Raw genomic sequence first — 72089 nt, forward strand, 5'->3', positions numbered from 1 at the left:
CATGGAGTTCTTTACTGTTAGCAATTCACTTTTTTTTTATTTACCTTTCCAGAGTGGTTACCATTTTAAAGTTTATTGTACTAAACCATTGTAATTTACTAGAGATGCATGTGGGTTTATCAGGAATTAAATGGAATTGTGCACCTACACTATGCTAGAACTCTGAGTTAAGCATTTCATTTCCCACTTCCACCATTTGTATGGGTCAAAAGTTAATTTCTACTTACCTTCCTTTTTCTTTCATTTGTCTAATTTATCTCCCACTCCAGGAAAAATGAATTGCAGTATGTTATGCTGAGTGTCAGCTACAATGATAATGAATGCTACAAGAGTCCAGGGGTGTGCGTTTATTGTCCGTGGATCTTCTACTAGTCTTATGAGATATTATGATAATAGCACTAACATCTGTCATCCTTTTTTTTTTTTTTTTTTTCTTATTTTCTCCCTAGGAGACATGTTCATTACAGTCTGGTGCTTGGTTTTGCTTTTGTAATTCGCCTGTACATGAAATATGTATGTATATATTCATATATATCTATACTTATGTGCATAGAGATGCACACATTTGACAAACAGTATGATTTTCTGTGTTGCCTGTCTCACACGTGTTCCTCTTCGTTTGTTAGAGAAAACAGGTCATAGGAACTTAACTTTTAAATTCATTCAGGTGTGGGGTCATTCCTTGTTTTTTGGGGGACTTTCCTTGGGCCTGTGCAGGCGTGGGTTAAAGTTCCAGTATTTTGGAATAGTAGATTTTAGTGAAAATATAAAAATGCTGTCAAACTCAGACAAAATTTTAAGAATGAAAAAATATGGGGAATAATGTTAAAAGCTTTAAAAGTGCAAAAACATTACCAATGCTATTGTTCTAGTATAACATTAAAATTTCCAGTTTCACATGGCTGGGTGTTCGATCTTTATAGTGACTGAGCTGTTGGTATATGTTTGAACATAGATTCTTTCTTTCCTGTAAAAATGTAAATATAAAACAGCTGTGCGGATTGTTATTATCTAAGCCAGCATATCATTTAAAGAAAAGAGGAATGTATGGAGGATCTTTCACGAGAGACTTTCATATGAGACAAGAGAAGATAAGGTTTTTCTCTGCTATGCCAGTGTTCTTTCCCTACACAATGATCTAACAATCTGTTTCCAAAACAGCTGAGTTGTTTATATGATGCTATCTGTAACTTATGAAAAAGACATACAAAATATTGTCTGCTCACTGAAATTGCATGCTCTCCAAAATTAAAACCAGAAGCATATTTAAGATTCATTGTAAACTTTTCACCTTGCATACATGATCTCTTTTAAATATCATCAGTTAAGGTGTATGCTCAGGTGAAACAGTAATGCCAGCAGTGTTCCTGAATTTTTTATTGGAAAAACAATTCAAGCACAGCCAAGGATGCCTCTGTTTTCAGTGTAAAGCTCCATATGCTGTTTCTACTGAAGATCAGGAGGTCCTTAGGTTAGAAAGAATTACAGACATTAAGATCTGGAAAGGTGATAGGTGAAGCTAGCCTTATGGCAACGAATGAGCTGGTAACATTATGTTAGTGAGACAGCTCAAACACAGCGAGCAGCATCCATGTGAAATAAAGGACAAGAGAAAAGGTACAGTAAACAAGGATCCAAGGGGAAAAGTGGAAAAAAAAAATCTGCCCAGCAGATGGATTGTTACAGTCCATCCATAGAGGGCAGAGCAGAGCCCTTACTCAAGAGGGATGAATGTATGAGTAACAGAAAAAAAATGCAATGGTTATTAGATCCATTAGCAATCACATGAATTTTTGAACTATCTTAAATGCACTTTTAATTGATTTATGTAAAGCAGATAATTCTAAGTCTGAATATAGTATATTCAGAAAAAGCAAATTGCCGCTTTCTAGTTTTACAGGATTCATATCTGAATGCAGGAATGACAGTAGTCCAGTCAGGGAATGAAGCTGTCCCACAGCCTGTGATTTTTCCTGCAACAAAATTAATAGAAGTATGAAGGATGACTAATTACCCCTTGCACAATAGTAACTAGTAATGTTTTGCAGAAATTCCCCTTCCTAATAATAATTTCATGCTAAACCTCAGATTTAGAAAAAAAAGTCATGGACTAAAATCAAATTAAATATGTATGATAAATGAGATTACAAGTTGTTTGCAGACACTCCATTAATAAAAACAGAATTTAAAATTGTATCAGTAAATAATGTGTGGTAAATTATTTGTTCAGATGTATTATTCATTCAGTATGCCTCATTATTCAAATTGTTAAAGTTCTCCTTTTTAAATTAGGGACAGTATTTTATTGCTGTAAGCCTGCCTCATAGCAATTTTAGTTATTCTAAAAAAAAAAAAGTGATAAACATTTCTGGAAAAACTGTAAAACAAATCAACCATTCTCATGTTTGTTGTTTTTTACTTTTTCCATGAACACAATCTATTTAATTTTAAAAGTAGTAAGAATATTTTAAAAGCTTGAATAATGACATCAATAATAAAATTCTTTGATAATTACATAAACAGCATCTCTGAATTCTTTTTTTTAATGTTGTTGCTGTACAAGCCTGTAGTCACTTAGTCACTTGTGATTTTCACCTATTTATTATTTTGTTAATTTGTTCCTGATTTCTTTGATTTATAAAATTACTATTGTTGCTATTACCCAGCTTGGTCTCCAGTCATTTTTAGGCTTGTTTACTGTCAGATCTTTATATTCAAACAAAACTGTTTTGTGTAGTAGAAGTGATCTAAATGAAAGTTGTTATAAGCCTTAGGCATTTGGGCTAAATGCAAGATTTCATCTTGTACAGTATCAGAATATTAGAGAATAATCTGTTTTAGTAGAAAGCTTGAAGAATGTCAGTCAGCTCGTGAGTATGAACTGAAATCTGGTTTTGGTAATCCTGTAGTTCTAATACATACTGCTCTATGATTCTACTCATCAGTCTAATTTTATTACTTATCTAGTAGTTCATATGATTAGGATGTTTTATAAGCTAATACTCTTTTTCTGGTTTTATTAGGACAGGCACAACACTTGTTTTTTTTGCATTAAATTTTGGTGGGTTCTTTAAGAAGGAGTTGAGAATAAATCAGAAAAGCTGCTGTGATTATCTTTTCCATTTGGTATTGCATACATTGCTTTAAAGAGTATTATTTTCTCAAAATAATATTTTAAAATTCATTAACTTTTCAAACTTCCTTTTAATTCTGTTAGAATCCGAGCAAAATTCTGTCACCATCCAGAAATGTTATATCATTTTCATACAACTGCAGATGTATAAATTTCTTCTTTGTAATAAGCACTGACACTTTCCTAGGTGAAAACAATGAGGAGGACAGAGGAGTTGCGTGGGTTTTTTTATGTAGGCCTCTTATGTTATAGAATGAATCATCATGAAAGAACTTGCAAAATTTTATTTTTTAAGAGTGATTAGGGCAGTAACTCCACAAACTCTCATGTCAGTAGTCTACTAGTGTGGTTTGCAATGAATTTTTGTCTACTGTTGTGTAATTCATTTATTTGGTTAAAATCCCAATATAATGTTTTGTGGAAGTGTATGGTTTCATCAGTAGCCTATGCTAGTGTTTTTAGACACATTATAGCTAAATTAATGTAATCGAGTTGTCCTTGATTAAACTATGACTGCAGCTGTAAGAGTTGTTGTCCATCTCAGGTTCATTGTAAAGCAAAGAGAAAGGTGAAAAAGAAGATTAAGGAAAGAGATGTACAATCTACAAACCAGCAGGAGAAAAAGTTGTTTTAGGTTTCTCTTTAGTCTTTATCATTGTAAGTGTAGGTTACAGAAATTTCAGAAATTGAAGTTCTACAAGTTCTTAGAAGTTCTTAGAAACTAAGAAGTTCTTTTGAGTTCCCATTCACTTATGTGTCGGCTTCTGAATCTATCTGAATCCATGGCTTTTTATTTTTACTTTTTCTATTGAAATAAGTTATGGTATTAAGAATGCTTAGAATATGTAAAATTTTCACTAGGCTGTAAGTTATAAGAGATTGCTATTTTCAAAATAGTCCTTAAAGACTCTAAAGACTCTTAAGAACAATATATTACTTTTTTTTTCAACTATTTTAAGAACAATATTTTTTTTTCTTTCCTATTGCTAGTGTTACTCTGAATATTAGGAGCAGAATGTCCCAGAAAACTTGAAAATATTAAATATCTTGCAAATCAATGGCTCATGTACACTCCCAAAAGATACCCCTCCCCTTTTTTTAATAAATCACCTTAATTTACTATAGATATAAGAACATATATTTGGGTACTTTAGCCTTGAAAATTTCCTCCTGAAATATATTTATGATACTTCGGAGTTCTTTTCATTGCTCTTTTGAAAACTCCTCAAAGCACATGGGCCACTATTGTCTATGTGAAAGGCTGGAGTTCAACTCTGAAAAGATGAAAGTTATGTCAGTTGGCTTAAACAATATGGAAAGTAGTTAAATGTTGAAACAAGCCAGTTTGGAAAATTATCCCAAGAGAAACAAAGCTAGGATAAAATGTGGATATTCAGATTCTTAGAAGGCATTGAAGGTTATAATATGGGTGCTAAAAAGGTAGTGGAATTGTCTGGTCCATGAGAAAAGAGGAGAAGTTTACAAAATTCTTCTGGAAAATAAATGTACGAAGTAGCTAAAGAAGTTCAGAAATCTTGACAGCTGCCAGTGAACACTGAAATCCATCACTGACAAGCTCAACAGTAAATAAACTTTTCAAGCTGTGTACCCATTTTCTGTGTCCTATCCCACAGTATTAAGTTTACATGGTAGTGACAGCACTATTTAAAAGGTAAAGGGGAGAGAGATGATAGCTTTCCCACAAAAAAACAGCCATAGTAGAACTCTGACTATTGTCCTACAACTTACTGCATAAAACTCTCTTCTCACAGAATATTTCTTTCATCGGCTTGACAAAGTCTGTGACTAGCAGAAGCTGTTGTTAGCTCCTGGTGTCTCTGAAAAAAAGCTTTATCCCTCCCCCACCTTTGATTACTGTTACTAAAGCAAAATCATATCAGATCAAATCACTGGGAACTGCTTGAGCTGGAATGACAGAACAGGACAGAATCAGGACAGCACCTTTGCGACAGAACAGGACAGAATCAGGACAGCACCTTTGCTTTTATTTTTATTTTTTCCAAAACTGTAGAAAAACTGCAATTAAATGTCACAAAACTTTCCCACTCTCTTCCTCTGCCCCGAGTAAGCATCACTGTTTTTATTGAAGGTTCATGGGAGATACAGGTATGCAGGGAGATTTGATGATTTTCATAAAGCCCAAGCTTTCCTGGAGGGAGTTGCAAAACTTCTGATAGAAGATTGCCGTTATGTGTCAGAACACTAAGTACATACTTGGTGCTGCTGGTTTTATTGACAAATACCCTTATTTAAGAATCTCACAAGGAATAATCATTGCACATTCTGTGAAACCAGTAGAGTTTGCTCACTGTGAGGATTTAAAACAAAACAACAAAAAAACCCAACAATCAAACAAAAAGCCCCTAATCTGTCACCAGTTGTCATACTGGGATTTTTAGAGGTCCATTTTTTCTAGTGTGGCATATTCTTTTGTTACTTGGATTGTAATTGTACCTAAAAATTTCAGATGAAGTTCAGGGCCATCTCATTACATTACACAAACTTAGAACAAAATGATTCTTCTCAAAATAGATAGTGGTACAACATAGGAAATAATAGGCCTAGTTCTGTAAATATCTTGCATCTTTATAAGCCAAGTAGCTGTGTCAAAAGAGACAGTCACGTTCTTTTCCTGCTCCCAGCCGTTTGTTCCTGTCCCTATGCTACCTTGTCCCTTTGGCTAGCATAAGCATTTGTATAGCTGCGCAGAGATATAGTTGAGCTGAAAGAATACTAGCAAGAAGAAAACGATGGAAGCTCAGCAATCAGTTCTACTTACTGTGTGGGGATGAAATTAATCATAAAGGTGCAATTACACTTATTCTCAACATGTTTCATGAACTTGCTAAGATCCTGGGCAGATCTATTCAATATGTTAAAGGAGAGGAGAACTATTCAATATGTTAATTATTTTGAAGTTGGTAGCTTTTTCTGAATGTCTGATCTAAATTTCTTTCATACGATGTTAACTATTTTGTTATTGTCTTATTTATGTAAACATAGTGAACTAATGATTCTTTTATTTTTGGGAAAAAGAAAAAAGTGCTTCATAGATGCACATGATTCTAGCTGAGTCCATGCCAATGCTGAGTAAAAGGTCAATAGCAACATCAGAGAGCAAATCAGGAAACCTCATTTGGTTTAATCACTAGACAGTAATCCTTTCCTTCCTTTGTGAGTTCCACGTGTTGGGACTGTAAATGATTATCTGTTCCTTTCTTTCTTTCTCCTTGAATCCTATTCTCTAATAGAATTGCTCACATTTTTAAATTGTCTGATATAACATATGTCGTATTTAAAATAAAACCAAACAATTTATAAGTCTTAAGTTTTTGTGCTGGAGAAATCCCAGGTTAAAAATGAGGAACCCCATCCTACATATTTTCAATCATTTAAAAATACTATCCTCTGAATGTTCATTTCAAAGGGAAGTAGCAGACAGTTTAAAGGATATTGTCATGTTGTTTATAATATTTTTCTATACAGTGCAGGAATCAACCACGAAAAAAAAAGTTTGTCTGTTTTCCTTATTATCTCTGTTTATACCCATTTGTTTTCCATTATGCTCTAAAATGTTGTTAATGCAGCATAAGACTCTATGAAATACAATGTCTGAGATTCTAGAAAAAACAAAATATCAGCCAAACATCCCATGTATACCTGCTCTAAACTCAATTATATAGAAAGAAATAATAATATGATATTTATGTCAAGGCTATTTCTGATAACCAATCTCATTCTGCTTCTTGCTATCAAAAACAAATGTGCAAAGTTAAAAGCGATTTGAATAATTTCATTGGTGAATTTATATATATATATATTTGTTAGAATAGCCTGTTAAGAATAACTATTGCAGGAGTTACGGTTCAAATGGTGAACTTAATGCCCATAGATAAAAATGCTTCAGTAGGTTACTAGTAACTTTTTTTGCCTGACTTTTGTGAGGATTTCCTGAAAAGTAGGTGAAGGCTTTCTCTTGATTGCCAAAAAATTTAACTTTCTCAAACTCAAACAACTAATTGGAATTACAGAACCAGAGCTGGGAATAGCTTGAGTGTAGTTCTTCAAATCATCCAGCATCAGGCTGTCCCCTCCATTTCAGAGAGAAGGATTGGGTAAATTCGTGTGATAGAGAAATTCTGTCATCAGCACTCAATTTTGGAATTTGTAGTCACTAATCTGTTCAAGAACTTATTTTTTCTTTTAAGCTGACATAGATGACTGAACAATATGATTCCATGCTGTATCTAAGTGTTATTTTACTTAAAAGCCCCAAAACATGAGAGCAAAAGTCTATTTTGAAAACTTGTGCAGTTCACCTCAGGAAGTAAGAATTCAGGTCTCCGTAAATTTCCAGTCAAATTGTTTAAAAGAAATTTATTTCAAAGTCTTAACTTGTGTTCATTGCAGTAGAGGCATAGTTTGCAAAGATCTTTGAAGTACCAAAGCAGTGTTCACGGGAGGACAGCCCTGAAAAAGGGAGTATTAAATTAATGTACCGAAGAGACAAGGATCTCCTAATAGCCAGCAAAGCCCTGGACACAGCGTGAGTGGTGAGCCAACGTGCTGCACCACTGCAAAGGCACTCAGCAGTGCTTGAATGACATGTGAATTGGGCTCACTGTGAGTTTGAAGTTAAATCTGCAGTATATCGATGGTGAACATAGTGCACTGGATTGCTAACTGCCTCTTATCTCTGCAGTTAAGTACCCAGTCATCTATCCAATTTCAAATTTTGAAAATAGCAATAGAAATAAAACAGCAAGATCTGATTCAGGAAAAACAGTAATGGAAACCTAGTTATAGATCCTGGGGATAAGTGACCTGTATTTTTTCACAGTTGCCTGAGGTTTTTTTGGAAGTCCTCTCCTGGTTTCCCTCCTTGCTTTTATTTGGTTTCAGAATTGCTTATTTTTGTGCCTGGCTTGTTATCATTTTCTCAGGACACTCCTGGCAATTTCAGGTGACTCTGTACTTATTCTCCTCCTTTCCCTTTGCAGCAAATTTCTGGGTCATCTCGCCTGCAAACATGATTTCAGCTTCCCTCTCTGCTACCTCACTTTTTCCATTGCACTATTCTATTTAATCACTGAAACTATAAAACTGACTTGTTATTAATTCCTCAAACATTCATAAAATGTTGGTGTTATCCTGCTAATCGGCTAAGGAAAATTAGGACGACAAAATCATGTAAGAATTCCTAGTAGTACAGCACTGCAGTACTATCACTACTTATAATTAGCAGTCTCAATATTCTTTTTTTTTTCCTCTTCCATCTTTCTGTATGTACATCTGTTGTCTCTTGTAGACCCTAAATATCTTTGTGCGTGTGCGTGCGTATGTGTGTTCATCTACAGCATAACTATGATATATAGTGACTGTATCCCATATTGGAGTAGGCCATATCATGTGCTTGTACAGCCTGCAGTACTGGTTTGTGATTCTCATCCTCATCTAGAAAGGTTCCATTTAACTGAAGCTATTATTTTTAGAAAGCCTTAGTCACTAAGCAATATTTGTGCGGCTGCATAGTGAATGGATTCATTTATTTTTCAGAGCAGTTCACAGTGCAGGAATGAACGGAAATACCCCATATTATTACTGTTGCTAACCATTTTGAAATGTCAAACTACAGCCTGGGGCTGTTAGAACAATAATAAATAATTTATCTATCTGCTTTGCCTAAAGTAGCACACTGTGTATAATTTTGATGACCTGTCCAGTACTCGATTATATAGAAGAAGGCAGACATTGAGAATAGTTGGTATCATTGGTAAACATGGAAAACTTTAAATGGTAACTGGTAATAAGAGATTTAACAAATTTGTTTATTTTTCTTCTGGACCAATTTAAAGAAACAATAGTAGGAAGTTGATTTTCCAACTGAACTGACTAAAACAATGTATGAGGATTTTAACATGCTCTTTCAAGAGAAATTCATTTTTAGTTTCAGCCTTTGTATTTGTATCAATTTTTAACGATGAAAACATAAAACATATGATATAATATTAGAATATTTACTGCATTCTTTTCCATTCAGGAAAGTATGCTTAAAGTATATCTGCTCTGGTTATTTTCATTTTTAGAGGAATTAATCTTTTGGGATGTGTTGTTGCAATAGACTCAACAAGTCTGTGTGTATGTCTTTGAAAAGAATAAAAAAATATCAGACTCCAGTAACTGCTCCTATCCTTTTTTTTTTTTTTTTTTTTTTAACAATAAGTCAAATTTAAAAAGAAAGAATCTGTTTCTGAAGTAAATTTATTGGACAATTAAAAGAAAAAAAAAGAAAATTCAAGTAGGAAAGACTGTTTTTCATTCAATATGTCAGTGTTGTGTACCCAAGAGAGTTATGGCTTGAAGTTTGAAATGGACTCAAGTATTTAACTTCTAATATAGATCTAGTACCCTGTTCAGTTTGTTTTCTCTCTGATTAGACAGTTTACTTAATTTGTTTCCAAGTCTGAGTAGAAGCAGAAAGTATTAAAAATCAAAAATAAAATCTTGATCACATTTAGGTTGGAGGCACTGAGTTCGATGAGGCAAAAATTTGCCCGGAATAGACAATGTTCTGTCAAAGGGCAGCACAATGATATTGTTAAATAGACAACAAAGGATCAGCTTCCAGCAACCCCTGCATTAAGAATTTAAGAACTGAAGGAATGAACATTTTATATAGTAGAGTTATCTCAAATAATGGACTTCAGTCTAGGCGAAGATCCCATTTTGTCAAGATCTCAGTAAGGTTGCAGGCATGTGAGCTTGGATTCAGTTTGGGAGTCTACCTGAAAGAGGTCCTAAAAATCTTGGAAATCTGGTCACTACAGTCAGGAGGATGAGTAACTGTTTCTCTGGATTTCACACCTTTCTAAAATGCACTCCTGACTATTAATTGTTCCAGCAATATGTTCTCTAATATCAGGCTGAAACTCTTAGGTCAGAAGTGGGTGGCAGCGGGGAACTTGGCTAGCTCTGAAATCAACGGTAGAAATGTTGAACCTCCTGCCCATATTTCTTTATACCTGCCTTAACAATGAAATATATCAGTATGTATGATTTTTGTTTGTTTATTTTATATATATCTTTCATCTGAAAAGCAAGTTATTAAGGCTCCACGCAGAGACAAAGTGTTTAATTAACCTCTCTGCCTGGACATGCAGTATCTAGGCAGCTCTAACTCACAGCATTTGAAACAAGTTACAATTTGTAGTTAAGGCAACATTCCCATGTGGTAAAGTATTCAAACAGCATGTTGCTTTCCTTTTAATCTTTCCATCCCACTTTGCAGTGTGGATGCTGTGTTTCCTGGAGGCAACCAGTACCACAGATTTTCAACTTCGAGAGTGGAGGTGCCGCCTGTTACTTGTGTTTGATTGTAGCACTAAAAGCATTTTCACGGGGGCTACCAGTAACTGTTGAGTTCACTGCTTCATCTTTATTTCATTTCTGTGCTTTCCGTCACCTAACTGCTAACATCTGATGTTTTGAGCAAGGTCCTGATGCTAGGATGTGCAAGAGATCCCTCTACCCTCATTGGCTTCTATGCGAGTAAAAGGAGCTTGCTGTCTCTCCCAGATGCCACTGCTAAATGAGCACAAAAGACAGCAGTGCTTCCCTCTGATCGAGAAGCAGAGTTCAGACCCTCCCTTCTTAGAAAGAGGGTAATGTGGAAGTTGTAATCTTCAAAGTATTTCGTTCTCCTAGAAATTTTCAGTGTCTCTATGATTGCAAAAAGTTCCTTCAAGGATCTGCTCTATCAACTACCTTCTTTACAAATGTCATCGAAAGCAGTGACTTTAATCTCAAGAATTTCATAAGAAAATGGCATTACAGTGTCTGAGACTGATTTTGGTAGTTGATAAATAATGAAAGAAATTAACTTGCAGTAACCTGACACAGAGAAAATATAAGCTAAAAATGATAAAATGACATCTTCCGGTCCACTGCATGCTACAGGACTTGGACGTGATTTTAGGTTATGTAGCATTGACATTTGCTAAACTGTTTATTTTGTCCAAGCTCACTGAGAACTACACAGTAGTGCAAGCCATATTTGACAGATTCAGAGTGCAAGATTTTAATTTCAAAAAACAGCTCCTAGAGAAAACTTTAAGGAATAGTTTCAAAGATTATCATACACACAATTTCTTTTTTTTATGTTTTTTTCTTTCAAGAGAAAAATGAAAGGGGTATATAAAAATACAGGTGAAAATCTTCGATTTTTCTTAGCATCTCAAATGCACACAGGAACTTAAAGCATGCATAAATGAATACATGAAACTATATCTCCAAAACGTCTGTTTTCTGAGGGAAGTTGGAGAATCTTAGGTAGCTGTTTGCATTGTTGTTCTATTTTTTTCATACTTTCAGATGAGAAGGGATCTTCCATCGAGTCAGTGATTCAAGGATTACCCATAAGATAGTGTTTTCTTCTTGCATTATACTGAAAGATCACAGTTGAGCTTTGGGGTATGTAATGTGTGTGGGGTGTGTATCCATATATGGATGTGGATATAAATTAATATCACATTTTAAATTATGCGTTTGTAAATTCCTTGAATGCAGCTGGGACACTGTGTCTATTGCTGGCACTGTGAAGAACAGACTTTGGCTTGTGGTTATGTTTTGGCTATATCTGCTTTCCCTTGCCCTGACAGAAGGGGATTATTAGGTTTTTGATAGTGTGTCTTTTCTGTAGAGAGTGACATTTTCTAGAAACTTTTCCTAAAGTGGATAAATTCTGTCCAGTTACTAAAAAGAAATAAAAGTGAGTTAAACGCAAAGAGCTCTGTATGCCGTTCATAACAATTCACAGACCACAGAAGAAAAAAAAGGGCACAGTGAATTTTAATCAATAGATAGAAAAGTAACATTAGTCAGAAACGCAGATGTTATGCCTCAGATGTACAAGAAAACAGACTACAAAGTGATGAAATAGCCCATCTTATTAGTAACTCACTTCTCTTGACATTCCTGGAAATACAGTGTTAGGAAGTTTAGTTTTCTCTCAGTTTCTTTTACTGTTGTGATCCCAAACCAGTATTTCCAAAGGCATTTCATCCTTTGCAAGTTTGAACAGACTAGCCATGGCCTCTGGCAGCCCAACTGGTGAGTGTAGCTTTTTGGCTGCATGCTCCAGGGAGGGATCTGCATGCGTGTACGCATTGCAGGGATGGCAGTGAGAAGGTGACATCCCAGCAGTTTCCTGAATGTCTGTAGTCTAAAGCTGGAAAACCCTGGCTTAGGTCTAATACTTTTTTTGGCTCACTACTGTTTTGCTATGCTTCTCTATTTACCACTTCCAATGGCCTGAAAATTGCTTGCTTGGTTGCACAACCTTGAGACTAAAGCCAGAGGGTATGATCCAGGTCTTCATGTGCCAAAATGAGAAAAGGCCGTTTTAAAGATGACTAGCAATTTTAAAGATGACTCCATAAGCAGAGAAGGTCTCGCTAATCATTACAGCTTCTTTCATGCTGGCATCAGGAGAAAAAAAAAAAAATTCTTTCTTAAGTGACAAGTTTCTGATGTGTTTTTTGAGAGCGATGTTGAGTGGTATGCTGTCTGGGAAGTACTGTATTTTAGAAATGATACGGAAATGTTTAAATATATATGAGAAAAACATTTCCATTAATTAATCACAGGTGAAATACAGCATAGAGGAAAATATTATTTGTTTATGCATAGTAGTGATGGTATGTTGCCAAATATAGGGACAGTCCTATTTTTCAGTTTCAGCTTTTCCTGTCATATTGATCAGATTTTCAGAACAACTCAAGGTTAGGTTTTGAAGCACTCAGTGCCTGTGGTCAAGAACTCACTTTCAAAAGATTACAGATTACATTCAGGTGTCAAAATAAGTATCCTTTCTTCTGATGATATGATTACAATCTAGTCCTGTGCTAACAGCTAACACCGTGGCATTCTATGACCTGAGAAGACAGCATATAATCAGTGATAGTTTTACCTGCCTTAACAACTCATGTGATGCTTCACTGTAGTAAAAGTCTCTTCCTGAATATGTAGGAAGAGAATATATATGAGAATATAATTTAATTAGGTTTTTACAACTTTATACAACTGTATTGTTATTACCAGCGACTGCTGGATGTGTGTGACTGATGCACAAAGCACAGATCACATATTTGCCAAGGCATTAAAGCTGAGCAGCCTCTACTGCACTTAATACCCATAACTTAATAATGTCTACTATGAAGCACAAGGCAATCTCTTGTTCAGCACTGACAATGATAAATATGGTTTTCAGTATTTTTGGTCATTTCTTCATTTGGTCTCTGCTCTTTAGGAATGAAAAAATTAAAACGATCAGCCTTTCCTTCTGATGTTATTGGCTCTGTGTTTGTTTGCCACCACCATTTGGTCAGGATGAAGCTATTGGGAAAAATAACCTTCCTCAGAATGCGAAAGGCTGCCAGCTTTAAAGAGAAATGTGGGTGTTTGCTTTTCAGTGTTTGCATATCCAGGGTCTTTTAGAAAGGTCTGTATTTCTATTGCTATTCATATAACTGGCATTTGCTGGATGTGAACCACAACGTTATCAAGCATGTATAATGCAGCCACTAAATTTCCAAAAACTAATGAATCCAGAGCCTGTTGCTGCATGCTAATGGCTTACTTTTAGAGCCCTGTGATATCAAAGTGAGGTAAAGCTGGTGGGGTTTTTTTTGGCAAGATTATTCAGTACTATAGGGTCCTCTAACAGGGTCCTGTTTTAACATGGTTGTGTGATCTTGGCTGTCCACCAAGGGTTTCCAGTTTTCATCGTTATTTTCCATTCAATGCTTTTTTACAAAATAGTTGTAGATGTCTCCAAACAGGAGATATCTCCTTCCTCCTGCTATAGCCATGGGTATGTCTCTGAAACAGGAACCATGAAAGCAAGTGAAATTTCTGTTTCTTCCATTTTTAAAGTTAGCAATTGGCACCTTTTAGAAAAACAAATAATATTTAATGATCATGGTTGTTTTGGATTTTCATAGATAAATTCCTCTTAGGATATACTTTAGTAATTTCAGGCTATGTCTTGATGTTTTCTCTTAGAAGTACTCTGCCTACTTTTGCAGTATGTTACTGTATAGTGTGCTAAAAATGGAAAATAGAAAAGACCAAAGCACAATGATGCCAGAATTTTGTCATGAGTCTTTTGTCGTTTGATAGTCCTCTTTATGTCTTAGGCCCTGGAGGTACATGGTTATGTAAAGAAGCCTAGTTTTGTTAAAATAAATAAATATATAAATAAATGAGTATATTCCATAGGCAGGTCAAGACACTTTTTCATTTTGCTGTTTTGTCTGCACTGGTTGAAGAACAGTCTTTGAGGTACCAAAAAATTCCTTGCTACCCTGTGAACCTCCTGCCTTTTACTTCAGGTTTTCTTTGATGTGATTGCTTACTGCTGTGTCAAAGAAAGGACAGAAATATTTCCAGGAATAATTTCCTTAGCCAGAAATGTGTCTTCATGCACAGGGTAAGCTACATGCCCTCCACAGTGTAAAACTTTCCAAATTCCTTTAGAGTTCCAATAAATTTCAGCTTTCATAAGTGCCCCATAGTACCATTGTCCTTAAAGAGTGTCCTGTAGCCAAAAGACTACAATACCTGGTTGGCCACAAGATGGGGAGGGAGCATGTTTAAAGGAAAAAGCATTTTCAGTAAAAACTTCCTAAGAAAAGCTGAAAGATATTATGAAAGTCATTTTTTTTCCCCAAAACATTTAAGAATCCTTGCTGCTCTTAATGATGAGCTCAAAACTGCATTTGCTTAGAGATTTATGTGCCAAATTTTGTACCACACGGTGCCATTTGGGGGAGGTGTTTCGCTTCAGCTCCAGCAGCCTGATAGTTCCACTTGTCCCGTCGATGACAGAGGAGAAGGAAGAAGTCAGGAGCTGCCTTGTGACAAAAGACGACAATTAAACTGGACAAAAGAGGAGAAAAGAACAGATTAGCTTTACAAAAGAATGGATAGAGAGAGGAAAAAAAAAAAAGGGTACTGTCAAGACAATGTGCAACTAGCTGAGCATTTCAAAATAACTGGGAAGCATGTAACTCCTCTGGATAGACCTGGCTGAGCAGCTGAGATGCCAATATTAAAGAGATATAAAATATACGAGAGAGCATTGATGAAGGCAAAGAGAGAATACAAATCTAATAAAACGTATTAGCAACCGAAAAATAGTGTCCCATCTTTCCAGTTTCCGGGGCTTTATGAGTCTGGGTAAATAACCTTAATTCCTTTCGAGACAGGATTTGTTCATAACTATATAGCATTAAACTAAGAGAGACCTCTTGCATCATCCCTTTGAACTATGCTGTAGTGTATGAAACTTCATTTTAGAGCAATTACGTCTTTTCCCCATTCTCCTCTGGCTGAAAGTTCACTACTGTTGCAGTTGGAAGAAATCTTTTCCTTTCCTAAATTTAATCATGCTCCTAAATTTGCTCTCATTTCAGCACTGTCTGGTGTTTATATTTTCCACCCTCATGTATTTGTGGATAATTGTAATATCTCCTCATGTTTCTTTTTATGGTGTCAAAAATTCTTGTTGAGGCTTTCCTTTCAGGGTAAGGTTTCCCTTTCCTCCGAAGATCCATGTAAATCTCTCTTAATTTTTCTCTTTAATCTCATCCCATAGTTGCTATTATTTTGTTCACTGAGGTATTTTTTTTCTTTTTTTTTTTCTATTTGATCTGCACGAAGACCCTTCTCAATAGATGATATCTAAGCTTTTTTTATTTGAAGAACAACTATGGTGAAACATATAGTCTATTTGTTCAATCCCAGTATTTAAAATACTCTGCTCAAATTTTCTTTCCAGCATTTTACCTCTCAAGATTAGTGTTTGTTACCAGTCTTTTATTAGTTACTTATTCATCTATATAACATTCTTTTCCATCTTTATTAGTATTTCTCATGTACCACTGTGCAAAAGACACACTGAATTCCAATTAGATGGGATTTCTTGCGCTCCTCTTATTTAGGAAATAAATTTGTTATGTTATCTTTGCCAAGCTCTTTTATGCTTAACTTCATTTTTTCCAACTCTCTGCACATATTGATGTTATAGTGACTGTTCTGAATATCTGGATCAAGTCTCTTGCTTATGAACTCTGATTCTGCTTTTTTATTTCATTTTATTTTATTTTATTTTAAGTACTAAAGTTACAATTCACTGGATTTAAAAACAAAACATTCTTCTGATTACTATCTTTGTATGACTGTTTACAATGATTCTGTGAGTCAGATATGGAATAATTTTGGAGGGAGATCATTTGTCCCAATCATTTTGAGGTATTTAAGCTGTTTGGATTTTCCTTCCATTTTCATTGTAGCAGCTTATGTTTTCTTACCATCATTCCTCTAGTCTCCTTATCCCTGTGTTCAACACCTCCTTCACTGTGGAAATCTTGAAGTATTAAGTTTTGAGGGCATATTAAGTTTATGCTTAATCTGTACGCAGAGGTTTCCTAAATAGTCACTATACTGTTTTCCCCATTTTGCTTTTGTTTTTGTATAGCTGAAGAATCTTATGTTCATTCTAATATCCTTTCCTAGGTCAGAGTCACTTTCTGAATAGTCTATTTTGTGATTTCTAAAAAATAGCTTTCCTTCCTAGTAATCAGCATCCTTTTGCTGATATGTAAATTCTTCCTGAGATACCTATCCATTCTATTGAAACCTTTTCTTTTGAAGATCTTTATCCTCTTTTTCCTATTAATTCCCCTACTTACAGATTTCTTATCTATCTTAGGACTTTGGACTGTCAGGAATTCTAAGCCTTTACCACGTTAAAGATTCTAGACTCCACAAGAAGTATACTTTTCTGACTACCTTTTTGATATTCAGCTTTTTGATAGTGAGAAATTAGGATTCAAAATATAGCTGAGACTTCTAAGTATACCCATAATGAGTAATAAGTGGTGACAGAGAAATCAAAATAGAAGCTAATTGACTCTACTCTTCAAATGTGCTTTTCCTGTTATAATGACAAGCAAAAGTTTGAAAATAAATTTAAAATGAAAAGCAAAGATAATTCTTCCGCAGATTATGATCTTTTATATTTTTGGTTTATGAAGTTATAAGCTGATAGTGTTCGCTTCATTTTTTTTTCTGATGCACCTGTTTTATATAATAAAAGGAAAAAAGAGAACTCTCAGTAGTCAGTTATTGTCCTTGATGGGTTTGCTCTGTGTATTTTGAATTATTAAATATTTCATTGCAACTTTGCCCTGAACTGTCTCATGGTTTCACTGAAAGAGTTCAACAAAAGGTAATTCTTTTGAGTGGTGGTAGAGAGACCATTGCACTATACAGCATGTCTTTTAAATGATTGAAAAGTAAAGTGGACCAGTTCCAAAAGAAGCCCAAACCATCAGTATGGTTAGAGGTGAAGTAACATCACCTTCTCTTGGTGGGCACTCAAAAGGACAAAGGATAAAGAAACCTCAGATATTCTCTGAAGACCTGTGTAGAGAGCAAGTATCTTTGATTGTTCTGACTACTTCTCATTCCTTACTTGAATAAACAAGCCTTATGTCATTTAGCTTTATTGTGGCTACTTACAAGGTTCTCTTATTTTCTTACCCATAAGGTTCTCTTTGAAGTTATTAAATATCTTCACTTACAACAGAGTGAGCATGTTTCTGTTAACCAGTGAAATTAGAGTTTTTCCAGCTTCTCCTGCCAGAAAATGCTTCCGTAGATGTTCGGTGCATTGGGCAAAATTTTCTCTTTTTCTTTTTGAATACAATTAGAGAATTTGTAAATCAATTTTTTTATGTTTTTCTTTATCCTTTCAGAGGAAAATGTTGTCAGTGAACAGACTTTTCAGCTGCAAAAAAGTTGGTCAAATCTCAAATGCAGTCTAATATGTCTTCCTCTATGAATCTTCAAGGCAGCTGTAGATGTAACTTGCCTTTGGGTAAAGCCTGCTGAGTATTTACATGATTACATAAAGCACTTTAAATCAAAATTTACAAGCAATCAGAAGACTTAATACAGTCAAAAAGTGCAGCATAACATCCTTCTCCAATTTCCCTTCATTAACTACTTCATTTTTCTGAATTTTGAACAGTTCCTGATCTTAAGTCATAATGTGTCCATGATCATATCCAAAGTGAACTCTTTCTCAGTCTGCATAATACTTTATGAGATTAATTGCTCAGTTTGCATGAGTCAGGAACATCTTCCAATCAATCCAATTTTAGAAATAAATTATTTTATTTTTGCCATGATTAATTCAAATATGTTTAAGTGAAATGCATATCCTTTGCTTTTCACTTTAATATCTAAGGGTAGGAGATCCATAGCCTTATTTAAGTCTTAAAGTAAAGCAATTTGCATAAATATTAATAAATTTGCATTTTTTTCTGTGATGATCTGTCAAGTAATTTGAAAAGAGTTGTAAATGATGACAATCAGTGTCATAATTGCTATTCCTGTTAACCTCTGTATGGCTCTTACTCTTTCCTGTAATACGGACAGATTCAAATGTTGCAATCATGCTTCAGTAATGTTCCTGTTTGTTTAATCAAAATTAAACATTTCAACGGAATAAAATAAAAACAAATTATTATTTTGAAAATTACAAGTTTCAAACTTCTGAAATAGCAAATGTCTACATATATAACCTGAATTGCCTTGTTGGATTCCTAAGCTTGTAAAGGCCCAAGCCTGTAATATTTCATCTTTTTCATTTTCTGTTTGTAGATATATGTTTGTGTGAATATGTTCAGCAGTATTTAAGCCTATGTAATTTATTATATGCATTTTGAAGCAGTGAGAGATATCCTGTTTTGCCAGAAGACTGGTGAATAATGAAAATATTCTTGAGTCTTGATATTTAACCAGATTTTGTTTCCATTGAACCATACCAAACATACCAAAAAAAAAAAAATAACAGCAAAAGAGATTTGGGTTTGTGTCACTGCTTCCTTGACACTTTGACACTGAAGTGGTCATTGTCATAGTGTGAAAGCTAAGCTTTATGAATGTGCTACATTATTATCAAATCAGTTCCTAGTCAAAAACATAAATGAATGAAGGTAAGAGAAGTCTAAAGTCCAGAGGTAATTTCTATAAGGTTTTATTTCATTCTGGGCTTTTTTTTATATAGTTCTAGATGATCATGGATGAGCCAATTATATTCTGAGAGATAAAATCTACTAATTCTAATATTTATAAAGGACCCTTTACCAAGATTTTAGCATTATAGTTTTCTCCCTGCACTTTATTACTGTCTTGCTAATTTAGCGTTATCAAATAAAAGTATTATCTGCAGAATCTGCAGTTCAATACATTTCTTATTTTAAAGTTAAAAGTATCCATACATAGTTAACATTTGAATATGTAATTTGTAGAATACTGAGATCTTAACTTTTTATGCATGCACATCTGTAACCTAAGGATAGTGTTGTAACCATTGTTCTACTTCCTTCAGCTTCAAGCATTTGTGTCATCCTTGCTTTAGTCAGAGATGCAATGTTCCCCGAAAACAAATGTCACTGTAATTTTTCTCATAATTTACCACAGGCATACATGGCATTATGGAAATTGTGAATAAATATAATATAAATATCATCTAATAATATAAAGATCATGTGAGGTTCTGCTTGAAAACCACAGCACCCATGACAGTTTAAGTTAATTGTCTAAATCTATATGTTTGACTCTCAGTATGAGTTTTCCCTTTAAAGAGGTTTGAAATTTTGAGGGAGTGTAAAATGCCCTTATGATGGGATACAATAGCTTTTAGTAACAGTCTATCCTTAAAAATAGATTGAAACCATTTGTAACTCCAGCTTCCTTTTTTTTTTTTTAAGTTTCAAAACTGGTGACATTCATTTGTTATTTCTTTTGATAGTGCTATTTAAAAAAAAAAAAGTGAATATTTTTAAAAATAGTGAATTTTCAAATATGACATTTAGGAAAATGTGAGTGAAGTACTTTTGTACTATAAAATACCCATGTCTTCTATCCCATAGAATTTCAATATTACTTTTGAGCAATATTTGTATGCGTCACTGCTCTTCCTTCCATCCTTATTTTGTTTTTCCTTTTCAGGATACGTGGAAACCAGAACTCTGTCAAAAATAATTCCTTCTTCATTAAAATAAAGTTGGAAGTCTGCCACAGCGCTGCCAAAGATAGAGTTTTCAATTTTCTGGTAGGCTGAAGCATAAATGGGAGGAAAATAAAACATTTAAAAATTCACCTTTTCTTTTTAACTGCACTGATTATCATATTCTGTATTTGCTGTGCTCTGAAAAGTGTTTTACAGAAGCCACAGTGGTAACTCTAAGCATTGTCGGGCTTCGAAGATATTGGCAGTTACTTTGCTCTGTGTACTCCTATTAATAAACCTGAATTGTCTGCAAGACTGAAAGGATTCTAGATTTTACCTTCTTATTTAGCTAATTTGCTATTGTGATGCACTCAGGTTTGGGCATGTGGTATGGGAAGGTTAATGTATTGCTAGAAAACTGAAGAAACCCACTGTAGTTACTTCCATTGATTGCCTGACTTCTGTATAAGCTGAGAAAGCCTGTGTCAGTAGTCCACCTAAACTGCTATAACTGGAACAGATTTATCTGCAGTACGTAAGTTAAAGCTGAGCAGAGATAGTAGGCCATCACTGGGGTGTCTTTGAAATATGTATTTGTTTGACGAAACCAATGAAGTTCAAAACTCTAACGAAACTGAGAGTTTCCATGATGAATTTACTTCAGGGTATTACTCACTCTTAGTTTACAGCAGTGTGCAAAATAATTTGACTACAGTAAGTGTAAATTCTTCTTGTGCATCTATGACTACTACCTATTCAACAGACATGGATTGTGTTGAAATTAAAAGACAAAGCTAGGAATGACAGGAAAGGATTTTAGAGTCACTTCTCATTTGGACTCCTTTTCTCTGAGTCTTTGACTAGCAAAAATCTTTTGCTAACTTCACACATACAAGCAACCTTACTGTTGCTGATAATAATTCTTGAAATACATAAAGTTAAGAAGGGTTACAATCTCCCTCTGTGTAATACTGTGTAATACATAAGCTGAGCATTAGATGATGTGGAAAATCTGAATAATAAATATTTTGCTATAAGAGCATTTTAACTGTTGTCTGAAATACTTAATTTTGCATTTTTGATTATTACAAATGAAAAATACTCCTGTAAAATAAATATATAGTATCTTAAATACTTGCAAGTATGTATGCCTATGCATCAGCATTTTAATTAGTCTCCCATTCACCTAATGACATTGCTAGGTAGGGAGTTTTGAACTATTTTTTTAGTTTTTACATTTATAGAAACAAGAATTAGAACATTTATAGAAATTTATGATTTAGGACAGATGAAAAAGATACCTGGAAAAATATCCCAATTGTAAGCATCATTACTGTAAAGTCAGAATCACAGGTTCATTTTCAAAAGGCTTTTGAGGAGCACAGAAGCTGGAAAGATGACTGAATTAATCATCAGCATCATTTTAGCAGGGCAAATATGTCCCAACTATAAAAATAAAAATAAAAAAATAAAAAAATAAAAAAATAAAAAATAAAAAAATAAAAAAATAAAAAAATAAAAAAGGAGGAATCCAGGAATTACAGGCCTGTAAGTTGAACAACCATTCCTGGAAAAATTACAGAGTAAATCTTTGAAGAAGTCATTCCTAAGTTCTGTGATGGGCTGCATTTCCAAGAGTTGAGTTGGCAGGTTGAAGGAAGAGACTGTTCTCTATTCAGCACTCATCAGGCCATATCCCAACAATGTAACTTGCATTTCCAAATGAAAAAAATTGATTTTTTTTTCCAAAAGAGATATTGATAAGCTGGAGAGAGTCCAGTGCAGCATAGGTAAAATGGTCAGGAGGCTGGAGCACATGATGTAAAAAGACAGACTGAGAGTAGTGGATTTGTGCATTTAGCAGACGTAATTGCAAGAGACAGATAGAGCCAGACGGCTTCTAGATTTGCGTGGGGAAAGTAAAAAACACATGTGTAGCAAAGAAAATTTGCAGTGAGGATGACTAAGCACAGCCAGAGAGGCTGTAGAGTTTCCATCCTGGGAGGTTTTCAGAATGGGTCTTTTCACAGTTCTCAGCAATCAGCTCTACCTTGGATATTAGACCTGTGTTAAGCAGAAAGTTGGGCTAGATGACATTCAGAGGTTTCTTCCAAGCTAAAAATTTGATGTAGTTAGAGAAAATTTAGGAATATCTGAATTCATCTTCTATGTACAATAATCTTTGGTCATCCTTTGATGCTAGTAGATTTGATGGGAAGCTAGGAGCCTCCTGTTTTTTTTTGTTTGTTTGTTTGTTTTGTTTATTTCCCCATTTAAATTTATTTTTGATGAGCTGGAGGAGGTCTGGACATTATAAGCTGCGGTTTTCGTGGAAGCAAAACATAGTTTTACAATACATCTAAAAGGCTAACCGAGGTTATGTGACTTAGCTACACTAGTAAATAAAAAATACCTACAGTAGCTATAGCTTTGTGTTTTCAGCATCATTGAGCTAGGCCAAACTCACTCTGAATACAAAGAAACATAAAATATTTGCTTTCAGGAACTGCATTTCATTGATCATCATAAAATTTGCTCAGCGTATTTTGCATCATAAGATTCACCAAAGCTTACTTTATTTAGAGATGCAAGTTGTGTAGCTGCACAGAAAAGTGGATGTGTAAGGCATAGAGTACTTATTTTAAGACAATTTGGTCTCAGTGTATAAGGAATTTATCACCTAGCTTTTGAAAACTGGTATTAATAGCAGAGCTGTATAACCATGAAGATCAGATACTATCACCTTGTTTTTCTTATGTTTTACCTTTAGCCAGGCTGAGTTGCTGAAACTGGGTTAACATAACCCTTGAATATTTTTTAGTTTCCTTTTGGATTGTGGTTATTTTATCTCATATTTAGACATTCAGTCTAAATATAAGATACACACAGGGGAAGGCATGCACATGTAGCATATTTGTATTTCTTCAATGAATCAGGATTTAAAGTTTTGGCCATACTGAGTCAAGAAAATCTTTCCATTAAGTTAAATATATGTTGTGTGAGGCTGATGTATTTGTGGGTATATACATATATTTGTAGAGAAAAGAGATAGAATGACTAACTGTGAAATCATTGAACATTTGGAACAAGGGAACAATTGCATTAGTCTAGACAGGGAATTTACTTGGCTTCCCAATTCTAATAAATCATTGCTCTATAGTGCTTAATGCAATGGATGAGATCACACAAGCAATGCTTCATTCAGAGCTGTGAGTTTGCATAGAAAGAAATATAGATTACAAAAGCTTGATTTATGGCAATGTATTAAAGGAAGAAGTAGAAGATAACTCTCTACAAATATCCAAAGGAGATCATCGTTTTGGGCTGAGAAGAATTCCTCAAGGTGCAAAGCAAATACAAAAGGCAGAATAATACGAAGAAAAGAAAAGAACTGACGAAAAAGAAAAACCGAAACACTAAGCAGCAATAGTCTCCTATGTCAAGACTTCTAAAACTAAATTAGGCACAAAGCATTAAGAAGCATCAAAACAGAAATGGCCAGAAAATGGATAAATGGATTTAACTAATCTTTTATTTGCTGTCAAAATTATATATATATATACATATACATATATATGTATATATATACATATATATATATATATATATTTTAATGTGATGAAAAAGTGTTACAAGAGCAGCCTAGGACGGACATTTGCTGATCAACTTACCATTTCTTTCACTAATGTCTCTTTGTTTGGAACATTAATGCTTTTTCTTCAATTTATCAAAATACTCAGGATTTAAATAAAAAGTACAAGTGAAATGAGAGGTTAAAAATTAATGCATAGATTTTGGTAACCAAAATCTGAAATCTTGATATTTTCAAAGCTGAAATCCACACGACATTTTAGATGTTTACTTTTGAGACAATTCCTTTGCATAGACTGTTCATTACTGGCTGGAGCAGAAGATATGGTCCCAAACTGCAACTTCAATTTAGTTGCATTATTCTGATTTCAGTACGTAAGGTCCAAGGCCACCTTGCAAGGTAAACTAAGATACAGTAAGTGGGCATAAAAACACACTTGTGATCTGAACTGATATGATAATTTAAGTACACTTAAATCTTTGAATCAGTCAAGCTCAGTTATGATCCTGAATGGCTGCCTTTAAGGACTTTATTGTCTTTGTTCTCAATCAGAGATTTATACAGTGCTATACATGACTTTCGCTTATAGACAGTGCATTCAGGTTTTCTCGCATCAATCCCCTTATAATCTACATGATCATGCAAGCTTTTATTCAGCACTTCTTGCTTTAGAAGACTGAGCCACACACAGAAGGAAAGAACTTCTGAGGAAAATGAAAGGTCTTCTGAGGAGAAAAATGTGGGAGTATGTGAAAAGAGAAATGAAGAGAGAATTTATACCATATGGTGGTTTATAAAATTAAAATGTAAATCCTACTGAATTTTAACAGTCTTAAAAACACTGACATAGGTTTGTCTTAATTTTATGGCCAAATGCATCAGTAATTCAGTATAGTCCCGATGATTACCCTCATGACTTGTCACACATTCCAGTGAAGGTTTTAGCAGGGTGATCATGAGTTAACTATATGCAATATAGAACATCTAAGATATTTTAAAATAAGATTAGCAATAAATAGCTAGAGATTTCAGAATTTTAGTAAAATACAGTTAGGACTAACCCCTCTCCCTTTTATGGATATATTGAAGTCACAATTTGACCAAGAAAAATCTTACCCCGTACAGTGAAATTAATTTTACATCACCTGCAATTTGCTAGTTTTTAACATAGGATTTTCTGACTAGAATTAATGGTTTTGCTATGCTGACTAGAATATATTTGCAAGTTTGAATGATTCAATAATTACTGGAAAATTATTAATGAGGGACAGTTTCAATGTATGTCTCTTTAGAGATTCAACAGGGAGGAAGATTTCATCTTTTCAATGTCATCTTGCATTGTAAAGGGCCTAACAATCAGTAAATGATCAACTGTCCATGATAACTAAATTAGTAACATATACATAAAAGAATTAAAGTAAAAATGGATATTTCAAACCATGAGACTAATGCAATTTTCAAACAGTGCTCTGAGACATACTCAGTGTGGAAGTAGATTATTGCTAAAATTGGTCTAACACAAATTCATTCATACTAATGTAACTCTTGTTGACCTCAGTTCTCAGATTTTATCACATGAAGCAGATAGAAAACAAGTAACTGCCCTTATAGTGGTCGGAAGTCAAACAGAATTTGGCATGTACTTTGCATCTTTCATGTTTTAAGTACATTTGCTGAGAAAAGGAGAACAAAGAAGGACTGCAACATTACTCCTTTGCAGGACTTCACGCTGGCTGCTACAGCCTGTGATGCTCCTTCCTGTGCTAACTAGAAAAAGAAAATAGTCTCAGGGTCTACAAAAGAGGAGTGAAATGAAGAGTTAGGCTGGTTGTATGATGCTGATATCTCTCAATGCATGGAACAAAAGCATGAACAAAGGGTGCACAAATCCAGTAGTTTGCTTCACCTAACAACAGCAAAGATGCTGAAAACTCCTGTGTAGTGTCTTGGGTCTCAACATCTGATTTGTGGTTCTATGACTGTGTCTTGTGATTCTACTGTGCAAATACAGACAGGGAAAAGCAGAGGAAGAAGAAAATGACTTTGTTTATTCTGTAGTCTTAGAATAATTTCTGTGCTCTGATATTTTCCTTTTCCTATTAACATCTGGAGTGTTTTAAAAAATAGATCATCTATAGAGAGGGCATTATCCAGAAAACAGACAATGTGGTAAGTCTTTGTTGCACAATCTGTGTTTTCTGTGATTTTTCACAAAGACATGTGCCACGAATGAGTTTTTCTCCAAAGACTCTTCTCCAGAGATTTTAAAGAGACCTCACAGTTCTCTTCATGTGCTGCACTCTTGTTTTATAAAAGTTATGTGTTGTTTTATTCTGGATTTCAAATATCTAGGAACAATGGAAATGAAACCTCATGGAAAAATGTGGGTAAAAGGACTTTTTCTTTTTAGACAGAGAAAACTGTGGGCTTTTGAGATTTTGAGGAAAGTCCAGTATTCTGATTTTCTTTTCTGATCTGTTTTCTCCACTTTCAGGTAAGTTAATGATAAATACCTTAAATGCATGAACTGAGAGATCAGTTAATGCTTTGATCTAATGCAATGATCTAAGAGGTCATTTATAACTGATGCCTAGCAGAAATTGTCCAGAATGTTTTAAATGCTCCTCTATACAAATTGCAGAAGGTTGAAACCACCTTTGAGCTGCTGCTAATCTCACCTGAGATTAACATACAGCACCAGTTCCATCCAGTGTATAAAATGGAGCTTCTCTACCAATGGTACTGTTTCTCCTTCTCTTAATGTAAGAACTGCTTAGATTGGAAAGTGGAGAGAGACATTCCCTTACTATGTCAACCTGCCATAGATCATAGATTGCCTGGCTTTTGAGAGATAACATAAACTAATGGAGTTTTGTTGTTTGTTGTTAACTTGTAGGAGCTCCTTGTTAAAATATTAGCATTGTGTCATTGCTCAAAGAAAGCTTATACTGCAGAGGACAGTATGTAGGTTTGTGCATAGATAAATTCTGAAAGCTATCACTACAGTTTTGACAGGAAGAAAAGTTTCTTCATTGTTCATTTTTGAAGTATAATGGCATTTTTATCTCTTTGGATACATGCTTCTTTTTATATTTTGAACTAAATGCACCAGTGATCTACACTTTCTCATTAAGTTCCAGCCTTTAAGAATTACTGAGAAAGTATTAACAATAAGCCTCCATATGGAAGTATAAATAATTCACATGTTGTGTGTTTTGTTCCATCTCTCAGGGAATATAAATTTGGCAACAATCAGGGTGAGTGTCATCAGTTAAAATGCTGAAATAGAGATACTTTTCCTGACAAAGCAATGCATGTAGCCAAACTGTAAAAGACGTTCATAACCAGACTGAATGGAAATTATTGTCTAATAATGTTTATGTCGTCAGTTATGCAATTGCTGAACACTCAATCAGACATAAAAACACAGTTCCTGCAAATAGTAGAGATACGACTATATGGGATAATGTATCTTCTGCATGCAAAAAGGCATCTGTGCCCACCTCGTGTTTCAAAATCCTGAGTTCTCTCACCTCCAAAATATAGGCTGGGAATCATTGTTCACTGTTGTTGTTCTGTCCTCATTCCCCATCCTCAGGTGGACAGACCTTGCTAGAAGTTGCCCGAACATTTTAAAATGCTTTCAATCTGTATTCAGGGACATTGTGCACTGTTTAACTTTGTTCTAGGTTGTAAAGTCTTAATACAGAGCTCAGAAAATTGTCAGAGGATTTTTTCTTTTTGTTTGTTTGCTTTTCTTGGCTTAATTTGTTCAAATATTTGCACAGCTTTGCTGAGTTTGCATATCAGTGACCATAGTGTCTGCGTTTTACTGCGGGATCATTGTTCCAGTCAGCCTATATCTGATGACTTGCCCTGTCTGTAAGTTGATTATGTAACTGTGCTGCCACTGCATGTGCATTTTGTGCAACTAAGAGAGATTTTCTTTTTTCTTGGTCTGTTCACTACTGCTGAGAGCGTCTGTCACCAAGCAGATGCTGCATGATAAGGAGAACTACACTAGCTAAGTATGCACAGACACAAGGCACATCTGTGCGAAACACTTCTTTTGGTTGTTTAATGCAGAGACAGAGCTTTGGACATAAATGAAATCTGACCTTCAAAATGCCATGTGATATGAGAAAGCTGAGGCCAACAGATGAAATTATAATGGGATTCTTGCTGAGCTTGAACAGCAACGAACCTGCAGCTGTCACAGTGTAAGCAGAAGCTTTTCTTCTTTTGATTTCAGAGACGTAAAACTGAACAACTGGTATCTTTGTTTTGTTTTGATCTTTTCTTTTACAAACTTAGGCAATGTAAAGGACATAGAGCCCTTCAGAAAGTTTTGATTTCCTTTATTTAACATGATATTATTTGAACATTGTCATAGGTTTTGAGACCAGAGAGGACTGTTGTGATTTAGTAATTCCAGTTCACTATTATCCAAGTCAAAGTCAAGTGGTAGTCTGTCGGGCTTGGATAAATCTGGAAGCTAACTCTTGTAGTCTTAAATGATCACTGCATTCTGAAGAAAATGAGCATGATTGTGATGAATTAGTATGAATTAAATGTGTTTGAAATTACATTTCTTGTAATTTTAAACAAATCCCGTCAGTAAAGCTGGAAAATAGGAAGTTCTTTCTCCACAGGTGCTCTATTCACTCTCTTGCAACCACAGAATTGCTTTGACATGAACTAGAATAATATCGATGACTTTCTTGTCTTGGCTGCTTTGGCTTTTAGTAACTATAAAATCATGTTATAGAGCCTGAATGACTCCAAATGAGCTCAGAGCAACCACTGATAGAAAAGAGCCTACCCCTAAGCTACTATTGGAGTTAGAGAAAAGAAAATGTGTATGAAAGTCAACAATTAGCAAAGGCTTTTTCTTTTTCTTTTCTTATCTATGTTAGAATGATAAGAACACTTTGTGGGTAGTACAGTAGCTGGAGTTGACTGGATATCCCTAGCAGACTTTGTGGGAAGAGGGTTGGAAAAGAGATGAGAGACCAAGTTAGCAATTTTATAGTTTTATAGACACTTTTATGGAGGAACATTTCCAAATGAGGGCTTAAACAGTGTTTTCCTAAAGCTTTGTAAAAAGCAAAATGGGGAAGAAGAATCAGGGCAAACAAACTGCTGAAAAACATTAACTAATTTTCCCTACAATGTCAGTCTTCACAGCCCCCCGCAAATGGCTTTAGGTTAGGTTTAGCATTTAGGTTTGGGGAGTTGAATATTTTTGCCTAAGATGCAGTATGTTGCATGGGGATTTTATGCAGGTTTTGCCAAATATTAAGTTGAAATGTTACATCAGTTTCTGCAAATGTGTTGGCAGTATGGCTCCACAGATCTCTTTATTCATTTTGAAATCTTACTCAATTTAAAACAATTATGCTTTCTCCAAGTCCACTTTGTTTTTTGACGATTCATTGTCTTCACAAGTCACTAATGCTTTGTTCCTAAAAGAAATATAGGCCCCCGTATAATGAAACATGACTTTTCATTTTAACTAGCCCAAAATTAGTTTCTGATTTATTGAGGGATGCTTCAGAACTCCCCGTAATAGTCTTTTGGGTTCCATTATAACTAAAAAGCTTATGGCATTGGTATTTTTGTAACAACCCAAGTCATATTCCTTTCCATATACCATGATTCCATACTTTATTATAGCATGACTCTGAAATATATCTCCTGAAGAATTCCTAATCATTGTACACTGGCTTTCTACTCTTCCTTTTGTAACACCGATTTAAGGAAATTTTCAGCATTCTTTTGAAATGAATTTTCAAGTGCTAGAATAAATCTGTCATAAATTTAGCTTTAGTGTTAGCAATATCTTACCAAACTCAGAAATCTATTTCAGAAAAAAACACAGGAAGATATGGGACAATAGTTTGCATTTCTCGTGGTTTATTCTGGGAAGGTAAAAATGCTGCCTATTACTGCTGTATAATGAGGGAAAAGGTACAATGTTGCCATGAGCTTGTTTTGCATAAATCAAAGGAATAACAATTCAGGAATAACAATTTCTGGTCATTGATGAACAACCTCTTTTGTTCTACTGAGAGCCCTGGACTTGGTCTTCGGAGCTCACTGGTAGACGTGTTCTCTTTTATTGGCACTTCAATGTAAGAACATCTTCAATTACATTACATATAACATAAGAAAATTCTATAATGTGGAGACACATTCCCTTTCTTGTCCTGTCTGCCATTCAGCATAGAGGAGGAATTTTGGTTTCACAGATATTTTTACACTGACCTTTTTCCTTCTGTAATTATTTCAAATTGTTATTAGAAGAGACTGAAAAAAAGCACTTGTCAATGAGAGTGAAATGAATGACCATATGAAAAGATCACTTGCTATGGAAATTTGCTAGGAAATCATGGCCTGCCCTCTCAAAAATCTCACTAGCAAACTTTGTCATGGAAAAAAAAAGAGTTTCCACACTGCCTGAAGAGTTGATCAATGTCTTTAGACTGGAACATAAAGTGATACTGATACTGTGCAGAAGATAGAACAGGGAGCAGTTTTGGTAGCCAAAGAAGCACTGAATGTGCTGTAATGAGTTTTTTAAAAAAGCTGATTTTTTCAAACTCTTTTTTTTTTTTTTTTACTGTAATCAGTAATCTGTGGAGGAGATGGTGAACATGAAACTGAGCTACTGACTCATTCTTGATATAATAATCTGTAAAACTTTCAAAAATTTTACTTTTAAAAACAGGTAGGAAACCATGAGGCATGCTATAACACTCTGGTCACCAACATTACATCTTTGACCACATCTGTTTTTTTTTTCTTTTCCTTCTATATTTGTTCAACAGAAATGACCTCTTGAAGTATTTAGATTTCTAAAATCAAGCAGTGACATTGAGAGATTATGCACTGTATTTCAAGATTTCATACTCACTTTGAAGAGCTCAGAGCTTTGTAAAGTAGCCGGGAACAAGAGGGATTGACAAAAGCTGCCTCTGGCATAACTATTCATAATTAAAATTCAGAACTGCTGCATATTATTTTTCAATAGTGCAGCTTTGAATCCCAGTAAAAGCATGTTCCTAAAAGATTCGTTTTTGAACATAAAATTTCTTTTTTGCCTTTTTTCTCATTTTTTCCAGTTGTTATCTTCTTTATCAAGACTCCTGAAATATCAAAGGATCTTTGTATAGAAAAAAATTAAATACCTGTGGTTCAGATAATATTGAAAGTACGTATTGAGATCTAAGAAGAAATACTTCTGTGCTGTGATCAAAAATCCTGAGCACTCATGAAGTGAAACACCATTATCAGAGCACTTCTGTTGTCATATACTTTAAAGTCATACCTATATAATATTTTTGGTGAAAAATATGTCAGATATTTTTAAAGCTTGAAATCCTTTAAGGTACTTTGCAGAACCTTTTCTGTGTGACTTACAGATTCTCACTTAATGATAGTTTTGTTAGATGAGACAGAATTTTAGAAAGCTATCTGAGATGATCTGCAAGATAAAAAGCTCCAGATCAAAGAACCTGCAATTCTGAAGTTAAGTGGATTATGAAAGTCAATATACATTTTAATAATTTATATATTATCATATATAAAAGAAATGCAGTATAGTCAAATTTTCTAGAAGATAGAATTGTGAATTTTCTTTATTTTCTATGACTGATACTCTAAAATTATGGTTTCACAGGAACCAGTTTTCTACATCGTACTGGTCTAGTAGATTTTATGCAGTTTTACTCTTAAATAATAGTTTAAATTTACTTGCTAATCAAGGATATAACCATGAAAACATGCATGAAAACAATTAACAGCAGAAACCCTAAGGACATATATTTTATTCCAGGATGAATGAAGGATACCTTCCTTCACAGTTAACATTAGGTGGACAAGTTAATTCTTGAGACTATCTCTTTATTTTTTCATCTGTAACTGAGAACACTATTATAATTCAGCCAAAGAATGTTATTACTAGGCACCAGCTTATTAGGCACCAGCTTAAATACTGAAGTGGAGGGAGAAAATTCCATGAGAGGAAAGCAGCAGGCTGGTGTTTCCCTCTGGCTTTGGATGACTACCTGCTAGAAAAGCTGCATGCTAAGCATCTTCTTCACATGAAGAACATTTCCAAATCCTTTCAGGCTCTCCAGATCAACTTTTATAGAGTTGCTCCTTTTTGAGGGCTCACACCTCCTCAAACTTTAGGGTATCCTCTCCACTTGAAAAAAAAAGAAAAAAAACTTTTTACCTTTTGAACCTGCCCCATTTTCCCAAGAAGTCAATGTTGCCTGTGTTCCCTATGATTACACTATAAAAGTCTTCTATGATGCTTACAAAACATATCAGGCTACAAAGCAAAAGTACTCAGATCTTGTTTAAAACAGATGTACCTCAGAAGCACCTCAGCTCAGAATAATGAAGATTTTTTTTCTTTTTTTTTAAATTTTATTTGGAAACATATCTTTATCTGCAGATTTTTCAGTTTAAACGCATGTTTTAGACTCCTGTTATCGCAAGCACGTATTATTCTATCCAACTTATGGAACTGATTCTTTTCAACTAACTATTTCTATCTATTCATCTTAACATTTAATTACAGAAAGCTTCTGGTACTGTGGAAAATGTCTGAAGTATACCAGTCATAGAGTATCTCACTGTGCCACAGAATACTCTTTGATAAAGTGGATTAAAAAAAAAAAGTGTGCATTCAACTAAACCACAGCCCAGAAATTCTACCTAGCTAAGTATTCAGTAGTAATGTTAGTAGGCAGAGTTAGTGCAAGTCATCAATCCTGGACCAAATCCAGACTAATATTCTAGTCAGAGAATTTCATATATTCAGTTAGCAAAGATGAGAATTCCTTAAGCAGAGAACAGAAATACAGCACTGCCTGGATTTTGATTTTATATCTTCACAATTATTCTTTGCTATTCTTTGACATTATACAGATGGATCAAAGTAGAAAGCTGTTTTGGCAAAGCCTGCCAGTGTTACAGAATGTGGTAAAGGTGTTTAAATACTTAATTTATATAATTGAATTATGGAGGGAGAAAAATTAATAGTTTTCATTATGGAACTGTGCATTAATCTATTTTTAGAGGCCAATAATAAAAATAAGGCCACTGAATAAGAAATCTTTGAAAAGAAGTGTTCAGATGAGAAATCTATTCTTTTTGCTTCTAATAATCTCATTTAGTTTGCTAGAGAAGGAATAACTCTGCACACTTCTGAACAATCCTTTCAGTCCTGACAGTCTCCCTTAAAAAACAGGAGCTCTGCTACTCTGATGGTAGCAATTACGACTTATCCAGTTACTCTTTTATTAGGTAATTTTTTTAGGTTTTCTAATCAGCAGACATCTAAGGTACCTTAAGGAAGGCTGTTATATAAGAACTGCTGATATAAAGCAGTAGATTTCTGTTCAATACCCTTACAGGTATTGGAGGTTTTCTAAAGTGTCTCAGAAAGAACTACTGCAAGGGCTAGTTTAAATGCAGTAGGATTTCAATGCAGTTTCTACAGATAAAAAATAAGAAACCACTATAATACAGATTGTCTTCAGAGGAACCATATGTACCTCGGAGATACACTGTCATAAGTATATATATATATATATATGTAATGTATATAAGTTTATTTATAGCAATGAGGAGATTTAATGAGGAACATGTAAAACTTCAGACAGGTATGGATTTTTTTTTCTTTCCCTTCCCTGTAATGAATGCTCCTTTCCTGCATTTCTGTGTAATTAGCATGCTGATTAGTTTATCTGAAATCAGGAGTGTACCTTGAATTCACTTGTATATTTCAAGGCCCGTTTGCATGCACAATATCATGAAGCAGTTAAATAGAAAGGCTGATCTATCTTCATGCAAATAGATCACATACATACACTGTGCCACCAAAAAGGGAAGATACAGGCCCTACCATGAATCCTAAACAGAAAGAGATGTAATACCTGCTTTGTGGGAGGGTAAAAGATGCTTTCCAAAGTTTTCAGACCATGTACAGCCTAATTATCTGGTATTTTTATTTCTTCGATTATTTATACTGTCTTGCATAGCATTTTTGCTATCTGTGGTCTTAGGCAAGGGACTATATTTGGATTTCCAGTACTGATTGCAGTAAAAGTAACCAAAGACAAAATAATAATCCCTCTGCTAAGGCCCTTTACACATGCCTACTTTTCTGTTCCTGCACCTTTCACCTCTGTATGTAATCTTAATATGAATAATCCTTTGTCCTGGGACTATTTCTACTGACTTCCATCCAAATATAAAAGGAAATTTTCAGGGTCTTTAGTATTTGTAGGAAATATTAAGATTCCTAACACTGTGAAACATTTGTTGCAAAGGTATGAACTTTATAGATCCCTATTACATTACAGATTTTTTTTTTCAGGTTACACTGAACTTTTTTTTTTCATTTCATCTTGGTTAGCTTAGTGTGACATTTTTTTTTCTTGGTTTTAGAAAATTTTAGAGCGCTTGCAACCATACCGATGTAATATTGAAGGTGGGGGAAGGAAAGAATGGGGAGCCATCACAGTAGCTTACTAGATGGAGATGATTGTTGACTTATCCCTGCCTAGATTTAGAGATTGCCACCCATGGTATGCTGAACCCAAATGACTAAAGCAATGAGCAGTCTCATCTAGAATCTCATCTCATCTTCATTAGTGAATCTTAATAATATACCAATTCAATTCATTTTGCCCGATTAAACTAGGGTTTATCTACATTCCAAATCTGAGAGTTGAATTCAGTGCATTGCTTATTAACAGTGATCAAGAAAATTCTTCCCTGAGATCAAAAAGGTCTTTAATGATGAGATTTAGAGGTCACATTCTACTTGGTGACTTACAGAGAAGGAAGAACATAGTCTGGAGTGTTTTAGGGAAGTAACAAAATAAATGCATTAGGAAAAAAAATGAAGTAAAAAAAAAATCAATACTGTTAAAATTATAATGATGAGGGGTCACTTTTAAAGTTAAATATATCCAATATTTTTAATTATATGTCATAGAATGGAACAATAGAGAAAACTGCACTATTTATCAACATAAAATTCTATACAAAATGCAAATTATATGAGTGCAATCTCACTCTTAATACATTGAAATGCTAATATTTATGCTCATATAAATGTTCCCACTATGCAGTCATTAATTATCCATGAACTTTAAGGCTGTTCAATGACAGCTTGAAAGGTCTAAATTTTGACAGTTAAATCTCCTAAAGATTGCATCTTAATCTTTGCAGGAAGATTTGAAAAAATTGTCAAGAGAATTTTTGTGACTATTTTGTGACTATTATTAGATATCATTCAACTAACAAATAATAACAACTCATTCAACTAACAAATACTGTTTTAATATTTTAAGAGCTTATTTCTCTCTGTCTTGCAACACCAATTTCATTAACATAGCTGTTACCAGAGTTCTATGAAAATACAACATTTTTAGGCTTGCACAACAAAACAAAATTCATTTCTTTTTTTTTTAAGTGACAAGCATAAGAAAAAATGTAAGTACTGTGGCAATGCTGTGAGAATGTTAAAAATGTTTTGTATGGGCTAAGATGTTAGAAAAGCAATATTTTCATGGATTTCCTAGGGAAAGTCAAATAAAAGATTTCCAAATTCCATAGTTGGAAATGGAAGATTGCCAGAAAATGACGGGTTTACAAAAATACAGCATGATAGGCCAGTAAGAAGAAATGTGTTGTTTATAATTTGCGTAATGAATTTATGAACAGAATAAACCCAGTATCACTGGTGATGAAACACTGCCTGCAACATTTAGGCTTCAGAGCACAGAAGGCATGAGATTAAAATCTTTTGAATTGAGACTTTAAGACCTAACATAGAATCTCCTCAATACCTGCTATGTCTGTCATATAGATATTTATGAATTAGATTATAATGTAAAATCCCTCCCACTGAATCTACAAAGATACCAAATTTAAAATCTGGACCCTTCATTTGCAAAGTGACTCTTGCTCATCTATAGAAGGGTGACAAGGCTCTGAACTCAGGAGAGTGAGGGGCTGTGAATCTCAGCCCACAGAAGTGATGCTGCTGTAATAAATTTGAGTAATAATACATTGGAGAATTCTTCTGTTAGCATTTTTATGTTTAGAACTTTAAATCATTGTAGCTTATAAAGAATCACGATGTAAAGAGAAAAGAAGAAAACGTATTGGAAGAATTTATTTTGGCTGTAAAAGACAGTTCTTTTGGCACTCATTAATCCTAATGTTGATGAACTCCATTGATGTACTATAGCTAGGACTGTAAATGAAAGATACTTGTGGGAAAGATGATAAGTACTGATGACATAGCCACACAGGGCTAAGATAAAATGAATGAAATTGGTATATTATTAAGAATCACTAGTGAAAATAAGATGCAATTCTAGATGAGACAACTCACTGCTTTAGTCATTTGGGTTCAGAATACCATGAAATCAGGCAGAGATAAGTCAACAACCATCTCCATCTAGTAGTCTTCTACTGGGATGACTCCCCATTCTTTTCTTCCCCACTTTCAATATCATACAGGTATGGACAAAAGCACTCTAAACATTTCTAAGTATTTGTGACAATTTCCACTGAAAACAATGGAAATGTTTGTCCAATTTTCATTTGGCACATACTTTAGTGCTTTAATAAAGTAAATATTATGTTAGCATAACAGAGAGCTCAAGCTGTTTAGATAAGGATCAGAAAATGTTAGAAAAGTTATATTAACAACTTCAGTGTAACTGATATACTGAAGGAAACAGGTAATGAGATTGCCATATTTAAAAAGGGCAAAAGAAAAACTTAAAAAGAAAAATAAATTGATTCAATAGTTTTGTTGTGAAAAGATTTTATACAGGTTAATTGCATGACTTAATTTTCCTACGTAGCTAAACTTTCATTTCTTCTGTGCCAATAAATAAAAGTCGTTCAGCTGGAAAGTTAAATGACAGAGAACCTTGGCAATTGTGTTTTTTAGGAAAGGAAAAGAGTGAATAATAAGAAGCAATTCTGTTTTGCATCTGCTTTGCCCTGTCTTTGATACAAGGCAGATACTTTGATTCAGTATGTTACCTCATGGAGGTAGGGAAGTCCTAAAATATGTCCTGACGGTAATTTACAGCATCATGTAGTAAAACCTTTGGACCAGTTTTCTGGAACTATGGGAAACTAAGCTCTTGTGATGCTGAATTTTATTTAAACATTAGACATAAATAATCAGGACACATTTAGGAAAAGAGAAGAGAGGTCCCAGTTCTCAGATCAATGTTCTGGATATAAGATGTTAATAGGTTTATGCTGATATGATACCCATCTCCTTAGAAATAACATTTGTCTCTATATGTACAAGTGTTAAGTCCTTTTGGGACAGTTTTAAAGAGAACAATGTAAGACGCAAGGGCTTTTATCTTTTAAAAGTGCTATGTGAATCATCTCTGCAGCGGAACTTTCATTTTCAGAGCTGTATTTGGCATAAATGTCCTCAATTGCAGTTTTTTTTTTTTTTAAGTCTGTCTCAAGGGTGGACTTGTTTAGCCATGCAGTAACTATATACTTTGCTATAGGCAAGACACTGTCTGCCAGATCCTTACGTGAATATTTTTTTTTAAAAAAAATCAGGTTAAGTTCTCAGTCTTGACATTACTGCTAAAAGTATTTTAACAATTTTTTTTAAGCTGATGGGCACAGAAAAAGTGGGAGGGGGAATAAACAGAAAGGTGTATATGGAGAGACAATGTAGAAACTAATGCTCTTAAACAATCCTTACACAAATACTTAATGACTAGTATCTTCCCACGCTTGTCTTATTTGTAGTAAATAAAATAAAGTGACATTTCTTTAAAAATGCCTTGAATTGAAAAGACGACTGCAGAATCATGCAGAAAGAAATGTCCTTGGTATTTTTCTGGTGATGTTCATGAGGAAATCTGTTTATTGGATTAAAAAAAAAAAGTTACACATAATCTTGGACTCCAGTTCAATTTGTTAAAATGCAATTTGGGATTTTGGATATTTGCCAGAAATATTACAGCAATCGACAGTTACATGGTTGTAATGACCTAGATAGTGGCAGGTGGTTCCTGTTAGTGGGTTCACCACCACTGATAGATGTTTCCTGTTGGCTTATCAGTTATAACAATAATTTATATGTATATAGGTTTGGAAATCTCTGGTTGATGATACACTATCTATGTGATGGTATATTCAATGGCATTACAATTATGTTACCTCGCAATATCTCGATATATCAGTATCTCACTTAACGACTAATAATTACATATCTGTCAGGTGTTTGTGATTTAAGCTAAGTTTGAGAAGCATAAAGTTCTGTGTTTTCCCTTGGTAAAAGCAAAACGAAGGGCTTATTTGACATTTTTTAAGTAGGCTTGCAAATTGCAGCTCTCAAACAGAAAAGAACTGTCGCAGAAAGCAGCCATGCCTGCTTTGGCCTTTGATTGAGATATCAGGTAGCAGTGGGAGTCAAAAAGAGAGGTTTTTCAGATGAGAGGCTTTGCTGATGTACTGTGGCAGCGCCGGCACATGGTTAAGGCAGTCAGATACGCTGAGCGCAGACAGGTCTCAACTCTGATCTCCTCGCTGGTACTGAGTGCTGCGGCACCACGGGCAGTCCTGTTAGCTCCACACAGAGGCACATGGCTGTTGCTGGCATGTTAATTCTTGCACATTGGTCTCATGGAAAGTCGCATCAGCGACTATTATATAAACCTGCTTTGTAGACTGTTAGTAGAAAAGAATGATATTTTCCATCCTCAAAGGGGTGCAGTCTCTAGGAATGTTTAATTCCCTCTCTTTTCCCAACATCTTCACTGTCTTTACAGTATTTCTCACATGGAATTAAACTGGGAGTTAAAAATAGAATAGATCCCATATTCAAAAATAAGTTAAAAAGGGGAGCACCCTGAGTGGCATTCATTTTTGGAAAGAGGGTTGGATGCTTTATGTACATAAACTTCTTCTGAAATCAAAGTAATTCTCTATGTGCATAAAACATGCATATAATTTACAATAGATTTATCTGCTGTGGTCATATTTCATCTTTGAACATGAAAAACATTTATCTTTTATTTCTTTTGTCCTGTAGAGGGAAGAAAAAAATCTGACAGATTCTAACAGTAAATGAAACATCCCCACAATTTATAACAGAAGAAACTTGTTCAAGAAGTGTGCCCAGGAAAAATCCATAAATATATAAATTCTTATATTTAACAGCAATTTTTAACTATCAAAACAAGTTAATTTGAGATACACTAAATTTTGCTTCAATTAGGTAAGATTTTTGGAACAAGTTTTCATTTAAAAGGTCATATGTTTTCAAAAATATAATATTTTTCAACATTACATCTTTAATGAGAATTTGCAAACAAATATATTTAATTTCAGAATGGTTGTTTGAAGTTTTTTTCAGACTTCTGTTTCTAACCAATGGTAAAATCATAAAAAAGAGCGAGAGAAAAAAAGTGGCCAAGCCAAGAAAAAAAAGCCAAACAAATGAAATTATTCAACTTTTAATGACAATATTAGTAACTATTGGAGGGGCAAAAAAGTCTTGGGGAAGAAAAGGTAGCCCCATATCAACAGCCAGACAGGTTATATAGTTTTTGTGTGTCTATATGTAGTTGAATTAAAACTGGCAAATTTCTTATTCTGGAGTACATACAAATGTAAACATCTTGTTAAGCAGCAGATATTAAATTATCATAGACACAGAAAGATTATGAGTTACATGTCCCTAGGAAGTTTATACAGAAAAATCTACAGGGCTCCACTTAAAATTATGCAATAGTAAGCATGTTATTCAAGCCTTACAGCAACTGACATTTAACATATAATAATATAAAGAGTAAAATCAGTGGTCTCTATGCAGCAGACAGCAATTAGACAACAGCTGGACAAAGTCAATTTTCCTCCCAAAGTTTTATACTTTGACTCCTGTACATGCTTGGGGTGTAGGATGAGCATCCTTACGTGTAGCCTTTGCAAAGGCTGACCAGCCAAAGCACTGTAGGGCCTGGTGAAGATGCATCCCAGTCAGCTGCGGGTAATGGCCTCATCGGCTGTACGTGAGCTTCTGGGAGGTCAGAAGCTGAAATTTTACATGCCCAAATAAAAGCTGGAAGCCGCATATAGGGCAATGGCAATAGCAAGAGTGCTTATGTTGAACACCGCGGTGGTTATCTGGGGATATGTTATCCTTTTAACAGGACAGCTACTGATTAGGTGCTTTGAGTTGTTGATTGCAGGAGGCAGGGAACAGGCTCAGCAACAGGCATCCCTGAGCTCCAGATACGTTAATAAAAAGGCTTGGATGCACATTGATGTACCTGATAATAGGAAGCATTTTGTTTCAAGATACCAAGATGAGCAAACTGATGCCAATGTCTACTCATGGTACACTGTAGGACTGCAGGGTTGTTCAAGGGTTATTTTTTTTCTAGGCACAATAAAGAAGGCTTTAAGGATGATCAGAGGAGAGACTGTATTGCTAACAGAAGTTCTGCCTTTTTAAAAATACATAGGGACTTTATAGAATTTGGCCATGAAGTTAGTGACATCCTTTAAAATGGGAACAGCTGCTTCTGATTCCTTTGCAAGATGGGACTTTGCCAGTTAGATCCAGAAGCTTTATTTCACAATATTTAGATATTCTAGACAAAATAATCTCCCTGAACAACCCGCGGCACTTCTGATTCCCTTCCTAACACAAATGTTCTGGTGTGGATTGGGAGATCTCCTGCTTAGGAGACTACAAGAGACCATTATGTAGAGCAGCTGGAGAAGAGCTGAACCCTCAGTTGGGAGTGCATGATATGGATTTGCTGAAGTAGTCTTCCCATGGGCAGAGATCATAGAGCTAATGCTATCTTGAGCATCTGGTGGATAAATGCCCAAGATCTGTCTTGTTTGAAAATGAAAGAATTTCTTTAGGGGAAAAAAAAAAGTCCATTTTGTGCATCAGAGAATACATAGGGATATTATGACTTCAACTTTATTAACAGCATACACAGAAAACTTAATTGAGAAATTGGTAACATTTATGATATTGAACAAGGTTTTACTGAGGATGGTGGCATAACTTTCAGAACTCCAGGTCCATTCAAGGATGATAGTATCTATTATTAAAAAGTTTTCATATCCTGGATAACATTTAGGATGGGACATGAAGTCAGGTTAGTGATACATTCAGATTGATCAATGATTGATTTTCAAAAATTGTTTTCAGGTAATAGCTGGGTGTCCGTGGGGTGGGATTCAAGTAAAAAAATAAATTGGGGATGGTAGACTTCGAGGTTCATGAGATGAATAGCGATCTCCAAGATCCCAATGTACGTGGGAGGTCCTGACTTACCATACTTTCCAAGTGAACAGAGAATTTGGTTTCCCTGACTCAGTGTTGCATGGCCCTACCATAAATGCACTGAGTTCTGTTTACCACAATGCCATTTATTGAAGAGAGAGTTGCAGATTACCTTTAAAGCGAAAAGTTCTCATGTATGTGTTTTTGCTTGAAGGGTAAATGGTTCATTTGCGATTTTCCAGCTGTGATGATAGATCTTCTCCCTCCGAAATGGACAGAGTAATCATCCCTGGATTTTCAGAGGAAGAATACAGCTGTTTCAGAGCTTATACATTTGGTAACACAGGAATATGAGTGGTATGCTTTTTAACTTAAACAATAAGAAGGAAGAGATGCAGCAGGGGGTTTCAGTGTTAAATTCTGTTCTACCCTTCATTGATATGCAAAGGGGAAAAACTGGAAGGAGTAAAACTAGAAACAAAAAGATGAGTAATTTTTTTCCGGAACTACATTTCTGCACTTCCTATTTTGTACAATATATGTTTTGGGTGCTCCACCTTGCTTGCAACTGCTTCTTCCTCTGGAAGAAATGTGTGAAAAGGATTTCTGGCCAGAGTTAGCGTACAGTGGCTTAAATTATAAAGATGACTCTCTCAGGTGCCTGACCTTTAGCAGGAATGACTTCTGCGAGTAAAATTCAGTATGGAGCAGATCAAGGGTGGGGGGCATAATTTTTAAGCATGCATTGGCAGAAGTATGGGAGAGGCTTACCCCAGGCTCTTAAAGATAATGAGAAGTAGAGAAAAGGGACATTTAACTCTGAAACAGGAGACTACACAAAAGCAGATGTCCTAGTATTTTAGTCAAATCAAAATTATACTGGATAAACTTCAGTTCAGTGTTCTAGCATTGGGAGAGAAGTGAAGGGATCAGTAGGGGTCAATACTGTTCAACTTGTTCATCAATGATTTGGATGAGGGCACAGAGTGCACCCTCAATGAGTCTGTGGATGATACCAAACTGGGTGAAGTGGCTGACACACCAGAGGGCTGTGCCGCCATTCAGAGGGACCTAGACAGGTTGGAGAGTTGGGCAGAGAGGAACCTCATGAGGTTCAACAAAGACAAGTGCAGGATCCTGCACCTGGGAAGGAATAATCCATGGCACCAGTACAGATTAGGGGTTGACCTACTGGAAAGCAGTTCCATGGAGAGGCATTTGCAAGTTCTGATTGACAACAAGTTAACCATGAGGCAGGAATGTGCCCTTGTGGTCAAGAAGGCCAATGGGATCCTGGCCTGCATCAGGAGGAGTGTTGCCAGCTGGTCAAGGGAAGTGGTCCTCCCCCTCTATTCAGCTCTGGTGAGGCTGCACCTGGAGTTGTGTGCAGTTTTGGGCTTCCCAGTGTAAGAGGGACATGGAACTTCTCAATAGGGTCCAGCATAGAGCAACAAAGATAACTAAGGTACTGGAGCATCTATTTTATGAGGAAAGACTAAGTGAGCTGGGCCTGTTTAGCTTGGAGAAGAGAAGACTGAGAAGGGATCTGATCAATATGTATAAACACCTGAGGGGAGAATATAAAGAGGATGGGACTAAACTCTTCTTGGTGGTGACCAGTGACAGATTAAGGGGGTAATGGGTACAAATTGAAATACAGGGAGTTTCTTTTCCATATGAGGAAGAACTTCTTTACTGTGAGGGTGACAGAGCCCTGGAACAGGTTCTCCAGAGAGATTGTGGGGTCTCCTTTTCCGGAGATCTTCAAAACCCACTTGGATGCAACCCTGTGCCACGTGCTCTAGGTGTCCCTGCTTGAGCAGGGTATTGGACTAGATGATCTCTAGAGGTCCCTTCCAAGCTCAACCATTCTGTGTTTCTGTGTGATTCTGTGAAGTGTCATATTATATATTCTATCTGGTTATCTTACAAAAGCCAGATTCCCATCTGTCTTGAAACGTTATTTTAATACAAATTATATATTAAATGTAAACTTATATGTAAAATACTTATGTTTCCAGGATAGCTTTTGACTATTATTTTGTCTGATAGCATAAGAAAAAATAGGAAGGTTAAAACTCAGTTGCTCCTTATTTTTCATCTCCAGGAGCCTATTCTTCTGGTAGTCTGCATGCTCAGCTTTGTTAGAAGGGTGTTTTCCAATGTACAAACCGTTGATTTGTGGATAAGTGGGTAACTACTGTAGCCTTGAAACCAAAACAGGATATTTTAAAAATTATTTGGGGGGGGGGGAGCTTTGTATATTTCTATTCCTTTTTTTTTAATCCAGAAATCTTAGTGCACTCAATTGTTTTCACCATTTCTTTGCTTATTTTGAGTATCCATGTCATTGTATAAATATTTTATTTGTGAGTTATTCTCCCCATAAAATATCTAAAAAATTGTTTGCACTTTAAGCCTACTGTGTTCACCATGCTGCAAATTGAAACCAAGAAGCTTTTTCCAGGTATAGTTATTACAAGATAGATGTTTTTCTTCCTCCTTATTTATCTAGAAGTTTAGAAGAAAAGACAGGCCTGTTTTATAATGGTATAGGTGGCCACATCGATTTAGTGCGAGAACGTAAATTATTCTATGTCAGCAAGATAAGGATATAGAGGCAGTTAAACTCTGAGCTGCTGGGCACTTACTTGATCCTCTCAGTTTCCAATCCTGCAAAAAAAGATTAGTATTTTGGAGAAATTTCGTGAGGCTAAACAGGCATTTGTAGGACCCTGTGCAAAGAGGGGCCATGTAAGAGGTTAATAAGGTTGAAGTGACTAGGTACCTAATTTTGCTATTTGCTTCTGTGAACATAGCTTGCTACTTATGCTGAGTCACCGTGCTCTTGCTTCAACCATGAGATAAGATATCAGCCATGAAGAACTGGTAACTGCAAATAATGTATGAAGGAGTTGCAGCTGTCTATAAAAACACGAACTTTTCCCAAGACGGCGCAGATCTCAGGCAAACTGTAAGAGGTCCGCCACCAGCCGGCTAATAAAAGCTTGCTTTTCAACCCACCAGGTTGAGTGTGTGGGCGATTATTGAGATTACGGACTAACACATTGATATCAAGTTGAACTGTACCTCCTAAATCTTGAAATGTTAATCAAGGGGAGGGTCTTTACTCTGTATTTCAAGAAGCTGGTACTAATGAGCACAGTGTTTTTTAAGGGGCTTCCTTACCTTCCCTTTAACCTGTAGATAGATATGCTTATTTACCCCACACATTAAAAAGTACTTAGTACCTGCATGCTCTAGGAGGAAGATATCTGAATTAAGATATATGTATATATGCATTGTAAATTATGTTCTATCTTCAAATGAAGAGAAGGTACTATTAATTAATATTTATGAACAAAACTCCACTGTACTAGTAACTGATGCATTGCATTTTTGCCTTGTTGATCTAGGAATTGCCTCAAGTGAATGATCCTAAACGATTTTTTTCAAGTCTTCTTTTTTTTTTTTTTTTTCTAATGAGTACATTAGAAGCTATGGCCCCTGGGAAAGACATTATTGTTGCACTGAGCCTGGGGCCGGTGCCAGGCAGCGCTTCCTCCGCCGATGGAGGGGCTGAGCAGGAGAGGCGGGAGCTGCCGCCACGCGGCCCTTGCGTGACCAGGCAGCTCATTGGGCGGCCTCGGCGGGGTCAGCGCGTGATCCCCTGCCTGATTGGCTGGTTGGGTTGCTGGGCTCCGCTTGCTGCTGGGCAGGGCAGGGGCTGCTCCGGGCTCGGAAGCTCTAAGTTGTGTTTAACCCTAAATAAGGGTCTTTGGCTCAGCGTCAGGGAGACCCTGCTCCTCAGTACGCCTGCAATTATGATCATGTGAACAGAGTAAGTCTGGATTGTTTATGGAGCAGGACTTACTTAGGTACTTGTCTACTTGTCTAGTATGCTGATATTTTGTGACTCTGCATGATGTCTATCTCAACAGTGCACCTATCTGACCAATATGAACGTTTTTAAAAATATTGCCTAATTTACCCAAAAGAAGTGGTAGTTAAAATGGAAACTTTATTATTATTATTATGATTTTACCTAGAAAAATCTATTTTAGTGGGAGGAAAGAGAAAGCTAGAAACCAATATAGAATTGAGAAGAAACATAATCTTAGGTATTCTGCATATTTATGAGAGCATTAGTATTTCAGGTATGTACAAAGAGAAAATAAAAATGAGTGATGTATTATTTTGTAAATAATTTTTTCCAGAAAGTACATGTGATACATTTCCAAAAGAAGTGATATTCTTTAAGTCCAAAAAAATTCTGTAGGTAATATGAAGCTACTAGACATTCCTTGCAGGCCTCATTTCCTCAACATCATCAAATTCAGTGCGATTCAAAATGTTATGAATAGGTTATTTTGCTGACATCTTGGCAGAAAACAATGGAAAACAGTTCCTAGGAGAATACATGGGTGGCTGGGAGTTTTGAATCAGCTTCTAGAAATCTGTGACAGTGATGAATGAGCTGATTAGATATCCCTAGAATTTTTATAATCTCTGATCCAACAGTTCTGGCTTCTATTTTGAATATTTATTTTACGGAGTGAAATGCCTGATGGACAATTAAGATGATAGAAAAAGGTTTGTAAGCCAAAGAGTTACTCTAATGAAAATCTTGTGCTCTAGATTAGGAAAGAGAAAAACTTTACTAGATGTTAGGAGTACGGTGCACAGGAACTGATTTACACAAACTCAGAGGAAAAATGTGTGTTCCGAATTTGGCATCTCATTGAATAATTCTGATAACCACAGAGGGTGGTAGACAAACAAAGTTATTACAGCCTGAAATTATGTGTATTTTGGGGAACCACGGTGTTTACACAGGAAGATATTTAAAATCCAGCCTAGAGCATCTTCGCAATTTGGTTGAATGCGTTACTCGTACGTGGGTTTAAAAGGAAGTAGTTACCACACTGCAGGATATATGAGTATTTTAGCTAACTGCATAAAAAGACTTGAACAGCTTCCCAGTTAGTAGTATCTATTGCCTGACTTAGGCATCCAAATTCCTTTTGTATATATGCAATTAAGTTTGTGCATGCATATATATATTCCGAGAATATAGGAAAGCTAGGTTCCTGCAAATGAAACGAAAGCAGAAAAAAAAGGAGATAAAAAAAGAAAAAAATCAGTCAACACTTGATAGAACTATACAGTAATTTTAATATCTTCTTCTCAGGCATGCAGAGTCTCAGATGAGACTCTGAAATAAATGTCAGTGTGGGCTACTTCATATACATCAGCCACCCCTCGGATGCTCAGAACTTCTAAAAATTCAATTCATAATCAAGAGGTTACTGGGTGAAAACAAGAAGCTACAGTGAGACAAGGTGCTTTATAATTATCAGCTCTTCATATAGTCTGCATGTGTTCGTACCCGGAAACATCAGTAGAACCGAACCGCAAAGTATTTAATAGGTGAACTGCAAGTTATGCAGATATAAAAATATGTATGGTTAATGGGCATCCTTAGGCTTAAGCAAATGGAGTGTATTACGCTATTCATATTTCAGTGATAAAAAATTTAGGAAGGAGTAAAAGGGAAAACATAAGAAAGGAATAGAAATAAACCCTTCTGTAGTATTCAAACTTTTAAAATATTCATATAGCTTTAGGAATTCATTTTTAGCCATCTCAGCAAGCTTATGTAAAGGAAGTAAATGTTTTGCAGTGACAAATTTCATTTTGAGCGTATGTAATAGAAATGCATCTTTTCTAAAAATGAATCTTTCATTAAATAAAAAGAAAGAAGCAAGAAATAGTATTTATAGAAAGCTTTCTTCAATTAAAAAAATAAAGCATAAAAAGAAACTAAATTCACTTTTGATAGCTTCTGATACAATAATAGGAATTGGCTTCTGTGGATATTGCCACTAAGAAAAAGTTAATTTCATAAGTACAGAGTGTAGCTTAATGCACGTAAGTTCTTCAGATTAAGAATATTTACTTATATAGTTAAGCATCTCTGTCTAATTAGCTAAGCTGGAGATTACTGAAGAGTGAATTCTTAATAACTTTTCAGTATAACCTGTTTCTGGAAGAAAAATAGTCTTTTGTACTGTTTGCAGACTACAGTGCATAAAGAGAGCACTGCTAAACTGCACACTATTTTCTTCCTAGAAACCTTACAGTATAACTGTAACATCTAGGAGCTGCAGTTTTGTTATATCTCTATAGTTACTGAAATACCAGATTCCCCATACTTTGTGATGATTACACAGAGATTTATGTCATTTCTCTGAGACCGGAAAGACTTTTCTGCTCACAAATAACTGATCATCTGCTTTATAGTTTCTGCTTGTGCTCTGAATTGAGATTCTCTGGTAGGTTTGCTTAAGCTTTTGGGTTGAAGTACAGGCTGATTTCTCTGGTTTGATATTTTGTACCATGTTTATTTTTAGAGGTACGTTTATTTCGTATTGAAGAATTCTGTCAGCTTAAGAAAAAATGTTTTTACCAGTCATTACATGGAACTTAATTGGCTATAGTACACACACTGACTTAGTCTCCTTTGAAGATGGTCTTCAGCATACCTGGATGGTCTTGAAAGGATGCAGACTACTGAGGTATATTACATGCTTTCCAGATCATTGCTAATCCATGCTTCATGATAGTTCATTGATAGCTCAGTACTGCAAAGTCTTAGAAGAAATCACCAGAGATTTGGATACTGATTGTACAAACATCTCAGTGGCCAATTTCTTTTATCCCAATAACCAGAGGAAGAATCATGAGTGCAGTTGTGGTTGCAGTTGCTGGTGGGATAGCAATGGTAGAACAAGTAACTAAGGGGCTGTTCTTCAGCCTTAAGGGATTTGAGAGTAGAAAGAAGTATTTAATGACTTGTACTACAGACAGAAACATAGACTTTTATCATGTATAATAAAGAGCAAATAGAGTCATGGGTACTCGGTCTTCTTTTTGTTTATTCATAGAAAATCAAATTATTTGCCATTTTAAGTTTAGGAAAACATGCTACAAGTAAAATATTCACACCACTGTCCCTTAGTGACAAGCTCTATCTCACGGTACTCTCTTGGCATCAGCAGTGTTTCCTGAGATACAGTAGGCAAGTCAAATTCAATTCATTTCTGACCTCTATGGTATGATTTCCAGCCAAGATAATTTTCTTTCTGGCAGAAGAATGTGTCCATAGCTATTACAAGGTTGGTTAACCTATGTAGTGTGTGGTAGAAATGCAAAACTTTTTCTATATCCAGTTATTAATAAAGAACAAGTCCTATTATGTTGTCAGCAACACTTAGCTAGGATCAAAGTCAAACTGGTGACTGACCATCTGTCTCTATGTCTATGTATTTCAGGTAGTTCATGCCTTACTGATCCATCAGGTCTCCTCTTGAGATCAGAATGGTTAACCAAGTGAGTCAAACCTGACCTAGCCAAAACCACCAGGACTTTCAGAATTGACCTCTAGGAGCCAGGAGCTCCTTTGATCATGGTTTCAAGTAGAAGCTCATATTTTCTTGGTCGCTATTTTTTATTTTTATTTTAAATATGTAAAAGTGATATTTATCAAGGTTTTTAAATGCTTTATGCCTTAAAAGATTTAAGTTTTATATTATACAGTAAAAACGCTGCTGACTAATAGCACAGTGCATATTATTGTGCAGTTTTCCACGTGTGACTTCATTTCCATACGGAACAGATTTTGTTCAGATTCAACCATTTCCCTGAACTATGGAATTTAAAAAACTGAACCACTTTTAGAGAAATAACTAGGTGCTTTATGGGCTTCTGGCTTTGATCCCATTTAATCTAATTCACAACAGAAGAAGAGGTATTGTCAGGCACCTAGCCATGCTTATGTACTGCGACAGGGAAGTGGATCTCTTCAGTTTGGTTTAAAACCACATCTCTACTTTTTTCACTGCATAACGACCACAGGCTTCAATGGAATTACATAGGGAATCAGTTTGTTGTCAATTTTATCCTATCTAGTCAAGGATATATATGTGTGTGTGCAATGAAGGAAAAAGATAAAATACTTTAAAAGTGATAAAAGAAATAGGGGTTTTATCTTTTTATATGTTCAGATGCAAAATATATAGACCCAAAATTAGTGAGACTGACTTTTGTACACGATGTCAATGAAAGCTGGAACTACTAGGCTTGGATACCACTTTTCTCAATGAACTTGTTATTTATAAAATATGAATAAAATAGCGTAGCCTGCATCTAAATTAAACGGAATTGCAAATAATAAATATCAATGACATTTCCCAATTTTTCCTAGTGATAACTTAGAGATGGAGTAAAATATATGATACAAAAACTGCAGAATAGAGGGAAGTTGTAGTATGCTGTCCATGTTCACAGTAAACAAGGCCAGTAGTACTGGGTGTTAAACTGCAGCAAGGTATACTCATAGTAAATACTAAGAAGTACTTTCTGGCGGTAAAGATAGTGAAGCAGTGGACTAGACAGCTTGAGTTCACTACCACTATTAAGCTTTAAAAACAGCCTAGAGACATTTCTGGTCTGCCAAAATTGTTGTGGTATGGTTAGCCATGTCTAGAAAAAATGGACGGATTATGCGTGTGGCCTCTTTAGGATGCACCCAAAACACTGATTCCATGAAAAACACCTAGATGTCAAATAACCGATATCTGAGGGTTCTGCATAATGAGTTTTTCCTCCATTTTTACAGAAAGGTTATAACATTAGTTTCTCACCCTTTTCTAGAACAGTACTCCCCTTAAAAATACATCTGTAAGTGCATCCAAAACTGTGCCTCATTAAACAATTACAGTTCAGAGATGGACTAAAAAGGAGGCTCTTTCTGAGGTCCTGATCCAAAAGGCCTCATACTCCATTAAAAAGCTCACTGTTAAATTTAGAGTTGGCTGAGTCCTTGGTAAACTGCAGAAGGGCCCAGACTGCCTCAGGGAAAGAGAAATATGTCTGCATTTCAAGGAGCCACTCTCTGTGCAAAAAAAAAAAAAAAAAAAAAAAATGCACTGCCATTGACCATACAGTTTCTGATGTGTAACTAATGGAGAATTTTAGTCTCAGGGTTGTCAGAGTACTGCCTCTAAGCTGCACTGAATTCCTTCAGAAGTTACAAGGAAAAAATGCCAACACAGATGAAATTTTTTTTTACTCTGTTTAAAGAGAAAATATTCATTCAATGTAGACTTTTTCATCTTTCTTTTATCTCAAAGGCAGATCAGAGGTTATTTAAATTAATTTTATAATAACCCAGACAAGGCATTTAACATTCCCAGCTGCTCACAGAGTGTTTGACCTTGGATGGCCTCGCGTACATCAGAGGGGAGGGTTTGGAAGGACGGTACATGAAGAGGCTGGCATTAATAAAGGCCATTCACTGCACGGTCTTGCACAAGGCGCCTGAGCTGTCAACACAATGGCATGACAGTGTTCAGATCAGACAAGTAATCCACTTAATGAGGCATATCTCAGGAACTTGCCAAGAACATAAGTATGTGAGTGATATGGGTAGTTTGTCATGGATTAATAGAATATTAATCATGGTGAGGTAAATTTTCATATTCCAATGACAGAAAGATTAGGCAGCATGGGAGTGTGAAAGCCTCAAATATATTCAAGACGGTAGAGTGCTGCTTCCTTGCCTTTTATTTTTTTAAAGCAAAATGAGTACATCCAAATATCCTACAGTCAGTGCTTATCCATTTAGATTAGTTTCCTCAGGTATCTTTTGAAAACTTATTTAAAGAGCATCACAAATTTTCTGTGATAAGTTTTCAAAGAACACCTTGAACTGTATAATTCTGAGCAAACTAAAGTAGGCGTTCAAAGCCTGTTTCCTTTTGCCTTTATATTTTAGCCTTTTCAAAAGTCATGACATTTTTTTCTGTGTTATCTGAACTGTGGATTGGAGTTGCTGAGCTTGGTAAACAATTAACTGGGTTTCTCCCCATGCACTGTTGTCTGTTGCTGAAGCATCTCAAGAAACGCAGAAAATTGGTTTTAAAAACTGCAAAAAGCACTTTAATAATCTTTTGTTAACCAAAAAAAAGATAAGAAAAATAAATATACTAATCTTATCATAGTGCATAACAGCCGTCTACATACTCATATTAAAAAGTTATTGGAACTGCAGTACTTCACTGAAAGTAATGCAACTTTGTATGCAGGTAGCATGCTTAAAGACAAACCATTCATGTTTCTAGGGCACAGATTGTGTTTGATCAAATGGAGCACAGGATTATTTTTCTACCTGGAGCTCCGCATACAAGCATTTGACAGAGACCCTAAAGTTAGGAAAGGCAAGTGGAAAGCTTGCTGCAGATGGCATCGAGGAATATGGCAAAGATATGGATGGACACTGCATCTGCCACTTCCAGGAATGTGGACTTCCATATGCTTACAGTGTGTACTGTCGGCATCGTGAATGCTTAGTCCTTCCAAAATGTGTGCATGATAAAAAGGAAATTCTTGCTCTCTCTTAACCTTATTGCTTATCCGTTTTGTTCAGAGAGGGAATAACAATAGATTAAGAGAAGCCATAAAAAAATCTCTACAATTAATATCTTTTGGATTTTTTTTGTTTGCTTTTATAATTTTATAAATAGAACATCCAACTTATTGGTCAAACTATATGAAAATGAACTTTCGGGTATGCTTTGTCTTTGTAACAACATCTGCTTACTTACATTCTTCTTTCTCCTTGTTTTCATTTTATCATGCTTCTGGAGACCTTTTCCCATTTACTTTTCTGGGTTCAGCTATTTCCCCGAGCTAAATATCGAAGCTACAGTAGAAGTACATGCGAGTGCTTGTGGACGAAATATTAGATTCACACATATTATTGAAGAATTCTTAGAGAATTAGCCAAAGGTTCGTAAGAAACCTGTTGTATAGATCTCTGAAAACCCTTACTTAGTATCCAAGTAAGCATCCTATAGCTGCCTTCTCTGGGATTTTAAACTCTTTTAGTATGCACTTGTTCCTGCCTGAAGGTGTTTGGTGGGTGGAAAATGGAAAAACTTCTTTACAAGAATTTGGTAATGGATAAACTGAAAAGTGTGAGCATGGCAGGACAGCCAGGATACATATAATGGCAAAATAAATTGCTGTGAGCTGATTAGAGCTAGTACTCAGGACTAGCATAAAAAAATTCAATGTAAATATGTTAGAGAATATACAGGTCAGTGAAAACTGAACTACTTCGTAAAATATGGTGGAGTTGTCTTGTGGGAGGATCCGAAAGAAACTTACCAAGACATCTTGTTTCTACTATTGCTGAAATGTAGAAGTTTGTTTTGAAGTGATATAGTATAAAAGAAACTGAAACAAAACATTCTGGTACTGACAAAACCAGACCTTTTCAAACAAAAGGATCTTTAAGATGCTCTGTTATAGGAAATCTCAGAATTAAGTTTTTCTACTTTACAACAAACTTGATTTCTGGAATCTCTGTAATGAAAAAGAAAGTTGGTCCTTTTTCCAGGAAAAAGTTTTTGAACTCTGTATCTGGTATATGACTCTCATCAGGCATCTTAGCAGCAAGCTAGATTCAGCTTACCTGAATTCAGTTAGCAACATTGGTGACTCTTGTGTTGACAGCTGGTTGGATACCAACATCATTTTCCAGGTTAATTCAATTTGATCTCATCAAAAGAGTTAATTGTTGTTGCAAATAGCCTCAGTAGCCATCTTTTCACTAGCTAAAACATTTTTTAGTACTGCTTCATGCTCACTTCTATTTACAGTGATGGATTTTTATTGTATTTCTTTGTATAGAATATATAGAGATGAAGAAGTAAATTATGATTTTTATAGGTTTTGAAGAGGAAGTTATGCTGGCTAGTGGCTGAACCAAGTAGACCCTCATCATAGCTTCGTGATAGAATTGATAGATCAGTTGGAAATAAAAATGGATGCATGGTCATCTATTAAGATTACTGCTAAAAATGATACAAATTTATGAGATAAACCCGAGAACACATTTAGCTGCAATATAAATACATAGAAAGGACAAGATGAGTAAAAAATGCTAATAAAATACATCTCTTGATGGGCAGATTTAAGAATTACCACTGAAATGGAAAAAAAATCAAAAAGCAAACAAATTCTGGAGAAAATGGCCTGGAACCATCTGCAGCAAACAAATCCTGGAGAAAATGACCTGGAGCCGTATTAGGCCTCCTACTATCTTGCAGCCTATTTCCATTCTTTCAGTTTCACTGTTTATATCAGTTTCTTCAGGTAACATAGAAACTGCATTTAGAGAATTGGCAAGTAATTCTGATATATTCAAGAATCTTTCTGATGCTTTCCCCTCTATATTCTCACTTTGTTTGCAGTCTGGTGCTCTCTCCTTAGTTTTAGCTCCTCTGACATTCTGAGAATGCTCCCTCTTCTGCCAAGATTTTCTGTATATGCTGACCAATCTTAATGTTGCTTGGGTGTCCCACTAAGATGATTATTCTCACTTAGCCCTGGTGACTGCTAGACTCTTCTTCAGATCATGCAGTAGCATATGCTTATGTACCCTAAATTCCGAAAGATGAAAATAAAACAAGATAGCTGTGTTAGCCACAGAGAGAGGGCTTATTTGGTTTGATTAAGTGCTGAATAAATTAGACATTTTTGAAGAACATAAGAACAATAAATCCTAAACGGATGAAACAGTGGGTGGTTGGAAAAGCTTTAAGAGCTGACTATTATAGGAATGGTTTGGGTTATATTTGAGTGTTCCCAAGAATTATTTTTGCTGCATTCTTATACATCCTGAATTCAGTTGCAAGTATGGCATGCAAACATAAGGGACATTAAAAGAGACTGATACAAAATTCCTTACAGAGACAGGAGAAGGCATCTAAAAACGCCGTTATTTATCACAAAGTGTTAGAATTTGACCTGCGAGAAAGACTGACCTGGGAAGAAAAGAGGAAACATATCATTCCTCTAGTCTGCCTCCTAATCATGTGTGTGAGCACAGAGAAGCCAAGCTAATCATACGTATTACATTGCTTTGGCATTTTGCTTTGTGACTACATAAACAGCAGACAGATAAGGTTTGGTATAATCTGTCAGGAAGCTCCTGGGTAAATGTTTCTATGTATCAATCACATGTGTTACAGCTGATGCAGGCTGCAGAGCATGAAGAGGCACTGCTGTTAAAGACCTGTGACAAGTTTTGCCAGTTGAAAATTCAAGTACATCTTTAAAAGGATATAAAAAATAAAATAAAAAAGACATAGTATTCTCTATTAAATGTTTTTTGTGTGTATAATTTTGAAAATGTTTCAACAAGGGTGCCTTCTCAACCAATAAAAATCCTAAAGGTTCTTTCAGTTATTTTTAAATCTTTTCTTGGATTCAAGGAGAAGGAGGGTTTTGCTACAGTAATCAAGAGTGAGACAAGTTCTTTGGGCAGAGGAACACGGATAGACTGTCTTTAGAAAAGTATAGGTTTTTCTGTTTTTGTTTTTTTTTTTCCTATATTGTAATAAAATTCTATATGCCATCTCAAAGAAATATAATCATTTCTGTGATTCTGCCTGGGTCATGTTTCATGTTCTGTGATACAGAATCGGACCGGTTGCTGGAAACAGTCAATACAGCACAACATACAGTTTGCTTTGATACCGAGTAATAAAGGATGCTTTCAAGAGTATTCTTTCCTCCACTGAAAATAAAAGAAGGGTAATTGTTGTGGGCAACTCCGTTTTGAGGAGAACAGGGGGCCCAGTTTGCCAATCAGACCCTTCCCACAGGGAGGTCTGTTGCCTCCCTGGGGACCAGGTAAGGGACATCACAGAAAGGCTCCCAGGCTTTGTACATCCTTCTGACTACTATCCATTAATTCTTTTCCAAGTTGGTTGCAATGAAGTTGCCAAGAGAAGCCTGAAGTCCATCAAAAGGGGACTTCAGGGTATTAGGGAGATCAGCTGAGGGAGCAGGAGTATGGTATTCTCCTTTATCCCCACACTATCAGGGAAGGACACTGAGAGGACAGGAAAAGCCACCTGCTCAACACATGGCTAAGAAGCTGGTGTCAGCGGTCAAATTTTGTTTCTTTCGGCAATGGGGCAGTCTTTACGGTACTGGGTCTCCTGACGATAGATGGAGTTTGCCTGTCTTTCGGGGGAAAAGAATCCTTACCCAGGAGTTGGTGGGGCTCATTGAGAGGTCTTTAAATTGAGAGGTCCCCTAAGTGAAGGGGAAAGGGGATAAAACTGGAATCACTGGGAATAAGCTAGGATTGGGAGAGAGCTCAGTAGCCCAGCTTAAGTGCATGTACACCAGTGCACGCAGCATGGACAACAAAAAGGAGGAGCTTGAGGCCTTGGCATATCAGGAAAACTATGACATAGTTGCTATCACTGAAATGTGGTGGAACCACTGTCATGACTGGAGTGCTGCAACAGATGGCTACAGAGTCTTCAGAAGGTACAGGCAAGGAAGGAAAGGAGTAGTGCTGTATGTTAGAGAGTACTTGGAATGCATGGAGCTCCAAGTGGGTGATGGCAAAATCAACTGCTTATGGGTCTGGATCAGGATCAGGGGGAAGTCCAAAAAGACTGATATCCTGGTGGGAGTTTGCTATAGATCACCCAATCAGGATGAACAGACAGATCATTCCAATGCAATACAGGCATTCAGCAAGCCCAGAGGACGTGGAAAGGCAATGCTTGTTAGTGTATCACAGAAAAATTCATTTGTCACAGAACGGATGGCGTGTTTGAACTTCATAGTTACAAGTCTCCTCTTTCAAGAGAATGGCTTTGAAGAAAGTACTTAATGACATTTTGCAGCAATCCATTGTGGCTGTGGAAAGAACGGTTATAATCTTTAAGCATCATAATTCATGAAAAAGTAGAAGACTCCTGTGTTTTTGTTAATGACTATTTATTTCTGTTAGTCATGGAAGAAAAATACATCATGAAAGATAGTGCTATGTTCTTAGAGGCAGCTCAGGAATATAACTTCTGAATAATTATTTCATGGTCTTTTGTATCCAATGTAGAATTTGTATAGACTGGCCTTCTTTTGCTTTGTCTTTTCAGTCATGGTTTTCTCTGCGATCTTCAGAAAAAGTATATGTTCTTGAAATGCTGCATTAGCTGGGTCTCGCTATTGTAGTCTACGTTCTCAGAAACATCTTTTGTGGGCTCTGGGTTGCGCTAAATTCTGGTGCTCTTTTAGATCCCTGACTTGCACATATGCTATATGATGATGGGGGAGAAACAAGCTGCAACATTAATCTGTATGGTTCTCTTCACTTCGCTTCATATCTGCTCAAGCTACAAGTGAGAGATGCAGCAATGCCTCATGTTTTATTTTCTGAAAATTTCCCATTGTTTTGCAGTTGCTATCATATCTGGTAACTAATTTCTCTCTTTCTATAAAAGATAGCAGAGAAAGGTAGTTCTTTTATTCCCACTAAAACTAAGTGGGGTTTTATCAGTGTTACTAAATGGAGATTTTTGTGACCTTGGAGTGAACTGTGTTAAAAGTGCTCTGTGTGACCTAAATTTTCTAATATTTTAACAAGCAAAAAAACAGTGATTTTGTCCTATTAAGAAGGTACAGATCTTGTCATGCTCACCAGACATTTATTTTACTATTGTTTTAGTTTTGTCTATTATAATGCAAATGATCAGTTTAAGAATCTCTTTCTTGTATGTTTCAATTCAATAATATATCAAAGGTGAGACGTTGAGGGCTGGTGTGTGTCTAGAAAGTAAACAACAACTACAATCTGTAGTCTCTTCTGAAGGCACAGGGTTTTTCTTTCCATAGTCTGCAGCAGTGGTTTGCCAGCTCTGTTGTTTTCCTGATAAAACGGGATAATGTTTACCAAATCAGAGAGAAAAAAACATAATTTAGAACCTAGTATAATTTGCTAGCACTTTACAGAAATTGTCAGGCTTATCACAGTGCCATGGCAGGGTCGTAGGCAGCGGTGCAGAGTACACTGCCAGCAAGGGGATTGGAAGTGTCCAAGAGTTTCAGGCTATTGGGTCAGGAGTTGTGGCAGGAACCAAGTCTACAACCTCTTGTGGATCAGTGCCCACTGTCAATGGCATTAGACCTGGGATGCACAGACTCCTGGGAGTTAGCATTGCTTTTAAGGGATCTGCAAAGTTGATTTTGAGGAAAGACATTAATGTATGCCATACATTATTATACATAAACTGAATATTCTAAACAGAACCCTCAAACATTAAGTATTTATTAGGAACCAACTAATCAGAAAAACAATTGAAAATAGATCTGCACAGAACAGGTTGAATACTATGTTGCAAGTATGTGAAGCAAGAAACTCCCCGGCTTCCAAGGTAGCTTTGTATCCCTCCATATAGTACAAATTTCTGTAGAGATGACAATACAGATACAACAAGAGTTGCTTATTTGTGAAGGATCTTAGTGGATAATCATCAGGATCTGCTTCTTGATTTGCTTCAGACCTGGATGGAGTTCAATGTAGTTCCCAAACTGTGCATGAGATCTGAATTCTTTAACGGTCTTTAAATTTGAACTGTGACATACTGTGCCAGTGTATGATTTGGAGAATGGGACAGCAGCAGCAGGTGGTGTTAAAAAAAAAAAAAAAAAAAAAAAAAAAAAGAGCTGTCTGCTCTTGAGGGAGGAAGAAGCAAAAAAACAAACAAATCCAGACAGATGTCAAGTTGACAGGTGGTGATTATGTCTGGGAAACTATGGAGATCTAGGTATTACATTGACTGTAATACTGTTCATAGTGAGTACTGACTGTAACTGTTTGTAGTGAGCAATTAAGATGAAAATTTTATTCTTTTTTGTTTGTGAATGTCACAGTTCCCTAAGTTGGTTCTTATATCTTTTCATATGGGGAAAAAGGAGCTCACAGACAGGGTCCACATAAATAATTCTGCCAAAAAAAATATGTCTCTGAGAGAGATCTGAGTATGTTTGTCTCCTTCCTGGTGTTCAGTATTCCAATTTTGGCTAGATGTAGAAGTCATATGGTATGTGTTTATACCCAAACTGAGGGAGCATAAAAGTCCAAATGTTCGTATTTGCAAATTCAAAATTAACATCTGTGATTGTTCTCTATAATACACTTTAAAGTTTGTTGCATCTGGAAGTAATCCTTCCAGTAAACACGTTCCTTAGATAGATCAAGGAAAACAAACACAGAAGCAGCATAAACACAACCTAAACCAAACAGAGTAGAAATTTCTGTCAAAATGTGTCAACAGAATTTGCTCACCTTTAGAAAGACATTCTTTTTTCCATTACCATTACTGTTCAGGCTTATGATTGAAAACTTGTAGAAACAATACAAAATCTGTAGAAACAATATGAAAAGCGTATATGAATATGAAAAACCCCTCCCTCATCACCTCCAGTTTTAGGCTTTAAATTCTCCTTCACTAGCTTCTGCATCTTGTTAGCTTCAAGAAAATAACTGTGTAGGAGCAACTACTACAAAATTAAGCCCATTCTTAACATTAAACAACTGTTTGAGAAGTGACCTTCTGTTTTGATAGTGTCAGGTATTTAAGTTGTTTGTGGTTGATTTTGGAGGGGAATCCACAGTCAAGTCTTCAGAGACACCTATGATTTTGGAAGAGGTTCTGAGGGGCTGCAGGGAATTAGACTTTTTTTTTTTTTTTCATCTAGTTCAGTTGCTTTCCTGCTAGTTGCTTTTGAAACTTTCCTTCAATATCTATCTGCAAGTACCTGGAAGAGTGGTCATCACTCCCATCCCTGAAGGTATTTTATGCCAGGACGCAGAGGATAGGAAGTGGGCAGGAGCGGGTCCCTATGTGATTTGCAATAGCAGTGCTTAACAAAGAGGCTTTTTAAAGTTGGCTTAGAGCTGTGGGTCATAGGACTATAGCTGCTAATGGTAAACCAGAACTGCAGCTTTGTAAGCCAGACTGTACATATCATCATGGTTTTGCGTAGGATTTTATTTGGCAGGTTGTTACCAGTGTCTTCAACAAATGTTCACCTGTATTAAAACTCATGGCTGTTCCTGCAGGGTGAAAAGTAAAATAATACATTTAATGCATTTCATTTTAACCCTTTCCACTAAGATTTTCTAACTCTTATGTTTAAAGGCTTAAATGAATAGATAAATGGAAAGTGTAAATGATATGATTTGATGTAGTCTACCAGGCAGTGTTTCTATGGAATAGCATGATTTTGCAGGATTTTTTTCTTTAATAAAGTGTTCACTTTCCTATTATTAGCTGTAAAACAAATTCATCACAAATTTGCTATAAATTTGCAAAACAAACCTGTACTCATATGGAGCACTAAATTGCTGTAAAAATCATATAATATGTGCTAAATACATATTTTCAACTTGGATAAAATCTAACCTTCAGGTATGTACTTATCTAAGGTGTATATTTTCTCAAATACCGTATTTACTTTGTAGGCGGGAGGACATTTTTCTTCTGGGCATATATTTTATAATTTTCCTCTAAAATGAATTTCTGTTGAACTAAGTGTCAAACTTAAACCCTTAACCACATTATGGAATCTGAATTTGGCATTGTATATGCTTATTTACCGATAAAATATAAGAAATTTCTTTCTTTAAGATTCAGTGAACTAAAACTGAGTTTTTACTATACAAAATCCAGCCACTGAAGTATAAACTAAAAGGAAAATATTCTGGTTTTGAGTAATCTCAGCTTGGTTTACCTATAGGGTTCCCTTTATCCATTTAATTCATATGTATGTATGTACTGTTTGTGCAGTACTTCTTCAGCACCCAGAGTGTTTTCTTTCAGTTAGAATGTCCAGGCCTGAGAGTCCAAAACTTGTTTTCACACTCCAAATATCAATACTAATATTTTCACCCCAAAGTGCCTGTTTTTGATTAGTAGTTTATTATTTGATTAATAGTTCATATTATGATATGTTGTACAGAGCGATGTTTATGTTCCTATGGGGTTACAGAATGAAAAACTCTGGATACAAGGATCTCCCTTTATCATTTTGTTTTTGGCAGTTTTTAATAGGATGACAAGGTTGTTGGTGAGGGTTGCTGTGAAGTGCTTGGTCCATGTCCCTGGCACGGGCTTGGCTTGCTCATGGAGCTGTGACTTTCTTCAGCAATGAGTGATCTTGGCATTGCGACAGCTGCTATATGCCAAGCCTGGGATCTTTACTGGCCACAAAGTTTACAAAGGGATCATTTCACCTAATGAAGATCAGGCAACTTTAGGAGCTTTACATCAGATGTGCAGAATTTGTGGCTTTAGTTCTTTTGTCTTTAAACATCAATACGCATATGCCAAACTGTTTCGTAGCAGAAGGAGTTACTGATTTAGCACTCTGCATTTATCTATGGGAGTTGTGCTACTGCTTAACTATGATAATGTAATTCTTCCCTTGATGGCATAAATATTTTCAGTTTACATTATCAGTCTAGCCAATTGATTTAGGTCTTTGGGCTATTTAATGGAAAACCTGGAGATAAAGCAGTTCCTCTTTATTTCTCCTTTACTGTTCATTATCTCTTTGGATCGAACAGCAATACATGAAATACTGTTTTATAAGGCGTTTCTTGTAAGGACTGACATTACATTTTTCACAAAAGGGTAGAGAACAGCAATGAAGCAATCTAAGCAAGGATAGCTAAATGGGGCACAACTGGTATTTACTCTTGGCAAAAGAGGAGAGCAACATATAAAATGATTGATTGAACTGAAAGAAAAGGCAGATTTAGAAGCAATGAAGATACAGCGAAGCACTTTTGTAGTTTAGCTGGAATGAGGAGGGATTGGAAGGACATGACAGCTGTACGTAGACATCACAGCTACATTTCGCAAGTGGTATTTGGGTCAGTTTTCTTTTATGTTGCACCCTCCCACCCTGCTTTTCCTCTATCATTTCTGTGTGTAGATAATGTCCTCTAGAGGATTTTAGCTATTGCTGAAAATCACAAATGACTCAATATTAGCAGAAAAGTCATTACAGAATAAAATAAATTAAAAGGTAAAAAAAAAAAAAAGTGGTTCTGTGCTCAGAATTGGTAAAGCACAGAGAAATATTTCTGGAGAGAACAGAACACGACAAAACGAATTAATTCAGAACTGGGCAAAGATCTTACTAACAGGTAGTAATGTGAGAAACATGTAGTAGAAACAAGTATGCAGTAGATAAAAACAAAAATCTAATTGTAAAGCATTTAAAGCCTTCAGTCTAAATTCAGTCAACTAAGTCAACTCTAAGAATGGGTCCTTTCCTTGTTGTTTTCCATTTTTTAAGTATTTTGGATGTTTCAGAACATCTTTCCTCATTTTATCAGGAAATTAAGTTAAAATCTTCATTCATAAATGAAAAATTAAAAATGTTTCAAAACAATTAGGGTATTTCTGTTTAGCAGTTTTAAAATAAAAGTTTTAACTAATTGTAAATATATAAATATTGAAAGCAAAGGTTTTGTGAATATCTTTTAATTTTCTATAAAAAACTTTAATTTTTTGAAAAATAGTTTTTTAATATAATTGAAAAACTCAAAAAAATAAAGTGGTGCAAAAATACTAATTTTGACAAAAAGTGAATTATCTGAAATAACCAATCCCTTCATGCTGAGCCTTTCCTATGATGATAGGCCTCGTGTCTGACTCTGCCCAAGGGTATTGAACCTATTTTTAAAATTTATTTTATAATAGCACTAAAAATAGTTTGAAACATCTTCCAAACTTGTAATACTCGATTGAAGTAGTATAGTAAAATTTATGGAGGAGAAAAAAAAAAATAGATAGTGCTTCCAGCTCCTTGCTTATCATTACTGTCAGGGTGAAAATGCCACATTTACTGGATCACTAGTTTATTCAATTGTAATTAATTTTTATATACCCTCATGTTAATTTTCCTAAGTATTCTGTAATAAATTATATCAGAAAGGCCACTACTGTCCTCAGAGGTTTTGCTTGTTCTGTGGCACTTATAAGTGTCTTTCCTTACTGATTTGTCTAAAATCACTTTCTCATCTCCCTTTGGTATCAAACTGCAATCTGTGTGAAACACAAGCTGATAAGTAAAGATGGTTGTGAGACAGCAGTAAAGAAAGAAGTATCATTTAGCGCTGACATTATTTTTCTCCCAGCCTAAATACACCAAATCTGTACTTTCTGATGCTGCAGACAAGAGCAACAGTGGTAGAATGTGATGTCGGATTGGAGGGGAGGGGAGGAAAAAAAGACATTTAAAGGACTACTTTAAAGTAGTCCTCTATTATTATCTTTATTATATTTAGACTACTTCCTGTGTAAAGGACATGCTGTAAACACAAACAGATTTTCAAAATACTAAATACATTTTTTCCTGTCTGTATATGTGGTATTTCCTATAAATTTGCACCTCTATACTCCCTAAAAGAAGACAGATCAGAAACTTTAAGGAAATGTAGGACCAGAGCTTTAGAAAAAGCAACAGTGTTTTCTTTTCCTCCCTGCCTCCCTTCCCTCCCTCCCTCCTTCCCTCTTTCCTTCCTTCCCTCTTTCCTTCCTTCCTTCCTTCCTTCCTTCCCTTCCTTCCTCCCTCCCTCCCGAAATTTGCCTCCGTTTCTCATTTTTTTAAGTGAACAGTGGTAAGCATGGAAGCTCCACAGTGATTTACTTTGCTCACAGATTTCAGTTTCAGTTAATTTTTGAGAAGTCTTTCCAAGCTGTGGCCTGAGAAAGTACAAGGTAATGCTTAAGGAAGGCTGTTTATTTCAGCCTTTTTTTTTTTTTTTTTTTTTTTTTTTTTGCAGAGAAAGTGTAAATGCTTCACGAATCTTGGCTTCCTAGTGAACATTATTCCATAGTGAAAGACAGTGTAAAGGACAGCAATAGAAATGGCTTTCAAAGAAAGAGATAAGGCAAAAACAATGTTAAAGTACCACTAGAAAAACAGTATCTGGGACTGAATAGGCAGATTTTCCTTTGCCTAGAGTTCCTGTGCATTTCTATATGGATATATCTTTGTTCAAAATATAACAATTTTTAAGTTCTCATTATGGAGAACGTATTTAGGAAACATCTCTGAGCGTGTGTGTATTTTGCTTTTTTTTTTTGTATTTCCTTCCAAAGGACATTTCAGTATAACGTCTTTTGCTGTTAGACATGGCACATATGCTCTTGGAAGATAAGGGAAGCGAGAATTAATTAACATCCAAATTATGCTTATTTTTTAAATGCTAGTTATGCTTAATTAATGTATGAATATTTTATCATGCATCATCTGGTAGCCTCAGCAGTCTGTCTTTATATATTTCATAGATTTTTATGTATATAAAATATTCCCTGACACAGGTTTTAGAAATGATAATTTTGCAGGTACATCATTTCCATGGTCTGCTAAGAGGAACATTTCAGCTGTTAACGGAAATATTAACTAAATTAATTGCATGTTCTGTCTATTACATTTGTAGGGTCTTTTCCACATCCTTTTTTTTTCATATTGTATATATCTTTATCTTTCTTGGACAATAACAGTTTTGGAAGGCTAGACCACATCCAAAAGACTGCCAGAATTAATGGAGTTTTTTTTTTTGACACTGTGTATGAAGTGAAAATATTGTTAGTATTTAGTAATACAGGCAGGGGGATTTACAATTTTTTTAAAAAAGTTTTGCTAGTGCCATGTTTAAGTTCCTTCCACCAGACTAATTTTCTTGGTGACCTAGTGTCCTTGTTAACAGAAATGGTGCCAGCTGGCACAGAGTGGATCCTGCAGGTTTTCAGCACATGGGCCTCTACTTTAGGGTGGCAAAATATTCCATACATGAGCAATACCTTGCATTTCATGGTGTCCTGCAGCATCAGATGAAGTATAAACATCCCAGAGAATAATATTTTCCCTTTAGTCACCAGTTCTCAGTTCTTTCTTTTATTCAGACCTCCCCGCACCCAGGTACAGTTGCTAGGAACTATTCCTGGATGATATATACATGTGGCTCTTCTACAGTGCTCGATGTAATGAAGGCCAATTATATCTGTATCCCAAGGTTTTGGGATTCTCTCATTGTGTCTCTCATTTTACAAAAGCATTCCAAGTTGGAAAGTTGCTGACTCTAAGAGTATGTATAGACACATGTTTCTGCCTACAGACTTTTTAATGTCAAAAATGAAAATCTCACATTTGCAGAACAAGAGCTCTCAGGTTTAAAACCCACTGCTGACATCTCCCTGCAGGACAAGTTCAGTGGCAATTGTTTCAACCAGCTTTTGATAGGGGAAAAATAACAAGATTTCTTATTTGTTTTTTTATATTGACAGATCACTTTCAGGTTCCTGTCTCCAGCAGAAATAATGCATCTCTCCCCTTTAAAATGATAACTATTATCCTGCAGGGATGTTTGTTGAGTCTGGCACTATTTTCAATCTATTTATATTATCTGGTTGGCATAATTTTTCATGTTCAAGCTGTGAAACCACTCTTACACTTGTGATTTATTGTATTCCAAAGTTTACAAGTCATGCTGGTAGTAGTTTTCAGGATTAGGTTTATCTAAGAGACTACAAGAAATGCGAAAAGGCAGATTTTCATTTCAAAACAAATTTTTTTTTTGTTTTTGAATGAATAAACATTTTATTTCAATAATTTGTTTCTTTGAGGGAAGAAGATCTTGAAAAATTCTTTTAAACATTTTTAATGAAAATATATTTTTAAAATCCTGATTTTCCAGTAAAAATTATTTCTATAAGATATTTTGTGAATGCCATAAAAGAAGTTAAACTATAGTTCTTTCTGGATCTTGGTCAGGGATTTCAGTCTTTCAATTCACCCCTTCCATTTTGGATACCCAATGAAAAGATATAAATAGCAGGAAGCACTGATTTCTTTTTTTTTTTGGTCCTTCTTTTTTTTTTTTTTTTTTTTTTTTCCCCTCCACACTGCTTTATAAACAGAGGCTAAGTAAATCATCTCCTTGCTGTCTTGAAAACTGGTCCTTTGTAATGCAGGAGAAGGAAAAACGTTATGTAGCTGCAGGAATGACACAAATATTTCTAAAACAAGTATTGTGCAGTGTTTTATCAATTTTTTATGTGTTTATTTGCCTCTGCAACACTAGAGATTTTACAAATAGGCCATAAATGTCTTTATTTATGCAAAAATGTTTGATGTTTCCTTGGTAAGAGTGTTCTTTAAGTTCTCACAGAAGTATGCTGTTAGGGACTACTGTGTAACTTAGAGATTTAAATATATTATGTTTATATATAGAATGACAAAGTAGGGGGAAAAAGCATGAAGAGATTGAAAAATTACATTCTGAGTTTGGAGGAAGAACACGAACAAGCATTTTTGGCATTGATGGACATGAAATTTGGTGAGAATAGTATAAATGTAATATAGACTTTGCAATATCGAACGCAATCAGATAATTTATTGCACTGATTTATTCTCAGTAAATTCTGTATGAAGGAAGACAAGTAATTTATTAGCTCAGTACTTTGGGGAGATACAAGGTGCTGACCTAATAAGATTAACTGCAGTTACACTTTTTTTAAAAAAAAATGTTGACTCCTGCACTTTTTTTGCCATCATTTTTGTTTCGTGCCCCCCTAGTGCATATGGAAGATAATAATGTCATAAGAGATAGTTTATGGCACAAAGGGAAGCATATTTGTCATTAGACAAGTTTTATGGTATATACCAGCATGGTCATTGATTGAATTGGCTCAGCCCCTTTTTATAAAGAAAATTATATTTTACTGACTGCCCTTTAGAAAACACATGATGAATGTTATGTTGGTGACATAAAGCAAGTTCTCATCTAAGCACGCTGTCTGCAAATGAGTGTGTTGTGGAGAAATGAGATATATAACTCACAAATTTATAATATATGGTATTCCAGGTAGTAGCAGTTATCTTTGGGGATTTATGTGTTGCCACTGCTTTTCTATCCTCATGGCTGGATCTAATTTATTGGCAGCTTGGGCCAAGATTTGCAAGTGTTATCACAAAAAGGATGTGGCTCCAAATGCCTTACAGATGGAAAAATCTTCCCACCTCTCTCTCTCTTTTTTTTTTTTTTTCCCCAACATAAAACAAATGTTTGTTTGCTTTTTGAAATCTTCAACATTGCTCTAGCTGCTTAATATATTTGAGTGTTATAGTGGGCTTAAAAATATGAAGAAAATGGAAGATAATAAAAAACAGTTCGCGTAGGGTCTCAGGAGACTTTGGTGAAGAAGAAAACGTTTGTTTCTTTCTGAAAGGGTAGGAGTGGAGAGATTTTGTTGCCCTGACTACTGTGGTAGCTCTGCCAAATTAAAGTATCTGAAGAAAATGAAATGAAATGAAATAAAATAAATTAAAATAAAAGCATAGGGAAGTTAAAGCTGTGCATAGTGGGAATCATTCTTGTTCAGGTTTGGTAAATATTTCATATTATGTGGCCTAGCCCAATTTTGGGTTGTGGTGGTGATAAGTATGAAGACTGTCCGTGAGGACCTGCGGTGCATATTACTGCTTTAGCTGTGGAAAGAGTTTGATATCACTGATGTTCACGTAAAGGTTGGGTTGGTCCTTGCATTTAACAGCAACATCTTTAAAGGTGATTGATAGCTATATCTGCCTTTGGTCCAAATGAGTGTTTTTTGTGATCTATGAATGGTTGAGTTAATCTTAACATAATTTACGTAGCATTTCTTTTGGAGTTGATTGTTCCATTTCTTGAGTTTGGATAGACCACAAATGTAGTGCAGTTTTAAAGTCAGGATTTTGAGGAACCAAAATAATGTACTGCAGCGAAAGACCTTTGCATGACCCCTCACAAAAATTGAGGGCTGCAAATGTTCACCTTAGGAAGAAGAAGAAGAAAAGAGAATATTTAAAAGGTAAGAGAAATATTTAGTTGCTTATCTGACACTTAGTGGCATTCAGAAAATGTGAAAAGGGAAAAACGCCTATGACTTTGGCAGAGGAAAGTGTGGAGAACTAAAGAAATAAAAGAAGATGGGGGAAAAAGAAGTTCAGGGGACAAAATATAATATTCCGTGGCCTTTGTAACAGTGATGTTTCCAATTATCATCTAAGGTTTCCAAGGATCTACTTTAATTCATGCTGAATTAAAGTCTCTAGAGAAAATGAACCTTGTTTGTGATATTTGCACGTATTTCCTCATTCAGAGAAGGGCATGGGGATGATTTAGAAAACATGTATTAAAGATTTTTAATTGGGAGAAGACAAGGACTCTGGGAAAAGTGAGCGCAAGTCTCTACTGATTAAGGTTTTTGTTGTGTGGGGGTTTTTGTTTTGTTTTACTTTGTTTTGATCTTTCAAAGTCAAGTGCTGTAATGGTAATGATTAACCTGGGTTTACTGGTGCTGTTAATCTGGGTAGCAAATGAAATAGCAACCTTAATTTTCTACAAAATTAACTCCATTTGGAACCATCTCAGCAAGTTCTCATGCTTATAGAAATAAAAATTGGGCATTTCAGATCAAGACATTTGTTTATTGATAAATCAGAAGTGAATATATAGAGAAGTGAAATCAGACCTGTTGAGAAAAGTAGTTTCCAACAGATTGGAAAATGGCTTAGATTTTTTGTTTTTTTGTTTGTTTGATTGATTGATTTGCTTGTCTTTTGTGTTGTTTTTTTTTTCACAAGAATGATTTTTAAGTGATGACATGTTTCTCAGTTATAATTGAGAATTATTCTGGAAATATTTTGGAAAGTCATATGATTTGGTACCATATGATATAGTACTTTTTTCATTTTTTGAAGTTAGAAATTTGACATGCCATTACACTAGTCAGATATCAGTTTTCCCCAGTTTATGAGAAACAACATATGATGAATGATAACACCAGTCATCATAGCATACAAGGATCATGGTGTTATAATCAATTACCATATTTGTAGTTTAATTTTGAAGGCAGAATCACAGTTTTTTTTTTTTTTCTGAAAATCATTTATCTCTGAGAGTTTTTATATCTCAGGAAGGATTTAGAGTGTTTATGATGTTGGTGGAACAATTTCATACCATTTGCTTCTCATTTTCATCAATGAAACACAGTAGTGTAGAGATAAATGATTGTGCAGGAACTTAAGTGCAAAAATTAGGATGCTGGCAGGATCCTTCATCTTTTACATTTGGGTTAGAGATAGTGTCTGTTAGGTGCTGGAAAGTCTTCTGAGATTGAGACATAAGTCAGGATGTTAACACAAGCGTAAATAGTGAGCACTGCCCTGAAATTATGTGCAAAACCATTTGGTTTACTAGAGGAATGACCAGCCAATCTGTTGTTGCAAACTGTGAGAAAGAGTCTAGGGCAAAAAAGTTCATGCTTTGCTTCTGCTGACTCAAATGAATGTGTCTTACAAAAGACCTTCTGAAGTGCTGATAAAATTGAATTTAAGAAAACAGAACTGCTGTTTTCATGCTTGTTACAAGTTGACACCCGACATGTGGGGCTGATAAGTAGTGGTCTGTGCTGGTAAAGGTATCTGTCAGAACAGATGGATGACACTCCAGAAGAAAGAGCCTTTTTCTTTCCTTTGTCCTAATTGGGACAATTAGCTCAATTGGACACATCTGTAATTCAAGCATTATAAATCAGATGAATGGAGTCCCCTCTTCCTAGTCTTGTTTACTATTTAATATTAATACTTTGTGCTTCTTCATATTTGCTTCCTAGTTTACCTTTACGAAAAGTAAAAAGAATGCAATTTTTTTTTTCAGAGCCTAATGCATTTAGTGTTCTAAATGAATCTCAAATCATTCTTCTAATAAGCTTCTGGAAGCATATTAAGTTTTTAATATTTTCCTTTCTTTTAATAGATTTTTTTTTTACTGGTGCTATAAGTAAAGTCCGTTTTTACATAATATGATATGATTTAAAAGCAGTGCCTACATTTTTCTGAGATATTTTCTCCCTTTTACCTTTGTTTCAGTGTTCAGCTCTCTGTATTGTATTACTGCAAAATCTATGTCTTAACTGTCCAATTGTTTCTCTCCATTTTCTTTCAGAATCTGCTTGTTATACAGTCTCTTAATGATTTCCTCCCTTTTCTTCCAGAAAGATAATATTGGCCTTTGGGGCCTGTAAAGGAGTGTTTTGTTGGTGGTGGTGGTTGTGGTGTTTTTTTTTTTTTTACTACTATTTTTATTACTTTCTTAATAAAGTAATTTAGAAACAGAATTAGGGGTAGTGTATTTTTAGACTAAAAAGATGTTCTTTAAAGTTCTTTAAAATAAACTTCTTGTCACCCTTGTACCCTGAATTGGCCTTTAGAGATAGAAGTGGAGCAGCAATTACGCTGTCTCTATCTGCCTTTTGCCATTTCAGGGGACTTCATTGTTTGTGGGGCTTTCACTTGTTTCCTCTTAGGTTATTTTGTATGCAAAAGTCCCTTGGAGGCAAGCAGACCAGCAGAAGTCTTGATTTTCTGCTGATTTACACTGATGGGAGCCCATAAAGGGACCTCAACAACCTCTTCAAACCAGCTTACTTGAGAGCTTCTGAAAAAGATGGTTACCGGCATTAACTGATACAATATCCTGCCTTTTTATAGCACTATATAACATGTAGGATGTAAAAAAAATAAGAAATTGTATGATGTACAGTTGAAAAGCTTTGATTTCTAGTCAGACCTTTGCTGGAGACTAGAAAATCATGAAAATTATCTTTCTTTTTTTTTTCTGCAAAACTTTCCTTCTTGTTACTGAAAAAAACCAAAAATAGTAGGCTTTCTCGCCTGTCTGCTGGCATCCCAGTGTGTTTTTTCACCTGCTCTGTAGAACAAGTATATTTTTAGCGAGTTTTTGTGAAAAAAAACAGAGTACTTGGAAAAAAAAAGGAATTTTTGTTAAACAGTTAAACTGTTTCGTTACAGTCAAACTTGTTTTCATGAACAAGACATATTTATTTGAGGCAGGATATTCATACCTGTTTGGCATATTCATCTCTATTTCCAGTGATTGAAAATGGAGGACTTTGATGTGGGAAGAGGAGAGAAAAAGGCTAAATCAAAACCCGCTTGGACGCAGTCCTGTGCCACATGCTCTAGGTGACCCTGTGTGTGCAGGGGGGTTGGACTAGATGACCTCTAGAGGTCCCTTCCAACCTTAAGCATTCTATGATTCTATGGTATATATAAATCACAATTAACATGAAACTATGGGAATTCAGATTTCCTTTCTCTGTGATTATGTACTGATCTTTGTGGAATTAAATGTTAAATTGACTACTGTGTGAAAGTCCTGGTTGTTCTGCTCAATGCTGCAGCTTTTGGTGTTTCTGGTATTTCTATGATATAAAGTGAAAATTTTATTCTTTAATGAAGTTGTAAGTTTCATGGTCATGGAGAAACCTGTGTGCTTAAAAGACTCAAAAACCAGGGAGGGCAAAGAATCTTATTTTGTTGATACCAGTTTTTATGCCAGTCTTTCTAACTCAAAAAGCCGTATTAAAAAAAAAAAAAAGTAACAATAATTCATGAGAGTGTTAGGCAGAAGGCTATTTATAAAGAATAAGAGATGAAGGAGGATAATACATGCCATAAAGTTTCAAATTTAGATCAGAAGAGCTAGGAACTTTTATCAATAAATTACACAATGAAGACTCATCAGAGAAATCTTCTTGTTAAAGACATGTTGAAAGGAGAAAGAAAAAGAGGAACAGTTGCAGTTCAGTAATCAATACTCTTTCACTTTGACAGGAAACAATTTAGGATGCTAGGGACAATGACATTTATTTGTCATACCCTTTTAACAACTTGTCCTACTTACTATGACTCAAATATAAATGAAGAGGAGAAAAAAAGGAGGAAAAATCAGAAGGAGAATTTTATATTAAATATAGCTGATGAAACCGTTTATCATAATTTTGCATCTCAGCTTATAATAGGGAATAGGCTCATTATCACAGAATGGATGACAAGTTTACAGGTTTGCTGCACAAACTTGCATACGATCAAGAATTGGCTGCTGCAATTTATTCTGTAAAGGATCTCATGGTGTTGAATAATAAGGATTTTTGTGTCTGTATTTTTGAATAATAAGGATTTTTGTGTTTGTTTTAATGTATTCCTATTACACAGAAACCTAAATTGCTGCTGAGTTCTCACAAAAAAAAATGTCTTGTGTATATGCATGATTTTGAGTTTGAGTTGTTTCGAAATATTTATCCTCAAAGCTTCCTTATGTTTTATCTGTTCTTTAATTATTACTCATCTAAAGTACCAGCTGATATTATAAACTGAAATAATTCTTTCTTTTCCTGACAAAGACTAGTTTTCTTTTCTGAAAACTAGCTGAAAGAGTCTGAGGTAATTAGGGAAGAGCTCGCTGCTGGCAACAGCTCATTCTCCCACAGAATGGTGAGTGAGGATGGTAATTCCTGATGCAAGTGCTTTTGAGAGCCAGCGGACAGCTCAGTATCTTTAATAGCTGATGGCCACATATTTGCTCCCTAAGATCTAGCTAAAATGTTCCTCTGCTTCTGTGACACTGTCTAGTGTGAGAACATGTTGACTACAACTCTTCCACAGCACAGTTAGGACCACAACCTTCTATTTGGAAAAAAAAAAAAAAAAAAAAAAAGAACTACTTCCAAATATTTGACTGCTTTTTAAAATCTCACCCTTGGAAACATTCAGGTAGGACCTGTAAGTTCCTAAATATATATACAAGGGTCACATCTTCACTTCTTTAGTGAGTCTTTAGCTGAGTAATGAGGATCAGGTAAGGGGAACTGTGTTGGCTGGCAGATCTGGATGGCTTGCAAGAATAGAGTTCTTCAAATAACCAAGACCAAATGAGTTTGGAAATAATGGATAGCCTTCAGAGGTGAAAGTACAACAGTTGCAACAGGACTTGTAGATGTTTTAGAGCATAGTTTCTTCATGCACAACCCCAAATAGGGTGGAAAGCATCTGTTACTCTATAGGCTTTTTGTTTGGATGAAGTGCTAATTGGTTCACAGTGAAGTTGCATTTAATTTGATTCTGCTATGCTCCT

The sequence above is a fragment of the Tinamus guttatus genome, unplaced genomic scaffold, assembly GCF_059628265.1.
Source record: "Tinamus guttatus ecotype Peru unplaced genomic scaffold, ASM5962826v1 Tinamus_guttatus_pri_ptg000224l, whole genome shotgun sequence".
Classification (NCBI taxonomy): domain Eukaryota; kingdom Metazoa; phylum Chordata; class Aves; order Tinamiformes; family Tinamidae; genus Tinamus; species Tinamus guttatus.